Consider the following 64,061-nt stretch of genomic DNA (forward strand, 5'->3'; position numbering starts at 1 on the left):
TTTTAAAATGGTTTGGACTGTAGTTTGACGAGATAATAAAGTTCGGAATTGGGGTATTCTTGTGTTGAACTTATATTTAATATAATAAATATTTTTAAAATTAATTTTAGTCTTAATTAAATAATTTAAATTTTAAAATAATATAAAAATATATTTTTTAAACTATGTTATTTATATGAAATATTTTTGAGTTAATTAAAATAGGTTTAAAGTGTTTAAAATGTGTCTGAAGCTATTAAAATATATAAAAAAACAATATTAAGTCAATTTTTGGCATTCATGATACTATTCATACATGAGTAATGTTCATGAATAGTGAGTTTCGAACTTTTTATAAAGTGTCGAAACTTTACCCCTTAGAACATCGTTAATAATCCAATTTTCTTTAACGATAATATTTTAAAGTGGAGTTTCGAAACTCATGTTAAAAAACTCAAAACTTTAACTCTATAATGCATTTTTATGTTCGGGAAAAGGTCTCCAAACGACTATTATTCATCTCAATGACTATAAACGGCTACAAACTCTTTCCTCACAATATAAGCATATCAAGAACACTTTAAGAAGATGACACTCTAAGAAGATGACTACATTATCTAAGCTAAAAGATAAAAAAGAAAATAGTCTTTAATATTTATCCTTTCATTTTTCTCTTGTACATAGTGTATTGAGCTTTATTGTATATATTTTTATGTCTTTCTTTGTGAGCAATATCGATTGTTTACACAAATCAAACCATGTAAAAATTAGAGATTGTAGTTTTGCCTTAAAAAACTAGAATGGTTTTATGTTAGTCATTGTAAAAGATCAACTGGGAAAAACTAACCATGGATTTCTACATGATAGTCGAGATACAGTGCTCTCGCTGATCCCCCAAAACTAGCCACTAACGTGGTCGACATGGTATCCTACAAAACCCTAGTTCATCCCCACGATTTGAACTCTGACCCCATCCCCTAGACTAACCGGTTGGGGATCTCCAAGAACCTTGAAAGTCATTGGCCCTTTTTGTTAGAATCTGAAAAGGTTTCGAAGACTTTGTTTTCATTTCAGTCTGCTCCGGAATAATGTTAGATGCTCTAGCTCTCATCCCCGCCACTCTCTCAACAGCCTTAGCTTGACGTACCAATTCGGAAAAGACCTTAGGTGGATCGACAGTGAAATGAGTGAGGATGTTGAAGTTGAGGCCTTCCGTAAAACTCCTATAGCGGTAATACTCTATCAAAATCATTTTCGATGCATAGCAACTCAACCGAAGAAACTCTACTTCATATTCCATGACCGAGTGATCGTCTTGCTTCAGATTGAGAAATTGATATCTCAAGTTATCTATATGAGCTTCTTTGATGTATTTTCCTTTAAACCCTGATAAAAAAAGTTCTGGTGTCGATACCTCAGGTTCCATAGCTTGTTCGACAATCTCCCACCAATCAATGGCATCACCATTAAGCAAGGAGATGGCACACTCTAATTTTCCCTCAAGAGTCAAGTGTAACTGTCTGAGTGTGCAGAGGGTCTCCATAAGCCATTTATTCGCGGCAACCTGATCATTATCTCCCGAGACGAAGAATTCAGTTGTATTATATCGACGTAGATGCTCTACCTGTAATTTTTTAGGCGATACTAGAAGGGGAGGTGGCACAGTCGAAGTCCTAGGGATAGTTGCACTATAAGTCTCAAGGTAGCTGTTAAATCTTTAAAGAAGGTTGCTTCATCGACCCCTGAGTCAACCGAAACTTCCATCTTAGTATCCGGGACGAATTCATCCTCTAAGTCACCTACTAAGGAGGCGTGACTCTCTACTCTACCTTCATGACTATGATATGAGTCACCTCCATAATTATACTCAAAAATAAGTAAGAAAATGAAGGTTACTATGAATATTCCAGACTTAAAAATATATCTCAAAGTTATAGAGGTATGTATGAACATAAACCCTAATAATGAGTTTAACCCACATGTCCTAGAAACAACTTAACCTGACACTCTAATACCACTTAATGTAACATCATAATCTAGTAAGATCTGAAGACTAACAAAATATGATGGCACACGAACCATGAAAGAGGTTTACCAAAGTTTTTCCTTAAAATCAACAAGATCATTTGTATAAATCCATAAATTGACATACAATTTTTTTTTATAAATTCATGTAACATGTTTACATATTCGAGAGCCCTCAAAATATTTGAAATTAAGATTTATAAAATATTCAAATTTAGATTTTGACCTGACATACACAATTTCATTTACATTACATGTCACTAGTACAAAATATGAGATATACTCAAAAGTTAGCGGCTGGTGCTAGTCGATTTAAGTATAGGCTCCGCCAAAGACTCTTGCTCCTAACCTGCGCACGTAAATAAATTTCGAATACTGAGCTCACAAGCTCATTGCCACACTAATAATCGAACTGTACTATATGCATCCTCTAATGTTCATACTTAAAACATACTTAATTCATAATCGTTAACATGTGAGTATACTAACTAAACATATGTACAAAGGTAGACATCATGGTACGGCTGAGGGGCTACATCTTGGAGCTCATGAACCCCTCTATCCTATCTAGGCTGAAAATATGAAATTTTATATCAGATTGCATCACCCGTTAACTTGCTCCGTCGAGCCTTGGGGCATCTACACCCAGTTGAAAAAGATGTGCCTAATGCAACATCTTAGGGTTGGCCATATCTTAGTATACAAATGTATTTTTATTCTAGAGTGGTTCGGGTGTCCGTCTTGTTTCCCATACATCAATCAAGGCTAGTTTTATGTCGCCCTAATTTTTCTCGTTTCTAATTGAAATTAAGAATATTTCATTTTAACTTATCATTTTATTAGAAATTATCCCAATTAAAAACATATTATAAGTCCACAACCATCTGTGTACTATTCGAGACCTATTTGGCCCAAAACAAGAAAAGGGTTTTGAAACTTGTTTCAGAGGTCTCAAAAACTTACATGTATCTTTATAGTCTGCCAGATGGTTTCGAAACCTCCAAAAAATTTACATTCTGGACTACAATTTTGAAACCAATCATAGGTGTTTTGAAACCTATGCTGAAATTTCGGTTTCTGCACGTTTTTAACTTATTAAAATCTTCTTCAAAACCACTCCAACACATCCAAAATCCAAACATAGTTTTATACACTATCAAATAGATCAAAAGGGGCCTTAACCAAGTTCAATAACATCCAACATTAAAATCCATGAATGACCATACAAGCTTCCCAACTAAAAATTTCTAGCTTGAAATGCATTTTAATACTTACAATTTGTATGAAAAATGTTATAAATGTGTTACCTTGAATGCTTGGTTGAAGAAAACTCCCTAAAATCACCCAAGGGCAGCTTCTCTTTTTTCTTGCCTTGGATCATTCTCCAACTTTTTCACTCATGCATAAAGAAATGATGTTACTAGCTTATTTAGGAGATTCCAAGAGTCTAAAAAATAGTCTAAAAAATCTCTTAAACTCATCATTTCCTAATCTCAAACTAGAATCCTCCATTTCATAAACTCCCATAAAAACCCATTTTTGAAAACTATGGCTAAAACTAGAGAAGTGTAGTTAAACTCAAGCTTGAAAGATGGAAAGAAATATTCTTACCTTGGAAAAGAAACTAGACTTAAATCCTTAGAATTTCACTTAGGAGAGGATGAAGAAAGTAGAGAATGGATAAGAAGAATAATAAGAGTGTTTGGTGAGAAATGAGGGATGACTTGCACGTGGGAAACTCTTAAAATAAAAGGGTTTTCAGCTCTTAATTTGAACTATGGACAAACTCATTTTTAGTCCCTCACTTTTATTTTCATCAAATACTCATCACCCTTCCAAACTCTCTTGGGCCCTGACTACAGCCCACCAACACTAAACTTGGTCCAAGTATCTTATAGGGTCTTTTAAACTTAACTTCAGGTCTCAGGTTAACCCGAACTACTAACCCGTGATTTGGGGTATTACACAATTACTCTGCTTTTTTCCTTGGATGGGTGTTCACACTTGATATGGTAAGAATCTTCCACAATATTCTTTGATTTGTTGCATCTTACCATATCTACCAAGCTTTTGTGATCATCTTATGATATGATGTCACTTCCCATATTTACATGTGTAGCGTGAATGTGTTCTCTAGCATTCTCCAAGTGATGGGCCAAGTCTGATGATCTTGACAAGTCTGATACTCTAAATTGAAGTTCTTTGAGGGACTCGTGTGCCAATGTCCCGAGCCCAATCCTGCATACCGTGACAATATCATTGGTTGTGAAAATGTGTAGAGCAAGCATATTTGTTGGCCTTTCCGTGTATGTTTCTATGTTCTTCAAGCTTTATTAATGAAATGAGAATGCATAAATAAATATACACAAGATAATTTTTAGCAATGTAATCAATTACTCCAACTCCATCTTTTTATTCTTTCCCACCAGAACAAATTGATAAACATTTTGCTGTTCAGCAATGAACTTAGCCTCACTCACTATCAATTTGAATCATTGGAACTCTACTTCAATGCTAAAGTTCCCACATTTTCATATGCATAAAACTAGCTGTAAAAAGGAACGACATCTAAAAACCCCATTGTTTCTCCTCTAAAATAGGGGTTTTTCCAGTAGCTTCAAGCTCTAAATGAACTCCATATTTCCTTTTTTTTCGGTCCATATTTCCTAGTTGAGCTGTACTCTTTTCCTCCAATTAAGGTTAAAGAAGTTTTTAATGAAACACTTAACTTTGGCTTTCACTATTAATAAAGTTCTTGCCGAGCAAAAAAAAATTGTAAAAGTTGAAAAGTTAGATAATCTTCTATATTATGTAACGTATCAAAATTCTCTTTGCTTTAAATTATAAGATTAATATTTTCTTATAAATTAATCAATTATGAATTAACACCTTAAACTATATAAATGCGATGTACTCAAATATCAAATTAAATAGTAATATATAAAAGATTATCTGATAAGTGGCTAAAAATTTTAAACTACACATTATTATTAGACTGTCCATATATTATTATAAAGGAAATTTATGGCTACTCAAAATCACAATCAAATAGATTCATAAAAACAAACAAAATACTATTATGGCATAATTAAATTAAAATTATTATGATTATTGAGGTAATATTCTTTTTCTTAAAACTATATGAATGACCATCCAACTATGGTGTTAGTGTTAACATGACCACCATTTTAAAATTGAGTCAATATAATCACTTAACTATTTAATTAGTTCCAATATAACCATATAAAACATTTAACGGGAGTGCATACGTGACAATTCTCAAAATTGATATAATTACATATTTGATCCTCAATACTTACACATTCAATCAATTTGATCCAAATTTTAATTTTATTTAATGAATTAATCATCCAATCAGGAGGTTACACTTGTCATGACACATGTCAACTCTAGATTGGATTTTTTATAAATGCTAATTTATTTAATTAAATTTATTTTATCTAATTAAATGGTGACAAATGTCATCTCCCATTTGGAGATAAAATAAATCAAAAGATAGGTGGTTGAAAGGAAAACACCTAAACCACTTGGCCAAATGCTTCATTTAGAAGTATTGCAACAAACTATATTTATCTTGTAATATTGTTAAAGACAGAAACATAAAGAAATAAAATCGTTCAAATGGGGAATTTGATTCTAGATCAATTACAAAATATAAGAGCACCTAGTTAAACAAATATAAATTTGTTACAATTAAATAGGTTATATGTATTATAAATCGTATTTAATACAAAATTTAAAATTAAAATTAAATTATTATTTTTTATATTTTTAAATTAAATTAATTTTTTCATATTAATTTTATTATTTTCATATTTCTAAATTAAATGTATATTTATATTTCTAAAAGTAAATATAAAATTATGATTATTATGGCAATGTTTTTGTTGTTGGTAAAGTTGATAGTGCTGGAATTATATGTTACAAATTGAAAAATGGGTTTCCAAGGCCAGGCCAAGGGGTAGGGTAGCGAATCTGAGCCGTAGGGATGATGATGTTAAAATAACAGAGAATGCATAATCTGACGGCGTCACTGTAAGCAAAGGACAAACCCCTTTTTCTGTGGCTGCCACTGCACAATAAAGAAAGCGACGTACTACCATCCCTACGACGGCGTTTCAGTCGATCCTTGTCGGCCTGTCGGTTTCCCTTTTCATCTTTGTAAGGTTTAGAGCACTCCCCTTCTTATCATCGTCCAAGTAATATTTAAAAGAGAACGAGAATAAATAAATAAATAAATAACCTTTTATTTTTCTATTTTCCTCTCCATTCTAATAACCGGAAGAACAAAAAATCTCGCACTCCATACTGTGTCTAAAAGACACGCGTTTTAAATTTAAAAGCACTTAAAATTCACGAAAAAAGTCAAAAGATAAAAAAATCCGTTTTGTAAAGATAAAGATATGCATATCATAAAAATAAAATATATGTGACAAAAATATAATTATTATTATAAAAGAATTTAAAAAAATAAAGAAAAAAAATAAAAGAAGGGCGATAACTAATATCAAAACATGCCACCAATTAAATAAAATTAAATAAGAAAAAGTTGAATTGATTAAAAAAGTTAACATATATTTTAAAGAAGAAAAACGAGAGAGGAAGAGAAAGAGGAAGAAAGCGATTATAATTTTTTTACATAAATTATTAGATTGTTAAAGATATGAGATTATTATATAAATTATTAAAATATAAATTCATAAGATTATTTTAACTAATATAAATTAATACATTTATTTAATTGAATGGAATAAAAATAAGAAAAACGAGAAAATTATTTTAAAAGAATATTACTTGAGAGATTGAAATTGGCGTGGAGGAGTCTGTTTCTGTTGGGATATTTTCGTACTGTTTATATATTTATATAAGGGGTCCCACTGCTATCCTGACCCCACAACCCTCATCCAAATTCACGCTATTTCCATATACTGATCTTCTCCTTTGTTTGACTAAAAAAGGGTGTTGCTTTGAAAACATTTTAGAAGTGTCCTTTCTTTTCCCCATTTACTTTTTAGAAAGAAAAAGACAAAACATTCAACTTAAAGTATTAGGGATTGGTTGTTTAATTTAAAATGATTAATGTTGAATGGTTTAAATGTTGAATGATTTAAATAGAGGTGCGAAATAAACGTACTAAATATTGAACCGTTTAACATTTAACATTAAATAATTTTAAAGAAAATCAAACAATCCTTAGATGACTCACGCTTATATATATGGTTATTGCCTCTTCACGTCAAAGAAGGCATGCCACTAAAGTTTGGATGACTAGGGTAGCTGCCCGTACACACCTTCGAAGATAGGCAAGAAAGTTGGCAGTGCCTAAGCCCTCCCCCGACAGGTTTTGCCGGTCGTACCTACTCAATTTCAGGCTTCTGGTTTTACCATCTCATATATTTGATTCTCTCTCTAGGTATTGCTTTCTTGGGTCTATAGAAATTATCACTAACCTTCTTGCACCAATAGGAGTATTGTAGAATGTTTCATCTTTTGTTCAAAAGAAAAAAGTATTCTTTTTCCCCAAAAAAATCCTTTTTAGTTATTATATATATACACAAACAGACAGTGTAAAAGTGATCAGAGTAAATTGCTATTATTTGGTTTTCTACATTCTATGCTACAATCAATATATATACATTCAAAAGGCCATTTACTTCTCATCCCCTTCGTTTCTTCAACCTTTTTAGAACTCTGTACCTTCACTTCTCATTAAAACCTTCATCACATTTTTCTTCTTGTTCTGGTATTATCTTTTGTTGTTATAATCAAACCCAAAGATGCAGGTGACGGCGAACGAAACTGGGATTCCAATGGCAAGCAACATAGGGATAGAAACCGAGGCACCAGCCACGACGATGATGCTCGACAACCCATACATGATGGTTAGGCATCTGGCTTCCACCAACGCAGTAGTTTTGTTCAGCATGAGCGGGTGTTGCATGTGCACCGTGGCTAAACGCCTCCTCTTCGGACTCGGTGTTGGTCCGACCATCATCGAGCTCGACCACCATGGAGCCGGTCCTGACATACAAGCCGTCCTCTTTCAGCTCGTGGCCGATGGTCGACAGCCTATCCCTGCCGTGTTTGTTGGTGGGAAGTTCCTTGGTGGCATTGAAACCCTCATGGCTTGCCACATCAATGGCACGCTGGTCCCTCTCCTCAAAGAAGCTGGTGCACTTTGGCTCTGATTCTCTCGATTCAGCATTCTCATGTTGCACCACAGTTTACCGGACCCGGTCTAGTTAGGCCTGGCTAACTCTTATTTATTATATGAATTAACTGTCATGTTTAGATTTATATATATGGATATCATGATTTGCAGTCTCTTCAATTTTCGTTTTTTTTTTCAATTAAAACGGTAGGGTTTTCAATGTATGTAAGCTTTCTCTTTCAACAATAACTAGCTAGCTAGGGTTGCCCTGCAGAGTACGGGATGACGCCAATGTGAGCTGAGCTTATTTCTTGCTTGTCAGCTTCTTTGTCCTGAGCATTAAATTACTGGCTTTTTCATCTTAATCAAACTTAATTAACTCACTGTTATTTACTACTTAAATGCTTCTTTATAGAAATCCATTTCATTAGTTTGGTATATGATAAATTGATATACCAAAAGGAAAAAAAATGAGCATCTAGCTTGCCGTAGTATATGATAAATGATAGCTGGCGATGGAAAGAAAGAATAGAGTTATAACAGTGTTGGCCTAAGTGTTGGCCTAAGTAGTTGAGAATCAAGAATTTAAACTTAAAGACCAAGTTCGAATTTTACCTCGTATTTTTATAGATAATCTGTAAATTCCTATATAAATATAAATTAAATATTAGGTATGACCGGACTCTACACTAAAAGCAACCCTTAACTTAAACTTTTTCTCTACCAAAAAATAGAAAAGAAAGTAAAAAAAAGGTGCAAAGATCCATCTGGCTCGAATGTTGCTAGAGTGAATGGTAGTGTGGGATGCATGCATTCAGGCATGAACACCCTCGGTTGACTAACGGTATTTTCCCAGGAAAATGATGGATTATTAGGCTTTTCTTATTGCAGTATAACGTACCCAATAATTACATGCCAGGTACCTTCTTTATAAATATTATCGATCTAGTATATTTTCTAACAATATGGTAATAAAACGCATATTATCATCCGTACCTTCATGGGGTTATGTCCGTAAGGGGAAGATGCCTTGCATGGTTCTGACACAGATAACTGTCTGTCCCCATTTACCACCTGTTTCCCGTCCCATCTTCTTATAAATATTACACTTAAATATCAAATTCTCTCATTCTTCCTATTATCAATCTTTATATTAATAAGGTAAAATATTTTCTATTATATTATAATAATTTATTATTTTATTAAATTTTATTATACTAATTTTTTATTATTTTTTGTAGTTATAAAATAGAAGGATGGTTGCTACGTTTAGATGCGAATCATATCTCGAGGTATTTTACCGATATGATAATAATTTTAAATTGTGTTGTTATTTTAATTATTGTGAATGTTTTATTTATTTAATTTTTTAGTATTCATTTATATTTTAATTTGTATATTATTTATTAAATTAGGAAGATACCGTATATTAGATTCATTCATTCATAACGTTAATTTAGAGATACATACTCGTGTCTGATCGTATTTAGCCGAGGTTGGATTCGGTTACGTAGTGAAATATGAAGGACACTGTAACCTTGAATTCAACCTTATTTCACAAATAGCTGAAATATGTCTAATTAAATAAATAGTATATGAATTAAAATATAAACTAATCTAAACAAATTAAAAATTTCACAATAATTTAAATAACACAATTTCATATTGTTACCGTATCGACAAAATATCTCGAGATATGATATCGCTTTCCAATTTATAATCGCAAAAAATAATATAAAATAATTAGTACAATAAAATTTATTCAAATAATTAAATATAAAATAAATATACTATAATAAAAATAATTTTACCTTATAAAAACAATAACAAAATTTACTTAGCTTGATAGAAGGAATTGATAGAAGTGAGAATAAGTAAGTAATTTTGGTGTGGTGATGTTGCATCCAGAGGGGTTGTTATTTATAGGGGAGGAGCGTTTAAAAGCTAAGTTTTTAAGCTCGGGTAATAACAGAGTACCAATAATTCAACGTGCACAATCAGCACTTTCCGTACATGTCAGAACCCCACGAAGGAACGGATGACGATCCACACCTTTCCTTTACGTGGCACCAGCTCGGACAAAGCCCCGCGAAGGCGCGGATGACGATATGTGCTTTATTGTCACCGTGTCAAAAAGGGTGTTGGATCGATAATATTTAAGAAGAAAATGCCGGACAATTAATTATTGAATCTAAATATGATATTTCGATAAAAATGACTTATTATTAATCAAACACTCTCTCTCTCTGTTATCCATTTTGTCAGTGGAAGTCAGATGGCGTGAAATAAAGGAGTACTGTGTGATTTCTTTTTTTTGCTTTCTTTGCAGCCCACTCCTTAATCATGTAAGTTTCCCCTCTCTGACTAAAGCAAAATGTAAGGTAAGGTACCATTGTTGATTTTTGAAGTTGCAACAGATGATTGGGATCCCACTCTATCAGCATATATTTACTAATAGTTAGTTGATGTTAATTAACTCAGCTCGGTAGGGTTTGGCTGTATCCAGATGATTTCACCGAGTCAAATAGATGAATCCCTGTTGCAGAGACTGTCCATAATAAGGGAAACCTTTCACTGTCTTTGACCACGTAGTTATGTGGCGATGAATTATAACAAGGGAAACAGCAAGAAGATGATTACATAGTGAAATAACCAATCATTTCCTAATATTCCATCCGTTGAAATTCAAAGTGCGCCAAGAGTGAACTATGATCGTATATAATATGCTCGGATAAAAAAATGCACGAAGACCATGATTTTCTCATTTCCTGAGACAGAACAGAATCATGACTGGTCAGTTTTCTGTTTTAAATTTGTTTGATTTTCTCCTCATTGACTGCATGTCAAACTTTGTCTGACATTTTGATTGCCATATCCAACGGTACATATAATGCTCTAATATGGTTTTCTCTGTACCTTTTTTTCCTGTTTAAGAGATGAAAGATAAGTAATTTAAGAACGTTATTTTAACGGATTGTGAAAATGAAACTGAGAGTTATCCAAAATGTTCAGTACAAAGAATTACAATTTTCCTAGGAGAAGTAACGTCGTTTTGTTTGATTCAAAACATACAATGATTTTCAAGAGTAAAGACAGATACATGATTATAGGTAGGAATAGGAAAAGGTCGGAGTTTTGGTCAATCGATTTAACTCAAAAAATATATATCCTCTACATAAATTTGATTCGATTAGAAAGTTATATCATCATGTGACTTGAACTGAATATATCTCTACTTGACTCCGACCTTCCCTAACCCGACATAAAATAAGAATTTAATTAAAATAAATAAATAAATAGAGGAGTATTATAACAATTATAAATTTATTTAAAGAAATTACATTATTATCCCATGACTGAATCTGAGTTCTTTTACCCTCCACCCGACCCGACTTCATTCCCTTAAAAAATGGACCCTACTTGACTCAAACATAAACCCGATTTTTAAAAAAAAATCTAACTCTACCAAATCGGGTCAGATCAGAACCCATTATTTTCAGGTTAAATTGTCATTCCAAATTTATCTTTGAGCTAAACTTATAATATTTTAAGAAGCTAAATTTATTAAATTTTACAGAATATAAAAACATTTTTTAATAATATCTATAAAAGTAAATTTACGCATATAAAAATTTATTTAAAAAAAAGACTGCTACTTTTACTCATCACTATTTAAGGAGGAAAAAGTAAACAAAAATAAGTGATAAAAGAAGTGAGTGTTATTGTATCAAAACTAGGTCCAACTCTACTTGAATCTTGTGAAAGCAGCCCATAATTAAGCTCAACTCTTTTAACAGTAAGGTGGCGTTTGGTTGGATGAAATCTTTGAAATTGGGGAATTGGAATTCAATTACACCACTTTCCCCATGTTTGGTTTAAGTTTTTCAAGGGAATTGGAATCCCTCATGGCTTCAACTTTCCATCAAATGAGAGAAAGTGAATTCCATCAAAAAAAATGGATGGAATTCAATTCCCTTGTTGGAGAGAATTGAAATTTGATCATACTACCCTCATCAATCTTTTGGTAACTTATTCATATATTGAATAAAAATATTTTTTTATTATTTCGGGTCGGGTCGGTTTTTTTAAGTGTGATATTCGGGTCGGGTCGAGTTCGGGTTTAGGGTGAAAAATACCCGACCCAAAAATATATATAATTTTACCTTATATATTTAAGAATAATTACAATAATACCCCTCTATATATTTTTTTTCAATTAAGTAACTGTTTTTATTGAATAAAAATAATTTTTTATTATTTCGGGTCGGGTCGGGTCGGATTTCTAATTCATATATTCGGGTTGGGTCGGGTGAAACTTTATTTTTTTCGGGTCAGGTCGGGTTTTTTAAGTGTGATATTCGGGTCGAGTCGGTCGGGTTTTTTTAAGTGTGATATTCGGGTCGGGTCGGGTTTGTTTAAGTGTGGTATTCGGGTCGGGTCGGGTCGGGTTCGGGGTGAAAAAAACCGGACTGACCCGAAAAAAATATATAATTTTACCTTATATATTTAGGAATAATTACAATAATACCCCTCTATATATATATATATATATTATATATATTCATATATTATATATTATATATTAATATATAAATAAGATTTTTTTATTTTTATTTGTGTCGAGTCGGGTTTCTAATTCATATATTGAATAAAAATAGTTTTTGGTATATTTTTTGTAACTAATTAACATACTCCGATTAGAATGTATCGAAATAGGTAACTTATTAACATATTTTGATTGCGATGATTTTAAATTATGATGTTTATTAGCATGATTTTTATAATTTATTGAAATGAATAATCAATCAATAAAATGAAAATTTAATATTTTTTAATTTTTTATAATATATTACTAAATGTAAGTTGTAAAACAAACTAACATAACACAATTCTGTCATTTTACATTACTAAAATCAAATTCATTTGACATGTCTGCGAATCAAACAGAATATGGAATTGGATTCCAATTCCATTTCCTGCCAAGCAAACAGAATATGAAATTGGATTCCAATTCCTGACAGATTCCAATTCCCATAGATTCCACTTCTCTCATAAACATTCTAGCGAACCAAACACCACCTAAGGGTATTTGGTTGAGGTAATCTTACAATATCATGGTAATATAAGATCTCGAAAAAAATCATTATATTTAGTTTTTAATATCATTATTTAGGTGATAATGTAGTCAAAATTATCGCAGTAATATTGATGTTAAAATAATTTATTTTTTTATTAATTTATAATTGCAAGATAATATATTCAAAGATAACTCTAAATCAATTGACATTGAACATTTACATCATTGCATTCTTGGTGCTTGAACATGAGACCTTAATGACTAACAACAATTCATTCACCATCGAGATCACTTGGGTCGTGCAATGTCAAAATAATTTGAAATATATAGTTGGTGAAAATTATTTATATAGTGGTTAAAAACTCGTCACGAGGGCATAGCTAATTTCAACTCTTTGACAATGAATGATCATGTCTATATATACAATACTCGAATCTAAAACTTCAAGAAATAATAACAAAATTAACTACGGAGATCATTTGATTTGTGCATATAATATTATTTTAAATATTACCCGGTTGTGCTTACGAGACAGTTGGCCATCTTAACGAAGAAATCTTATTACATCCAATATTACAGTACCTTGTTAAAACCCCATTTTCCGGGTACTTCAAGGTTAGCCCAACGCCCAACGCCCAACGCCCAATGCCCATTTCATGATGGAGTATTATACGAACAATTTAGTATATTATTTTATAATTAATTTTCACAATGTTGATGTGGGGACCTGAAACCTTTCCAGTATAAGTGGTTATGTATTGGAGTTATTTCTAGGAAACTAACGGATAAATAACGTTTGGATCAGAAATTATAGTAATTTGTCTGATATTATTTTCAATACAATACTCATAGTAGCGGTAGTTGTACCGTTAAGTTATGGTGTAAATGTCCGTTTTGGCCTGATGATGGTATGAACCGTTTGCGGGATTGTAGTGTTTGTGAATGTCCAGAAAGTGAATTAACTGAATCATTTAAGAAGCCCTATCATCACAGCCTTCCATCAGATGACCTTAAGTGCCAAGAAGGAAAACCAGAGGCCATTGTTGACCGCACATTAGATGGTAAAGCTTTTAGAGGTTGGACAGAAACAGATAACCCCAGGACATATGATGACGAGACTGATAATTGTGTGTCCAATTTCTTTTCCCCCTCAACAGCTCTGACATTTTCATTTTTCTTTTGCCTGTTTTTATGTATTGGATACTCTCAAGCTCACTGCATATGTCCTTAGGATTGATAGTTAAATTGATGTTTTGCAATAAGATTCAGTGCTTCTCACTTGGCAATGCTAGTTACAAAAAAACTTGCTGTGAGAATGGCGGTGTTTTAATGTATTCCAAAAAATTGATCTTTTCAATCATTGAACAATTTCATTTTGCAGCTGAGATGACATTTGTGAACCTTCCCACTGAACCCGGAGGGCTACACTGACTATACTGGTCCATCAGCTAGAAAGGATATGGGATGCTGTCTACTCGGAGAACTGCCCCAAATGTGAGTTCTCACTTGTTTTTCTCTTTTACACGTGTGTGAATGAAAGATTCTTTATCACTTTTTTCTTTTTGCATTTAGAGCCATTAGGCTCTTACCTCTTAAATTTTGATTTTTGAGAAATAACTATTATTGAATATCCTTTTATCAGGTGTTTAATGTATTCCTCCTCTTGACTTGTTCACTATACCTTTTTAGCTTAAGGAGCTTGCAGTGAGTTGTTTTTTATACCTGATCAGAACATGATACATAATCTATTAGTGTTAAAATATTTGGAACCAGGTTTGTCTCGTAATACTGGTGTTTCTGGCTTTTTATTTCCATCCTTCCAATTCAATATATATGGCAATTTATAGTTTCGTGTCATGTTTGTGTATTTTCACGTTTTATAATCGTGTTTAAAGTATTACATATTTATATGAAAATTTATGTATTTTATAATTTGTGCAATATAAGTTTTGCTTCATTCGTGCTCACATTCATGTAAAGTCATGTTTTAGTTGAACTTTTTCATGGTGGATTTGTGTTGTGTAACCATATCATCTCCAAAGCAACCATCTCTCTCTTTCCCGCACACAAACAAACACGCACACAAATATTCGTGTATTGGATTTTTAATGTCTGGTGATAAACCTCCGATCAACATAATTTATTAGTGTTTAAATTATACATTATTTTATGATTAATTATTCTTTGATTAGATAATTTTAGTTGCTAATTTGAGATTTTTCATTCATTTTCGATACAAGACATCCAATTCTAAAAATTATGTTAAGAACAACGAAATCGTGTAATTTTTATTTATTTTTCTGGATTCATGGTCAGATTAGTGGGCACGACTTGGGACATAACACACCCGACATGACATCTAGTCAGCAGTTGACGTGGTGATGATGTGACGCTCAATCAATAGCTTCTAGAAGGTCTAGTCAGCAGCTTCTAGAAGATCCAATCAGCAGTGACGTGAAGAATGATACTTATCCGAATTTTTTATTTTAAATTAGGATTTATCTTAATTTTATTTTTAGGAATTACATTTTGTTTTGAATATTATTTTCTAGGGTTTTTGAGAACTATAAATACCCCGTTGGGTAACCCTCAAAGCATATTCAACTCATCACTTGAACATTTAATCATTTTCAAACTCTCTTGTTTCTTTCTTTCTTTAGATTTATAAAAGTTTTTCTTTCCTTTTTATTTTTCAAGTTATTTTATTTTTCTTTCAAAATGCTAAGTATGATTTCTATCATGCTTAGCGAAGTTTTCTATAGCCAAGGGCTAGAGCAATGATTTGATTCTAAGTTATGAGAATCGAAAAACACTTCATACCCTCAAGGGTTACATTTTCAGTTTTCAAAAATCAAAGATGGTAATCGACTTCCTGTGAACACACTTAGCGATGGTCCGCTAAGGGAAACTAAATTTGGGTTAGATTCTCAATTGAGATGATAGAATCTGAGTAAGGAAGGTTGTGGGAAGTTTTGAGGAAAGAAGAAAGGGAATGGTTGCAAAAATAAAGGCTCAAATGGTTCAAGGAGGAGGATAAAAATACCAAATTTTTTCATCTAATGGCAGCTCGAAGAGGTCGTAGGAATTTCATTTCGCCTTGAAAGTGCACAACACTACTTACAAAAATCAGTTTGGAATCCAAAACGCTTTCGTTTCATACTTTAGAGATAGCTTTAATGAAGTGAGAACTCTCCCGGTGAAGAGGTTTGATATCCAGTTTAAAAGAATTTCAGCAGCAACTAGAAGATTCATCGAAGGCCCTTTCAAAGAAGAGAGGTGGTTCACTATAAAACGGCGGATGGATCCAGAGCTCCAAGCCCGGATGGATTTAATCCGGATTTTTCAAGAAATTATGGTTTTCCATGAAAGTTCATGTATGCTTTTATGGATGATTTAGAGATAGCTTTAATGAAGTGAGAACTCTCCCGGTGAAGAGGTTTGATATCCAGTTTAAAAGAATTTCAGCAGCAACTAGAAGATTCATCGAAGGCCCTTTCAAGAAGAAGAGGTATGGTTCACTATTAAACGGCGGATGGATCCAGAGCTCCAAGCCCGGATGGATTTAATCCGGATTTTTTCAAGAAATTATGGTTTTCCATGAAAGTTCATGTAATGCATTTTATGGATGAGTTTTATCGGGGAAACGTTGAAGACTTCTCCTTTAACAAGTCGGTTATTGCTCTCATAAAAAAATAGAGGCTATCACTCCCGAAGATTTCAGCCTATTTCGTTGGTAGGTAGTTTATATAAAATCGTGGCTCGTGTTTTGGCAAGACGGATGGCTAGTTGAGGCTATCACTCCCGAAGATTTCAAGCCTATTTCGTTGGTAGGTAGTTTATATAAAATCGTGGCTCGTGTTTTGGCAAGACGGATGGCTAGTTGTATGGGAGAAGTGATTGGGGATACACAATTTGCTTTTATGGCTGGAAAGTAGATTATGGATTGTTCTCTTATTGCAAATGAAGTTGTTGATGTGCTGAGGAAAACGAAAAAACAAGTTGTTTTGTTTAAGGCAAATTTCAGGAAGCTTAGGATACGGTTAATTGGAACTTTTTGAGTCTAGTTTTAAAAAAATGGGCTTCGGTAGAAAATGGAGGAGATGGATTAATATTTGTATTTCGTCGCCCTCGATTGCTGTTTTAGTCAATGGATGCCCTTCTAAGAGTTTCTCGATTAAGAGGGGTCCTTAGGCAAGGGTGTTCGTTGTCGCTATTTCTGTTTAATGTTGTTAGCGAGGCTCTGAGTGGGCTGCTCAAGAAATCGATGTCATATGGTTTGTGTGGAGGGGTTAGAATTGGTTCTGGAGTTGATGTTTCTCACATACAATTTGCTGATGATCTCATCTTCTTTTCGAAAACGAGTGCTGGAAAAATTAAAAACTTGTTACGGGTGCTTAAAATTTTTGAGGTTGTGGCTGGGTTAAAGCTCAATATGAAGAAGACTAAGCTATTTGGGATTAATGTGGAAGATAGTAGGCTTAATGAATGGGCTGATTCAATCTCGTGTGGTTCTGCAAGTCTGCCTACAACGTATTTGGGGCTTCCTTTGGGATATAAAAAGAACTCCAAGTTGATGTGGCAACCGATCGTGGAGAAAGTTAGGAATCGTCTTCAAAGTTGGAAAGGTAAATTGCTTTCTTTTGGGGTAGAATTACAATGATTAAAGTTGTTTTGGTCAACTTGTCGATTTACTTCATGTCCTTATTTTCTATTCTTAAAAGCATAGCTGATTCGATTAATTCGCTTATAGCGAGATTTTTGTGGAATATTAAATCTGATAGAGGGATTCATTGGATTAAATGGACCAATGTCTGTGGTCCGAAATCTCATGGGGGTTTGTATTTCTTTGATTTTAAAACTAAGAATATGACTTTATTGAATAAATGGCTCTGGCGTTTTTCTAAGGACGGTGAGTGCTTGTGGAAGAAAATTATTGTTGCGAGGTATAATTATATTCCAGAATCGCTACTGCCTAGAGCTATCAATAATCGGAATTCTTCTTGGGTGTGGCTTGACATTATTAACCTGACTATTTTGTATGAGGATGGATTCGTTTATGAGTTAAGATGTACTATGGCGTTGGGTTGGAAGTGTCTGGGAGTGGGATATTCCACTTAGAAGAGTTCTGTTTGATTGGGAAGAGGCTGTTTGGAATGAGTTCAGGTTAGTGCTAGAAAGAGCTATTGGTTCTGGGCCAGGAACGGATAGGCTGCTCTGATGGTAGTTATAATTCGAAGGACTATTGCGCTAAATTGGAATCAGTTGGTAAAGAAGCAGATTCTACTTGGTTACTGAAATTAAGTTTGAAATTACTCCCCCTTACTGAAAATAAATTTAAAAAAAAATTTAAGCGAGTGGAAAACCATGCATCAGAGACTGCCTGTGGTTACTCCCGCTTAAAATTTCTACTTTTGTGTGAAAACCATGCATCAGAGACTGCCAGTGGTTACTGAATTGATTAAGCAAGGTATTGATTGCAACGCTAATCTACTTTGTATTTTCTGTAGTTGCTTCATAGAAGATCAAAGTCATTTGTTGCTTCATTGTGATGTCGCGTGGCATGTCTGGAAACGATGGTGTAAGCTTTGGGAAATAAATATTATCTTTCCCAGAACTGATTATCAGATGGTCCAAATCTGGTTTTCTCAGAATATTAGAAGGAAAAATCTATTTTTATGACAAATTGGATTCTTCGGGTTGATTTGGAATATATGGCTGAGTAGAAACAAATCTAGGTTCGAGGGCAAAATTTTCACAGTATATCAGATCTTCAATATTGGTTTATTGCAGATAGGTGTTTGGATGCATTTTTTGTGGCCAGTGAAGTTTCCTTGTGTCCAGGATTTTGTTCAATGTCCGGGATCGTTTCTTTTCGTTTGATTCCTATGATGGTTATTGCCTCTGTGTTTGTTATTATGCTTATTTGTGGATGGATGTTCTGCTGGTTTTCCTTGTTTCGCTGCTGTGCTGGTGGTGGTCTGCTTCTTGTTTTCCTTGTTTCATTTCTTGCCGGTTTTCCTTGTTTCGTTTTTTCGGTTTCCTTGTTTCAGCACAACAGCGTTGTTAGGGGCTGTGCAAATTGTTGAATCTTTAGTTCGACTAGATCTAATTTAGATGATCGAATGGGGGTGTGTTTTCGATTAAAGTATTTGATGTCTCTATTTGTTTGTAATTAACCATCTCAAGGCACACTCTTTTTCCTCCAATTAAGTTTAGAGAGGTTTTTTAATGAGGTCCTTGGGGTGGTGTATTTTGTTCCTTTATTTATACAAAGTACCTCTCTTTAAAAAAAAAAGAGAGTTGAGATATAAAAATTGATTTTAGATTCTCGATTCATTTGAGAAAAAACCAAGTTATAGGGGTTGGATTCTATAGACTGTAATCGGCGTGAGCTCGAAGGTAAAATCCTATTCGATGATTGATTTAAATCGAGACAAAAGCTTTAGCCCAAGGCTAATATTTAGAAATGAATTTTCACTTGAAATTTGATTAGTTTACTTTCTTTATTTTCTTTCACATTTTACCTTTTATTCCAACTCTCAAATCCCCTCTTGTTTTCTTTTACAAATCACGCCTGAAGCTAGATCAAAAGCGAGGAAATCGTCAAAGTCCTAGTCCCTGTGGATATTACTCTTACCTATTCTACTTATTCTTATTCATTTTATTGGGATTAGGCTATTTATTTATACATCACAACGACCCGTGTCAATAACTTAAACGGATTACTTTACTATTTGTAGAAGTGATTATTTACTGCGATTGACATGATTATCTATTTCAGATCCAACCGAAAAATTATGCCAAGAAGAAAGCAACACTTTATAAATTGATTTCTGGTCTTCACTCATCTATTTCAATCCACATAGCTTCACGTTCTTGGTCTTGGAACTGCGTTGAAGATACTGTTCTCTGCTAATGGTGAAGAGCACTTGCATCAGACGGTATGTATTTCCTACTTCGGACTTTTGATTTCTTTCTAGTGTTATGATTAAACACTCAAACTTTATCACGTTAAAATCAAGGATCCTTTCCCAACTCTGTTAGCTAGAATTATTGCTTAAACAACATTTGAAGTTATTGAAACTCTACCTACAAAATGGCATCACGTGGGAAGAACTAGTTGGTAATGGCACAACCTAGTTATGTCCACAATACGGAAGTACACGCAAAACTCAAAAGTTGTAGTTTTTATATTTTCTTTGCATGGGTATAGATCTTTTGATTTGGACTGAAGCTCAGTTTATATTTCCCCATAGCTGGAGTTGCAACGGAACAGAGTGTTTGCCCTGATGAATCTACTCGATCGACTGTCCGAATCTCTGAAATTTGTCCATGAAATGCGAGCGGCGGCTGAAAAGCTGAACAAAGAAACAATAACAGATTTTGGTCTATGAACCACGTTTATTATAGATACAGATAAACCTCTTTGTTTTTAGGAGCAAATGTTTGGTACATGTACATTTGAATTTTAGATGTTGGTTTTTACTGTTTGCTATAAACAAAAACTGGAAACAAAAATAGAGATGACAAGCAATTCCTATCTTTATACATGTGTCTGTTTTGGTCAAAATTCAGTCTTTATTTCAATCTTTCTTTATTTTTAGCACGGTGATTCTCGTATATAAGCAATATCCCTAAACCACCAAAATCCATCATAAAAAAACGAGCTGAAGCAACTTTATTTTCTTCACCTGCAAGAAAACATTTATTTTCGGCTCGGTTTTGAAGATGATGAAAAAGGTGGGATACAACCGAAGCTGGAACGCAGCCCCTTCCTTTCCTCCTAGAAGATGTTCGTCTTGTCCAAGGCTTGAGACCATTCTTGAAGAAGGAAGTGAATATGACGCTGTTTCCGTCTCCTCCAAGAAACTCTTGCTTCTTTCCGTCGTCTTGTCTATGGTTTTCTATTTCTTGCTTAACAAGGATGCCGCATTTTCTGCTCGAACCTTCAACGTTTTCGCCTAATGAAGGGTTTTAGGGTCATGATTGGAAGCATGAAAATGGAGAAGCGAAAGGAATTCAATGCTCAAAGGAAAGATCAATGTTCAAGCGACTTATTTGCACTGTAATCTGTGGGAATATGAAAAAGAGGGGTATATAGTGTTTGAGAAGAGTTTTGGGTCATTTTTCTTTGTGATGTATTAAATTTGTATCCATTTCAATATCTTGATTTTTTTTATTTTAATATTACTTATTTTATAAATTAATATATTTTCTACATTATTTCTCAAAGATGCCGAGAAATATCATAAAATCCATCCCATTTGACATATTTTACAAATATAAGATACAATACACTTTTTTTTTAGAATAATTTAGATGATTATAAAATAGTATTAATTCAAAACTGCACTTTAAATATACGTAATACTCTCCAAATGAGCTCTATCAATTTTCTTTTTAAATTTTGAAAAACACATTTTTACCGAATGTGCTTCACCATAATTTTGGCTTAAAATTTTCCCTTTCCATGCTTCAACTATAAAAAAACCCTAATTAAAATTAAGAATTATAATATTTTAGATGATAATGAGTAATGATATGTGAGTTTGTTTAATGGCAAAACTCAGCATCGATTTATTAATAATTAAGTTTTTAGTGGTATTTTTAGAGAAAACGTCACTAAATTTTTACATAACATGATGTTTACAGATAAAACGTCACAAAATGGATACATTAACGACATTTACAGGATAACACCGCAATATGCATGTACATGTACTGGCGTTTTTAATAAAAATACCGCTATAAATTGATATATGGTTGCGTTTGTGGGTGAGTGCCACTACCAATGTACACTTTAATAACGTTTGTCTAGAAAACGCCACAATTGAACCATACTTTAACCTATCATATCCTAAATCCCTAATTTTCCTTTGCATTTTCTTAAATTTTTTACCCTAACCCGCAACCATCAGAGTTTAACCTATCCTGTCCCAAATTCCTAATTTTCTTTTGAATATTTTCCCGTAATGGTTAAAAATCACATTAGTTTTGTATATATTAAAATCAATTAATACATGTATAAAATATAACATAATCATTATTATAATATATGAAAAGAAACATTTATTGTTAAATGATTGAGAATCTTTAGAACATATACTAACACTTGTAATAACCCTAAATTAAAAAAAAAGACAAACTTAATACAATTAAATATGTATTGTATCTATTCAAAAAAATGTTTTCATAAGATAAAGATCGAGAGATATCATTTTTATTTACTGTACAATACATCAAATAACATGTTTTTCGTTTTCGTGAATGAAATTGATCTCACTATTTTTTTTTCAGATTACATTAAATTAAGAACTTTTTTGTTTGATAAGCATAAAATGACCATCCAGCTTAGTTGGTAGAGCACAAGGTTCTTAACCTTGAGGTCGTGGGATCGAGTCCCACGGAGGGTATTTTATAATTCGGAGGTCTCTTACGGAAGCTGCTCTTAACCTAGTGTTGGGGGTAGCCTACTATCTTACCTCCCCTTACCCCATACATATGAAAAAAGGGACAACCATTTTTGTTTGATAAGCATATTTCTACTATCTATACATACTTGAGATGAATCGTTTTTAATTTCTTAGAATATGAAACTGATCAAAATTAAGCCATGCCCATGCATAAATTATGATGCCGATGATGCATGTTACAAAAAATTAAACAATTTATTTTGTTAATTAAAATCATATCAACAACTGCTACATGAGAACTCTTCCCTCTCAGCAATGGCAGCAACATGAGCATCAAAACGATAGTTGAATATCTTGTCATCTCAATGAGAAAATGCTCTAACACGTCCTCCTCACCCCCAATTACTCCTGTTTTCATCCATCGCAATATAAACTTTTCAACATGTAAAATGGAAGGTATGGTTCTAAGGCCATGTAAAACATCATCCACTTCCTTCATGCCATTTAAGATACAATAAAATCTAACCAAATCCTAACGGTAAAATATTCGGGCCCGGAACCACAAACTTAATGGAATCATTCTCCGATTGAAAATGTTCATTTATGATCCACTAAAGAACATGGAGAAGAAAAGTTCATCATTCCATTCCATGAAGATTGGTTTTCAAACCAAATGATAACAAAAGAACACTGAAGTATCAAGCTGCAATGTCAAGCAATGTATCTATAAAACAAAACATACAAGGACAACGAAAGCAATACAGGAAGAAGAACGTAGACCCTCTTCGGCACTAGTATGCCGCGACATTCCTCTTCACCCCATGTTTGTGAATATCTGATGTCCTTAGCCATTCCCTGCATGCAACAAAAAGCTTTCGGAAGAAAATGATGCTGATTAGGAAGCTTGAGAATTCCTGGGGATAATCATTTGTGAAAAGCTTGGTGCTATATAAAGTTCGCATTAGGAGTTAATCGAAACTGGAGGCCGTTCGGTAACAAGTAACAACGTTGGACTAATCTATAATTAGTGCGACAGCCAGTTAAACTATGTCTTGAAATGTATAGGGACAGTTGTTTTATTTCAGAGTGATGGAAAATAGAATTGGAGAATGTGCTAAAACTAAAGCAAATGATTTTTTTTTTGTATTTTTTACAATTTTTACTTCTTTGGTTTGAACAGGCAGACCAACGCTGTCAAATCAATGCGTTGTCAACTTCAACAATCCAGTTCAGCCCATCTTTGGCTATATCCACAAGGCAAAGGAAGCAAATCTGGATCTTTGGCTATATCCACAGACAGATGGCGTAAAACCGGTTGGTGCCGGTTGAGCTAAGAAAAGTGAAAATTTGGAAGCTGTTCGATCCCGACAACATACATATCTGCAAAAATCATCTCGTTTTCCATTCAAGTTTCGACACATACTCCAGCAGTATTCTTATCACTTGGGGCTTGTAATGCAAACACGTAACATCATGATACCTCTGCCAACTAATATCTACAGTGAGTGGCGGCACTAGGAGTTAAAATTTTTATTATCAACTATCGAGTATTACCACTCTCTCAATTTATGCCTAACGATGTTCCATTGTTCCTATAAATCTTACCCTATGGCTTCACTTTGCGCTTATCTGAAACCAGCGTGTGTTTCATTGTAAAATCCTTGTTCCTTCTTGAGGTTTTCATGTGCCTTTTTCTTCTTCTTGAGCTCTTTAGACATGGCGAATTCGCGTATCCCGAGGTTCGTTATAGAGGTTGCTCCACCACAGTTTATTACTGTGATGAGGCATAGAACAAGAAAGATGATGGACACTATCAATGAAGAGGATAAAGATGGTAATAGCTACAATGATTCACTTTCTGCAACTTCCAAGAGCTCAGCAGCAACTAATTCAGTCCCCGCAGGTGCAATGGCTCCTCCGACTGCTGCTGCTGCTGCTTCGCCTCCTGCAACTACTGTGACCGCCAACTCCGAGTATTTTTTGAATGGGTTGTCGAGTTTTTCAAATTTCGGTAATTAGAATGATTTGGTTTTGGTGAACTGAAGATGTAAGTACATGGTAATGTAACCAATGTTATGATAGCTAGTTTGAGTATGATTGTTTGCATCGCTGCTGTAAAGAGTTTGAAAATTTTCATATTAATAAAACATTGGTTGATAACTAGCATCAGTGGTTTGTCGTTTTATTATCTTGAAATCATGGGGGTTCAGTTACTATACATGAATGCTATATGCCCAACAATTCGATCGAAAGATTCGATATCTGTATAGGCAACAAGACTTGTCCACGAACTAAAATCGTAGCCCTCGAGCTTTAATGTTTATATACGACAACCTAGCTGAACTGATACATGCACCGCTATTCACGCCGTTTCTTTTTCATCTCATTATTGCAAATTTAGAGGAAGAAAAAGGGGGTCACCGAACAAACCCTCGTCATTACTCGGGATAGATAGAGGGGTGGGTAGGGATGGCAGGGTCGTGTAGGGTTTTTTATCGACCTGAATCCGATCCAAAAAATAGACATTAACATCCAAAACCGATCCAACCCGAGGAATCATATAATTTTACCCAAACCTGATCCGACCCAAAATCGACTATATACATTCGACCAGACTTGACAATAATTTTTAAACCATAAAAATGTCTCATTTTTACTTGAAATTCACCTGTCTGTGCAGCACAAATTTTATAAAAATAATTCTGCTAGTCTGCACTGTTTCGTACAAAATAGAAATACACATTTACTAAATGTAAATTGTGTTGCAAACATATAAATTACTCTTTAAAATAAATATGCTATTTTGCTCTTGTTTGTATAAAAATAAATTTATATTATTATGCTCTAACCAGCATATAAAAATAAAAGAAATGCACATTTGCAAAATGAAAACTTTCTTACAAACATATACATTTGCAAAATATAAATTGTCTTACAAACATATAAATTCTATTATTCAAGAACCATGCATAATTTTTTTGCAAAGTCGTGGATGGGTTTGATTTTTAACAATTTTTTGAAGAAATTTAAAAGTTAAAGAAACAATATCTTAAACTATAAAATGTATAAAAAATAAAAAAAATTGAAATCTTACTCTTACCTTGCTGTCGAAAAGATTCTCTTGGCCTTCTTCCCACAGCACAGCATATAGTCCCACCACAATCAGCACTGCTTCTATTATGCTGTGATTTAGACCATGTTAAACAAGACGACATAATTGATTAATTGATTGGTTAAGGAATTAATTACCTTCCGAGATAGAACTTTTCTTTGAGAAAGAATGCGCCCGCTAAAGCTACTAAGACGAACAACAAAGGTCTGAATGCCTGAAACTAGAAGTGTAAAGCGACAAAGATGTAGCCTTGGAGTTGGAGAGACGAACAGGGAGTCGAAATGTAACACTTTTACTTGTATCGTGCAGTATAGGCCTTTAGGTAGAGAAAATTAGGGGAAAAATTAAACTCTAAATTATATAATGATATTTTCGTAATTATCCCAGGTCGGGACGGATGTACCCTTAACTTTACTCCGATTTTTCCTCTTTCAAAACATGACCAGACCTGACCCAAAATCGATTTTTTAAAGAAAAAAATCAAGACTACCGGGTTGGATCGGGTCAGAATACATCGGTGTCGGATTTTTTTTATCATCCCTAAGTGAGTGGAGCGCTAAAAATTTAAAATTACTTATATTTTAGATTTGTATGTATTTTTATTGAAAAATAATTTTGTCTTCCTAAACTTTGTATAAAATATTAATACCACATTTTTTTTTACTTTCATGTTTTGCTATATTTTCTTAATTAAAATATATTTAAAAATCTACAACTAGAATAATAAAATAAAATTTCAACTTAAATTTATTAGGATGAATGCTATTTATTATGTTAGGTTTTATGATAAGGATGTAATTATGAAAAAAATAGATCAAATATATTATTTAATATCTTATTTTGCAATCAACTCTTCTAAACTATTAAATTTTTCGGCATTTTCATTTTTAACTTATTTTGCATAATAAATTTTTTTCAAAAAGATGTTTATCAAACACTAAAATGAAGGGTTTAACTAACAATCATCTATATTTACTCAAATAAATTAAAAAGATCTTCAAAAAAAAATTTATTAAACACCCAAAAAAAAAATATTTTTTAACTGTACATAATATAAAATATTAAAAAAAACATTTTCAGTTGAATATAAGTACGTAATTAAAAACTGACAACATTGAGTACTTTTGTGCCAAAGCAAAACTAAGATTATGTAACTTTTTTTAGTGAATATTATAATAATAATTTTGAACCCATTTTTTTAGTTTCTGTATCCGCCATTCCAATGAGGTAGAGCGCTGTGAGGTACCGACTCCCATTCTCCTTTTTATTTTCTTTTCTTCTCAATTCTGAAATCTCAAGTTAGGGTTTGCTTTTCTTTCTTTTCTTCTTTTTTGGGTTTGATTCTCTGTTTCTTGTATGAATCATAACGTTAGGTTTTGTTGGGTGTGTTTAGCAGCGGGAAAAGATTGAGTGCTTAATTGTTTTTCGCACTGGTGGACACCTTATCAAGACTTGTTTTTTAGGACCACCAAAAAGTGAAAGCATTTTTGAAGGTGCTGTAAATTTTGATCCAATTGTTTAGCACAATCAGTTATACCCCTGGCTGAATGGAAACGATGCTAATTCTGGCTGTAGTAGCTCCGGCACCGGTGCTGATGTTGGTGCATATCCTTGGGAAGAGAGTGCAGTCTGAGTCAGCGGCATCTTTGTATAAGGTTAGTGTCACAGTAATGAAATATGGTGGATAGCGCATCTGGGACTTGACATTTCTTTTCTTGATTGAAAAGCTCGGAGAATGCTCTAATTGATAACTTGCTAACATGTCTTTTGACGAATTTGAAGTGCTAGTCCCAGCTTTCCAGTCATGCATTTGGACCCTGTTCTTACATGCATGGTTTTGTGAATTATTTGCTGTTCTTATGGATCTGCCCTTAATTTAGCTCGTGGGAAGAGTCCAAGTTTGTGAAAACCTTCCACTAAAATTTACTTTGGGGCCATACATGAACTTTTGCTTTATACATGAGCCATGACAAGCATATTTCGTTGAGGCATTTGGATAAATAACTTCCAAAATTGGAAATGAAGGCTACCTGTACCTTTTATCTGCTTGACATTCTTAAAGTATCCCCTCATTTTCACTACTAGCCTATTTCCTTATGCAGGAGGATTACCAAACTCCAGGTAGAAAGCTCCTAAGTATCAACAAAAGTTGCAGGCTGCATCCATAGTCGAACATGAAGTGTAAAGACAAATGCGATGACTAGTAAGTATCATGCATCTTTCTTCTTGGGATCCTAGTTTTGATTGGAATTTGGATCATCTTAGTAGAACAAGTTCGAGAGAGAACCTTTTAGGTATGAAATAAATTTTAGTTAGTGAGTGTGGGGCCGCAGTGTATATTTTCGGTCTTAAGCATGCCTTAATATCTAAACCGAAGATCTTGGGAAATCTGTGGATTTTACCTGATAAGGCTAAAAGCATGATGATGAGGTCTCCAGTGTTGTTCACTATCCGCACAGAAAACTACTACAAGCCAAAATTGAAGTACCTTAATGATTAGATGAATCGTAAGTTGAAGCGAGTTGAAACAGTTTTATCAGTTCTTTGTTTTTAGTCTGGAAAAGAGGATAAAACCAAGACACTTTGAAGTCATACAAAGTGGGATTTAATTGCCTTTGGCTGACATGCTAAGGAGCATTGATGGTTTGATGTTTTCCTCTTTCTTTGAACTGTGTCATAAGCAAATTTGTCAATTTCTTTTGTTGCATTTTTTTAAACTGGGTTTTTCCTCCATTAATCCTTTTTTCAACCTTGTGTCATATGAAAAAATTCCATATTTTTTGCAATTATGCAACAATTAGACTGCTTTCTTTATTGACAAAAGATTGAGGGCTCAAGTCTCAAGCCTTCAGTATGTTTTTTACCAACACTGCTGAAGAGTATCTCTGTGTGATCCTGAAGCATTATAAAATCTTTTTCAAGATGAGAAATTAAAAAGAAAATCACAGCTCTCCTCTTTGACTGAGAAAGGCACAAAGATAATATAACCAAATCAATGACTTTAACATCTGATAACATTATTCTGTGTTTCTCTAAGAGTTCAACACATTGATCTTTCTCAGGCAATTTCTTGGATTTCCGGGACTCCCAGGAGAAACCTTGTTCTCTTGTCTTTAGCACCTGTTTTCACTCTCCCGGTACTGAAGATAGAACTTGGCTTATAATAATAGTAGTTCAATTCTCATTGGTGAGGGTCCTTCTGGCGGAACAAGACTTTTATTTACTCTATCCAGTTAGATTCATTTTCTATATATTGACGAGTACTAATAGGTCATTGATTTTTGTCGTCATTTGTCAACTTGTTTCTGGATTTTAATTAAAACGTGGACTGTAACGAGTGGGAAGAGTTGCATGATAGTCAGGTTTAAACACATAATCATCGACCCTGTTCACTGTTCAGGCAGATTAAAAAACAGTAAAAAAATATTGACATTCATCCTTGATTAAACTGAGCAAGGGAATATCAAAGATCATTTTCAGATTTTTTTTTCCTTACAAATTTGTCAACTGAGTCATCACTCGTCATGGTCAAAACCCTGTTCGAAGGGTTTCCATTTCAGAAGAGAGAGACATAAGCAAATAGGACGAAATACCGTACAATTCTTCAAGTTATTTTCAAATAGCATTTTGATTGATGTTCTGGTTATTATGTCGTGGTGGATGAATTAGAAGTAGAATGTAGGCATCTTCATAAATACACCAAACATACAAAATTCTTTCATATATATATGATCTAATTTCAGTTCTAACCATATCTACCAAATTAACATTATAGATACTTGTTTGCACATTCCCATGGTTTTCAGCCCTTCAAACAGACCCCTCATTCTGAGTTTTTGTTTGTTCCAAGCTTCCCAGAAAGTTTCTGAAATTATCGACCCTTTGGACTAGTTGAATAGGACATCTTGGGAGATGAAACCAGCCCATGCATCCTAGAGTCATGTAACAGCAAATTAGAACTTGAATTTAGATTAAATTTTAGCAATGTGTCACTTCTGTTTCCTCGTAAAATTTATCAGAGGAACCCTCTTTGTGTTACCTGGAGGATGGTAAAAGCCTTCTCTGCAACATATTTTTGTGAAAGGGTTGCACCCCTTTGTTGCAGTTTATCTGGGTGAAGACATAACCTAGCTTTCTGATAAGCTTTTTTCACTTGTGAGCTTTCTTTGAGACTTGTTAATGGGATCATATTCCAACCGCTACTTTGCCGTAGAATCTGAGTTCAATTTCAATTGATCAATAAAAAGAAAAACAAGTTCGAGTCTTTCCGGAAGATCGATCCAATCCTTAAAACATGTTAAAGTTTAGTATCTCACTTGATGAAGGGTTGAAAGGAGCAATTGCATGTTATTTTCCTTCCCAGATGACCATAGCTTCACATCATCATCCAAAACCCCCATTTTAATCTGGCAGTTCCATCAAAGGAAAAACTACATGTTGATCAAATATTGTTCATAAGCTACTGATCAACAGAAAGAATCTACAATGGTAGCTTACATGTTCTTCTGATCTCTCTCTTTCTTCTTTTGCTTTGAATTTCTTTTCTTCGTCTTCCTGCTAATTAAGTAAAAGAAAAAAAACATTTATTTATATTTAGTCTGTGGCACTAAAAGTTTACTTCTGAAGAAGAGAGAAAAAAGCAAAAGGCTACTAATATTTACCTTTGGAGATTGCAATGTTCCATGGCCATTCATTTGAAGGTCAAATGATTCATGTGAATTCCATCTCCCTGCAAACCGTATATAGAAATTATGTTATTTTAACCAGTTGAGCTTTCATCATAAAGGTTTTCAGATAAAGACTAAAATATAAATCACAATCTCACCTTGTGTTTCAGGTGAGTGGGTTTTTTCAGAACTTTGGGAATTGTATTTTTCCTTAGCCCAAGCAATGGCTTCATCAATCGAAACTGCTTCACCGTTACTCTCTCTAAGATCAGAATTGATCTCAATAACATAAGAACTCATAACTTCATCATCATCATCGTCATAATCTTCTTCCCCGTCTCGTTTCATTGAATCACCAGGGAACCTGACTGGTTCATAACAGAGCGAAGAAGCAGGGGATGGAGGGGAATTCAGCCTAAAATCATCGGCTGATATTTTGACACTTCGAAAAGAATGGGGTTCCAAGCTTATGGTTTCTGGGGAAGTGACACGTCGACTGAATCCATAATTATAGGATGAGCTTCTCATCATGTTTTCGTATTCATTTTCCACGTATAGATTTTCGTTGTAGAAAGAACGGGTGCTTGGAAATACTGGCATCCCTTGTTGTCGCTTTGCAGCTTCCTCATCTGCCACCATTGTTGTTGAATTCCATCTGCACGGAACATTGATTGGCCTGCACCTCCAAATACACAGGATTTATTTCACTATCCTTTGGGACGAGTGTTAAATCTGACCTAAATCCCCCTAATTGATACTAATAAGAGACATCGAAGCCGGTGGAATTCGAACTAACTCAAATCTTTTCTAAACCGACTTAAATTAATCCAATTAATTCACCGATACAACTACAGACCTGCTTACAAATATAATACCAGAAGAGAAGACAGGGTTATAAAGGTCAAATCCATACGACAGAGCCAAAACAGTTGCAATTTGAAAAACAGTTATGTTAAACAGCTGTTATGGTTAATGCTTTCCTTTTTGGAAACTTATTAGACTACCTGAGCTGTGAAGCAAAAGACGACAAACCGACATCATCTCTGACCACCGGCCGGAGAGGGCTTAGCTCCTCAGAACTCAGAACCGACGATGAGTTTGACTTCGCCTTTGAATTTGACCTTGACCGCTCCCTCGACCGCCAGTTATCATCAACCGACCCAAAAATGTCACTGTAGAACCCTTCCTCTCTCGCCGGAATCTTAAACACTGGCAAGCTCCGTCCGTCCTTCATAGAACGAGAGGAAAAGAATTCCGGTGGCCGAAAAACCTCTTCGTAAAAGGATGTCGACCGGGTGGAGTCACCGGACAACTTCCAGCAAAGCACACTCCGAGGTGGGCCGCCGAAGACGTCAGAGAAGTCATCTACATCGACGTTATGATCAGGCACCACCATGTTAACATGGTTCATAGAAAAACTTGAATTTTCCATATATTTTCGTCGAGGTAGATGATGGGTAGTTGACATTCCCATGCACATTCGCCGAGATTCGTCCATTTAACTTGAAGCAAACTTTAGCAATTCAAAAGGGGAAAAAATGAAGAGATTTATGTTCTGGGTTTGTTAAAGATTATTACTTGTGTGTGTGTATATATATATATATAAAAGAAGTGAAAGTGGTAAGAGCTGGGTGGAAAGAATTAAAGAAAAAGTAGCTTTTAAAAAGGTTAATTTAATTAATTCTGTTGTATTCTTTCTAAGCTTTTATGAATTATGATGATGAAAGTAGACGCACGTCATCCACGCCTGCTTGCCAGGAAAAGCTTGTTCCTTTAATTGCGTGTTTTTATCAAAATATCACCCTCAAACTCATTAATTACCTGTCAAACACCATCTTTTCTAATATTATCGATCTAACACCCTTTCTGACAAAGTGACAATAAAACGTGAATCACCATTTGCTCCTTCGCGGGGTTCTATCTAAACTGGCGCCATGTAAAGGAAGGCGTGAATCATCATTCGCGCCTTCGTTGAACCTATGATATATACGGAAGGCACAGATCATGAAACGCACCTTCTATGTGAATTGTCGACATAACGCCAAGTTAAAAGGCGTGTTTCAAGGGCACACCTTCCAAGATCCACATCATCCCTCAAAGCATTTAAAAAAAATATACTTTAAAAAATTAAAAAAATAAAACTATAGGAACTAACATTATAATTTAATACATATTATTTTCATTAGTTGAAGAGCTTAATGAGGTTAACTTATATAGGCATATTAGAGTGTTTAGGTTATGTTTTTTGACAATATAGAATAAAAGTTAAAAGGTGTATTAAACTTTTTTATTTCTATATCTAATGAATCTATTAATGCACTATTGTTAACTCCTTCGGGATCTCCCCTTTAAAATTGTTGAAGCTCAGGTACCTAATCAATTTTTTGGTTAGTAGGAAGCAACAATATTAATTATCATAACGTGAAAAAAATACTTCTAGGTGTTTTTACAGATGTGTTAGACTCTTAAGCTATCCAATTTCAGAATGAAAAATATCTTGTAGCTTATTACATCTCAAATTACTACAACAAAAACATATAATTAAATAAATTACATGAAAATTACTCATTATCTCATAATTTAGATTTAAAACAAAAGAACATACAATATTTTAAGGCGTTTGAACCGTTCGAATATAATTAATCGTATATTCGATCTTACATGAGTATATTGTTTCCCCTTTTATATATATCAACTTCAAAATTTAATTTAGTACAAACCTTAATAATAAATATTAACCTAATGTAATTTTTTAAATATATTAACATATAAAAAATCTAATCTTAATTAATATAAACCTTAATAATAAATATTAACCTAATGTAATTTAACAATAGTGTATAAGTAGATTCAATAGATATAAAGATTAAAAAGTTAAGGAATACATCTTTTAGCTTTTATCCCACGGTGTCAAGAAACATAACCTAATTACTCCAATATGCCTATATAAGCTAGCCCTATTAAACTCTTTAATTAATGGAACTAATATGTATTAAATTAAGATGTTAGTTCCTATAGTTTTATTTTTTAAAGCATATTTTTTTAAATGTTTTGAGGGATGACGTAGACCTTGAAAGGTGTTCCCCTCTCACGTGGCGCCAGCTTGGTCAGAACTTCGCGAAAGCAGGAATGGTAATCATGCTTTATTGTCACTTTATCAAAAAATAGTGTTAGATCGGTAATATTAGGAGAATGTGGTTGGTTGATAATTAATAGCTCTGAGAGTGATATTTCTATAAAACCGCCTTTTAATTGTGTTATTTGAGTCCACAATGAAATTATTTTTTAGCATCTTTCTCTTTTTTTGTTGGAATTGTTGAATTTTGATCCAGAATTAAAGAGAGAAAAATATTTAAGTTTATGAGGTTGTTCTTTGTATATATATATATTAAAAACAACAAAAAGGAAATTTATACGTGTTTTTTAAATGCTTTTTTTCTTCATTTACATTCTTTTTAATTTGATATGATGAGAAATTAAATTATGATTATTGGAATTAAAAAGTTTAAGAAACAAAGCTAGTAGGCGCAAAGTATTAATTTAATATATGTTATGGTACTCTTGGTCAAAAAAAAAAAATGAAATTTACATCTTTATATAGTAAGTCATAGTATTTGTATATTATTATATCCAAAAAAATTGAACCTTTAGTTTATACCAAATAATTCCTTATTTTTAACACCCAATAAATAATTAACTTTGATTAGTACTCTTATAAATTCCTAATCTTTAATTATATTTTTTTGACAGTTCAGATATAAGAAATATTAATCGTTATACCACAGATTTAGATTGAAACAGTTCACAACGGGAGTTTCGGGTAATTTTACAGAGAAATCATTTCTCTAATTATTGCATGATATGCTTGTGGAAATGCTTGAAGAATGTACTGTTTCCTGAGAGTAATCTTGGATTATATTCCAAGATAAAATAAAAGAAGATGAATTTATGATGATGAGATGAGGCCAGGGATGGGTTGATAACAGTGTAGCAGACAATGCATGCTCTTAAATCGATTACCATCAAATCCCTCTACTTTTCAACGCAAGTCATCCTCAAAATCTTCAACACCCAGATGGTAAAAGTTATTAATCACCCCCCCTCCCAACACACAAAAAACAACACTGCTTTGCGTTGAACAAAAAAGGGTAAATCAATTCAGGAATGGAGCAAAAGTGAGATCAATGCGTAGAATAATTAAGTGACCGACAAATACAACACTCGGGGTTTGCTTTCAGTGTTGAGCTGTTATGGTCCAAAGACAACTCTGCTGCGAGAATGTGGTGGGGGAAGGGAACATCTCTATTCCAACCGAACCAAAAAGTGATATTAATCATTTGTATATAAAAACAAATCAATCGGTTTTCTTTCAACGGTGTACCAAAATCAGCACTGAAAGATATAACCAAAAGATTAAAGTAAGCTCAAAGCTTGTTGGCATATATGTCTCTGGACCTTCTTCAGTTGCTGGCCAAGTTTGTTTACCGTTTTACACAAAGATTAAAGCAATCAAAGCTTGTTGGTTTGATTATTGGATATTCGATCAGATGACACTTTACAAACTTCTCTCGAAAAAAATCAAAATCTCATCAACATATATCCGTATATGTATTCTGCAAACTTTTTCAAATATAATATCTTCATTATTGTAGTTTGAAGTAACCAAGATATTTGCAAATGGAAACAATAGCATGCACAATTTATTCAAAAACTTCCAAAGAGGATAGAGACATGGGAATGGAACCTTGTGGAAAGCGACTATAGGGTGATGAGTTTGATCACTTTTGTAGCAAAAAAGTAAAACTGGGGACGAAGATGATAAAATGACAAAAATGTACATGCATATAATTGCACATTTCGAGTAAGAGGAAAAAAAGAAATGCTAAATAATGTAAGGCAGAAATAATGCTATAGAGAAGTGCATGCGACTCCTAATTGCTGCAAGGAACTTAGACAGTTTGATTCATTGTAAACTCTCCGTTTTCCGATTTCGGCTTCATGTTTTGTGAAAATATAGGACGTTTGTTGATGATGAGATGATACTATTGGGAGGGGGTTTGTTTTGGTTGTTGATAAGTATGATGAGAGAAAAGTGTTGTTTCGATCTTTCTGGTTTCGGTTACTTTCTGGCTTATGTTTCCAGACCGGTAGGCAGTAGCCACTAGGCTCCTTTGACCGTTTCTACCTAAAATATCTCCCATCTTCAAGATAAAGATGGAAGCATTAAGAAGTTAATGATTTGAATGGAATTCGACGAGTGTGTTTTGGTTTTTGCAAGTCAAAGCATCGAAGAGCCAAGAAAGCACGACCCGGTGCTGTCACAACCCAGAAGAAAGGAAATAAAGTTCCATTGAATACATGAAAAGGAGATGAAGGGGTTGCATGTTTCACAGGTGGATGGGTCGGCCATGAAGCAGACATGTTAGAAGGTTCCATATGGTGCCTTTCGACATAAGATACCCTCCCTTCTTTATATAAAATCCAATTGAAATATTACACCAAAATGCAGTTAAAGCCCCACACTTAACCCCTTTTTTTCTTCTAATTTCATCTAGATTGCTCGACTCAGAGAGGAGACGTGTCTTCAAAGTGTAGTTTGTAAACAACGATGGCTTATTAGTATTTTAGTGTCATAATATAATAACTCACGACGTATCAGTCTTGTGTAAACCAAATCCTCTGCAAATCTCTGACAAGATATCCTGTACGGTTTGCAGGAACATCCGAAGATCGAGAGATTTCATGCAATACTGTGAAATGAACGCATGGTGATGAGCCATGTGAGAGAACAATCCGCTCTTTCCGGATCCACAGCGGGCGGACAATGTTGTACACAAATCATGGACCACTGTGCACACTCAGCCCTCGCTGTAGAAACTTGGGTTGGATCCCCTTTAGCTTCTCAATTACGGCGCCTCCAAAAACATTTTTGCCCGAACACGGTGACTGAATTTTTCAACCAACTGGCAGGTTTTGCAAAACCCTTGCTAACCATGTCCTCGCTAGATCATCACGCGACTCAGATCAAGCACACTGCTTTGTGTGTGTGTTTTTTTATGAACGAGTACAACCTAGTATTCATCCCCTGTTGTCGTGTCCATGTTCAATGGAATTCTCAACAGCAAAAACCAAGTTCAAAAAAGAGCTGTTATTCTCTACATGTGTTCACGTAAGGCTAAAAGTCTACGGAATGTCTCGTTGGTCTAAGGATTCATGCACTTAGTTGAGAGATGTAAATTGGCTTGGATACTTCCCCATGAACTTAAATGAAACGTATGGACAAAGTATGCAAATTGTGGACTGTCCTGTCCTGTCAGCCTAAATAAAATCTAATAAATACATAAATTACAAGTTATTTTACCATCATTTTTCTATCCATTTATCCGTTTTTGTTTTGTGAACCAGATCTCCCTACATCTTTTTGGGAGTATGTTAGGTATGGCTCATAAATATACCAGTAAAGAAGATAGGAGATGGAGCGGAGTGAGCGAAGCGAACATCAATTGTCCTTACAAAGAAAGTCTCGTTGTGGGGTTACGAATTATGTGAGTTGGGGGTGCGGGGGCGCAACCCCCGCGGTACGGTACAGGGTTGATTTTGTAATTATGTACCAGGGTTTTATATTATAAATAGAGATGTAACCTAGACCTAAAAGATCATTGAATAAAACTTCTATCGCCGCCTAGGCACCGAGGACGTAAGCACATTGTCGAACCTCGTAAAATTCTCGTGTTCTTTTGTTTTCTTTACCCGTTTTCGTCAACAATTGGTATCAGATGTCAGGAGCAAAATTCGAAGTTGCAAAATTCGATGGTCAGGGTAACTTCGGATTATGGCAAACGAGGGTGAAGGATCTATTGGCGCAGCAAGGGATCTTGAAGGCTTTGCGACCTACAAAGCCGGCGTCGATGGATGAGGAAGATTGGGAAGAATTGCAGCAGCGAGCGGCATGAACCATACGATTATGCTTGGCGGACGAGGTCATGTATCACGTCATGCATCTATCGTCTCCAGATGAAATTTGGAGGAAGTTGGAAAGTCAGTTTATGTCCAAATCCTTAACGACAAAATTGTATCTGAAGCAGCGGCTGTATGGGCTGAAGATGCAGGACGATCACGATTTGGCGCAACACGTGAATGTCTTCAATCAAATCGTTTTTGATCTGACTCGGCTTGATGTGAAAATTGAGGATGAAGACAGAGCGATGATTCTGTTGTGTTCGTTGCCTCCCTCTTACGAACACATGGTGACTACTCTTACATATGGGAAAGAGACTATCAACGTTGAGGAGATTACTGCAGCCTTGTTTGCTCACAACCAGCGGAAGCAGAATGCAGGGGAAAGCTCTCAAGCCGATAACTTATATGTCAAGGGTAATCGAGATAGTGGACGGAAGCCAGAGAAGGCAGGGTCCGGGAAGCGGAATTCCAGATCCAAATCCAGGGATAAGAAGACGATTCACTGTTACAAGTGCAAGGAGGCGGGACATATGAAGCGAGACTGTCCGAAGTTGAAAAAGCAGACTGATGAGAAGCGTGATGGCTCATCCAAGTCTATGAACGTGGTCGAGGATGATAATTCTGATTGCAGTGAGGGTGATATGTTTTCTATTTCAACGACACAATTGACGGATGCTTGGATTCTTGATTCTAGATGTTCTTATCACATCACGGCAAATAGGGAATGGTTTTCGACATACAGGTCGGTTAATTCTGGTTCGGTTTATTTGGGTGATGATCAATGTTGCAATATTGTTGGTATTGGTGATGTCAGAATTAAGATGCACGATGGCTCCGTTCGGACGTTGAGTGGTGTTCGACATATCCCAGACTTGAAGAAGAATTTGATTTCCTTGGGCACTTTGCACAAGAATGGTTTTATCCCTAAGGCTGACGATGATAGGGAAACCATTCGGATTGTTAAAGGAGCATTGACTGTGATGAAAGGTAAGATGACTGCAGGGAATATCTACAGATTGTTAGGGAGTACCGTTGCAGGTGGAGTTCACTCTGTTGAGTCCTGTGATGATACGACAAAATTGTGGCATATGCGTCTTGCTCATCTCAGTGAACGTGGTATGGCAGAATTACACAAGAGAAACTTGTTGCATGGTGTCAAAAGCTGTAAGCTCAATTTTTTCAAGTATTGTGTTCTTGGTAAACAGACTAAAGTCCGTTTCAAGACTGCGAAGCACACAACTCAAGGGATTCTTGATTATGTGCATTCTGATGTATGGGGGCCTTCCACGACATCGTCTTTGGGTGGATCTAGGTACTATGTTACTTTTATTGATGATTTTTCACGGAAAGTTTGGGTGTATTTTTTGAAACAGAAATCTGAAGTTTTTGAGAAGTTCAAGCTGTGGAAAGCTGAGGTAGAAAACCAAACAGGACAAAAAATAAAGTGTTTGCGGTCTGACAATGGTACGGAGTACACAGATTCACAGTTCCTACAATTCTGTAAGGAGCATGGGATTCAGAGGCATTTTACAGTGCGTAAGACACCACAACAGAATGGTGTTGCGGAACGAATGAACAGGTCGTTGAATGAAAGAGCCAGATGTTTGCGGTTGAATGTGAGGCTTCCCAAAAACTTCTGGGCTGAGGCTGTTAACATGGCGTGTTACCTTATCAACAGATCGCCAAGGGCATCGCTGGCTGGGAAAGTTGCAGAAGAGGTATGGACTGGTCATGATGTTAGTTTTGATAACTTACGGATTTTTGGTTGTCCTGCTTATGTGCATGTACCTGCTGATGAGAGATCCAAACTTGATGCAAAATCGAAGGAGTGCATTTTTCTGGGTTACAAGAAAGGTGTCAAAGGATTCAAGTTCTGGGATCCAGTTGCGAAGAAAGTTGTGATTAGTAGAGATGTCGTTTTTGATGAACAGTCCATGTTGCAGCAGAAGCAAGACACGATAGTGGTGTATTTCGAGCAGTTTCCAGTTGAAAAACCAGAAACTTCTCAACCGACTTCTGGTGGTTCCACTACGGATGATTTGCAGGATTATAGTCTCGCCAGAGACAGGGTGAGACGGACGAATATAAAGCCTCCGAACAGATTGGGTTTTGAAGACTTGGTATCTTTTGCACTTATTGTTAGCAGTGATGATCCGGTTACTTTTCATGATGCCGTTACTAGTCAGGAAAACGACAAGTGGATGGCAGCCATGGTTGAGAGGATGGAGTCTTTGAATCACAATTGCACATGGGAGTTAGTTCCCCTTCCTGAGGGTAAGAAGCCGATTGGTTGCAAATGGGTGTATAAGAAGAAACCAGCAGTAACAGAAAAAGAGGGGGAGAAGTTCAAGGCTCGTTTGGTAGCGAAGGATTTTTCACAGCAGAAAGGAGTTGATTATGATGAAATCTTTTCTCCTGTGGTCAGACACACTTCAATCCGAGCAGTACTTGCATTGGTGGCTAGTTGGGATTTGCATTTAGAGCAGATAGATGTTAAAACTGCTTTTTTGCATGGTGATTTAGAGGAGCAGATCTACATGCGGCAACCTGAAGGTTTCACTCAACCTGGAAACGAGCATTTAGTTTGTAGATTGAAGAAATCTTTGTACGGGTTGAAACAGTCTCCGAGACAGTGGTATAAACGGTTTGACTCCTATATGATCAAGATTGGCTACAACCGATGTGAGTATGATTGTTGTGTCTATGTTAAGAGCCTTGATGATGGTTCTTTTATTTTTCTATTACTGTATGTTGATGATATGTTGATTGCTGCGAAGAACATGGATGATGTTATCGGTTTGAAAACTTTATTGAGTCAGGAATTTGATATGAAAGATTTAGGTGCTGCAAAGAAAATTCTTGGAATGGAAATTTGTAGGGACAGAGACTCAAGGAAACTGCGACTATCTCAACGGGGTTATGTTGAGAAAATGCTAGAAAGGTTTGCGATGAGCAGCGCGAAATCAGTTAGCACTCCATTGGCGAATCACTTTAAGCTCTCATCAGAACAGTGCCCTAAGACAGATAAGGAAGCTGAAGATATGGCAAAGATTCCGTATTCTAATGCTGTTGGCTGCTTGATGTATGCGATGGTATGTACTCGTCCTGATTTAGCTCATGCTGTTAGTCAAGTTTGTAAGTACATGTCTAAACCTGGTAAGCAATATTGGGAAGCAGTCAAGTGGATCTTTCGGTACTTAAAGGGTACTGTGGGACATGGAATTGTTTTTGGGAGTCAGCGGGATAATCCTTTGGTTGTAGGATATGTGGATTCAAACTATGCAGGTGACTTGGATAATAGAAGATCTACGACAGGGTATGTCTTTACTCTTGGTGGAGGGCCTATTTGTTGGAAGTCTACGGTTCAATCTGTTGTGGCTCTATCTACAACTGAAGCTGAGTACATGGCAGCGACTGAAGCTGCAAAAGAAGCTTTATGGCTTACTAGTTTAGTGAAGGAGTTGGGTGTTCAACAAGGTGGAGTTCAGTTGCTTTGTGATAATCAAAGTGCTATTCACTTGGCTAAGAATCAGGTGTATCGTGCTAGAACTAAACATATTGATGTAAGGTTTCACAAGATCAGAGAGTTGGTTGCATCTGGAGAGGTTTTGTTTCAGAAGGTACATACTGATGAGAATGCCGCTGATATGTTCACCAAGCCAGTTACGACAGACAAGTTCAAGCATTGCTTTGACTTGTTGAATGTTTCGAGTTGTTAAAGAAGCAAGGTAACCTAACCCACATTGAAGTTTCCAAGGGGCAAGATATTCGCCAGTGTGGAGATTTGTTAGGTATGGCTCATAAATATACCAGTAAAGAAGATAAGAGATGGAGCGGAGTGAGCGAAGCGAACATCAACTGTCCTTACAAAGAAAGTTTCGTTGTGGGGTTACGAATTATGTGGGTTGGGGGCGCAGCCCCCGCGGTACGGTACATGGTTGATTTTGTAATTACGTACCAGGGTTTTCTATTATAAATAGAGATGTAACCTAGACCTAAAAGATCATTGAATAAAACTTCTATCGCCGCCTAGGCACCGAGGACGTAAGCACATTGCCGAACCTCGTAAAATTCTCGTGTTCTTTTGTTTTCTTTACCCGTTTTCGTCAACAGAGTAGAACTCTAATTTTCATAATCATTTTTTAGTAAATTTAGTCAAATAATATAACAATATAAAATAAATATGTTTTGATCGAACCCTAATACCATTAAAAACTAGAAAGGCGTAATAACTTTTTTTATCCCTGCATTTTATTAATGGTCATCGTAACTCTTCAATTTTTATTATATATTTTAATCTTTAAATTTATATTTTTATCAAATTAGTTCAAATATGAAAGAACAATAACAATATCTTTAAATTAATATCAATTATTTTTTCCATGTTATCAAAAATAGATTCCCTAATTTTTTTACTGAAACGTTAATACCAATTTGATTTCCTAATTTTGTACTGAAATGCAATTTTTTTCTTTTATAACTTTTAATATTTTTAAAATTTTTGATAACATAATAAAATAGTAATAATAAATATCAGCATTTTAATAAAACACGGTAAAAATATTATTCCATTACATTTGCATTAATTTAATAAGAGTTTAGAAATTAAAAATAATTAATTAAAATTTAAAATTAAAATAATTAAACTAATAAAAAATAATTCTCACAACTAAAAATTAACCACATAATATCGTTGCCGACCTTGTTGTTGTTGTTGTTATTATTATTATTATTATTATTATTATTATTATTATTATTATTATTTATAGAATCACTCTCAAAGAAATAGCATTCTTTTATGTTTCAAGAAGAGACAGCATTCTTTTGAAGGGCACAATTTGAGGCAATCTGAAGCCGTATTCGATGGATTTTTGCCAATGATCCTCCTACGCTGCCTCACTTTCAACTTTTTTTTAATCTATAAAGTATTAGGAAGATTTATTATACGATGATTCTTTAATCCAAATGCTTTATTTATAACAATAATTGTTCAAAAGCTTCATATAAACGTGTAGGACTTATTAGAAGATGAATTTAACTAATCTACACAATTATGGTTGCGATTTGAATAATTAATAAATCTTGACTAACGTTTTTCACAGATTTTTTACCCTAAAATTGAACCTAACTCCCTCTGTATATCTAATCAATATGTACTTTATATTAATAGGTGAGGACTTCAATTTTAAAAATAAAAATTATACCGTATATATTTGAAATTCTTGAATTTAGTTGTTAATAATAGGAATTAATAATTTGTGTACTCACTTGTAATCTTCAATGGATTGATTGATGGAAACTTCGAATGCTATTGATCTTGATTCTTTTGCAGGTTTCACGGTGTTGTTTAGGAACATGTGGAACATACGCAATACTTTCTCTATGAAGGAAGGACACAACCATGATGGCTCATCGTTACTAAATTCTCCATCGTGCTCTTGCTGATCGGACGATTTCTGAGGAAACCACTACACATGCGATGACTACAGATGAAAGCTCGTTGTAAGCCACCATTGATTGGGTGTTAAGATCAACATTGCCATAGCTTTTGATCCAGCTAGCTGCAATGCAACATTGGGGCTCATTGCAAAAAATAGTGAAGGTTGACTTTTAGGAGGCCTACCTGCAGGGAATTAAGTCTTGCAGAGATACATGCTATAGAGGCTAGCCTCTGTTTGGTGTGTGAGCAAGGCTGATAACATGCAAGTGTGCCACCACACAGATTTCGTGATCATTATCAATAAACTTAGACGTCCGGAGGGTTTCTGCCTTGAATTTTCATCTTTAAGGAGTGCATGGCATTTTATATAATTATAATAATCATTGCATGATTTCTTTACAACGGGCAGTCACGGATCCAAATATTTTTTTTTGGGACACACACAATGGCATAACTAAAGAGGGACTAGTGGAGGCTATGCCCCCAAATTTAAGAATTATAATTTAGATATTTAAAAAAAAATCAAAATTTTATTTAGCCCCTCAAAAATCTTTAAAAGTTCATATTAAACTTTAAATTTTTTTAATGTTCTTAATTAAATACCCTCCCATAAATTTTAAAAATTCTTATTAAGTCTATCAAAATTTCAAAAATTCTAGTTAGACCCTAATTTTTTGGGGGGAAAATGTAAACTAAAAACCTTCAAAATTTTTAAAAATTTCAATTTCAATCTTCGATTTTTTTTTTGAAGTTTTAAATTGGCTCCCGAAACTCTATGACCAAGTTCCTCCACTGTACACACATTAATTATTGAAATTTTTCGTACGGGTGGGCACAAATAAAATTTCAAGGTGAGCACCAATAGTAGAATGGACAACTAATTTAAATAAATTTGGATTTCAGGATGGGTAAGTGTCCACCCTACACATGCTTTAAATCCTCCATTGACGACGAGCACTAATATATATGCCTACTCTCTTATTTTATAGTATTTAAGAATTGATATTATGTAATGCCCCGAAACCCATGTCAATAGTTTGGGTCAACCTGAGACCCATTTTAGAGTCCAAAAGATGTATTAAAATGGTTTGGACCAAGTTTAATGGGAATTGCGCTGAGTTGGCCCAAGAGGCTTATGTAAGGTGGTGAAAATTACTAGGGTTGAAAGTGTAAGGACCTAAAGTGTAGTTTACCAATTTGCCGAAGATAAAAATTCCCCCTCATTTTATATTAGATCCACGTTAGCCAAAGCCCTGAAATCTTACAAATACGCTTCTTCTTCTTCCTTCTAGCATTTTTCATTTCTCTTCTTCTTCCATCTCAAATCTGTCTTGTTTTCTAAGCATTTCATTTCCTTTTGGTTAAACCAAAGTAAGATTTTGAATCACCATTCTTCAAGCTTTAATTTAAGCCTTATTTTGTAAGTTTTTACTATAGTTTCAAAAATGGTTTTTTGGGAGGCTCAATAGAAATCTTTGATTCCAAGTTTCTTTGATAGCTTTAATTCACTTAGAATTTCCTTTTCTTAACATTGAATAGTGAAAGAGGTAGGAGAAACTTCAAAAGCCAAAGGAAAAGAGACAACTCCATTAGAGTGATTGAGGCTTTGTATTTAGCCAAGAAAGTAAGGTATCCCCACTTGCAACTCTCTTATACTTATTGTGGGTCATTAAGTAAATAGTAGTTGCTTGAAAGTTAGATAAAGCATGATAATATGATTTCCATAGTGATTTTTGTATTTTAGTGTTATTAGCATGTTATAGAGCCTTATTTTTTATTCCTATGATCACATAAAACTTTAATAATAATTGGGAAACCTCAATGTAGGAAATTAGGGACTTTGAGAGTATGTTGGAGAGTTTTCTCAGGTGAAAAAGTAAAATCTGCATCATAGGTTTTGAAATCCCTGTGCTGGTTTCGAAACCCCTTCTCCAGAATGACATTCTGCCAAAGAGGTTTCGAAACTCCCCCTTAGATCGAAAACCTTGCCCAAAATTTCATAAATGGCCCATAACGTTGCCCGGGAGACCCTAGACCCATAGTATGACCATAAATGGGATTGAATAGGTGTAAAACTCTAAAATAAGTAATAGAGAAGGTGTTTAAAGTTGGGTTGCAATGGATGAAATAGTTATAAGGGTATCGATACTGCAGAGTAGGTATCTATACTATAAGGCCATTATCGATACTACAAAGTAGATATCTATACTGTAAGGCCAGTATCGATACCAAAGGTATGTTTTAGGATTTTAAGCAAGGAGAATTATAGAGGTAAGTGAGGATTTCCCACGAATTCTATAATTACTACAAAATAAAACTACAAGTGAGAACAATAATAAAATGTAAATCAATCGTAAAAATAAAATAAAATAGGGACAAATAAGACTAGCCTTGTTTGATGCTCGAGGAAATGATTCAGACACCCGAGTTTCTTTAGTTTAGGGTGTCGAAAGTATAGATGCAGTCCAGATATATCCTTAGGTAGGGCGCAAGGACCTTAAAATTGACTAGCTAGGGCGCAAGGTCCAACACTCGCAAGGGGTGGGCTAGTCAAGGGTGTGGTGTTTTATACAGAGTTTCTAAGGGCCACATCCTCGGTAGACTAGAGGGGTATGTGAGCTTCGAGATGCAGAAATCCCTCAGTCGCACCATAATGTCTATCATAGCGTAGAGAGTGAGTATTGTTGAAATTTAGATAGTTTCATTGTACACTTTTATTCAGTTATTTGAGCACGTTATAAATGATCTCTGTCAGTATAATTTAGTTGTTAGCGTGACATCGGGCTAGTTATCTCTGCGTTTGGAATTTATTTCCTTACGCATATTAGGTGAAGAACCGGAAGGGTGTCTGTTGACCAACAATGATCCAGACCTGATCCAGAGCAGAGTACGTCTCGAGTCCTTTAAAGGGCATGTATATTCAAATTTCATGTTTTGTATACTCGAGTCATTACTTTTTTTAAAAAAAGATGGTATGTATATTTTTTTCTAATTATTTTGTGGGAGCTCCAAAGCATAAATTGTTTGTATAAACGTTGTTATTTATTTTATTATGAATGTCTACCAGTAAATATTTTTTATGGAAGCATGTTAAAGAAAAATTTAGTTAGTCATTTCGGTGATTCCTTGTGGAATTCTTATCGGTCGACTGTGTATCGTACTAGTATAAGGTGTTACATATTATATTATAGTTTGACTGAGTTTATCTTAAAAGAAAGAAAAGCCAAGTCACGCTATTCACAAATACATTAAATTATGAAGGCTTAATATGTATGTTAGCATCTCTGTTATACGAGTGAAATTTTTCATAAAATAAACAAATAAGATTCAAAGAATTGGTTTCTGTAGTGATAGCCAACTCCGCCGCTATTTTTTTCTGAGTTCAAAGGTTGAAACTTTAAGAAAATACGCCGCTATTCACAAACCCATGTGAGTGATGATGTGGCAAGATCAGAAGGGGTGGAAGGTTGTAACGGAGAGCAGCAGCGGGGACCATGATTTTTTTTATAAGTAAAAATTTTATTATCCAAAATAGTAAAGTTTTGCTACAATCCAATCAACCAAACAGCAAAAGAACACTATGCACAACTATACAAAAACAGTGATTGGAAGAACTATAAACCCCAAGCATTACAAAGGATTAGATTAGTACTATCAAGTCTATTGAAGTTTTTCCCCCCTAAGACTAAACCGAACATCATCAATGATTTCAGTAAGTAAAATTTCAGCATGTCTTGATCGTTTCTGGAAGATACGCTGATTTCTTTCTTGCCAAACAGTATAAATAAAAGAAGACCAAGCAATTTTTAGAATGAATGGAGAAGAGACTTTCCTTTCCATGAATTGATTGATGTAGTAACCTGTTCCTCCCAAGTCAAGTTCGTAGGATTCATTCCATTCAGATTCAAGATAGAATTCCATAAGCAAGCTGCTAGAGCACACTCAGAAAATAAGTGGTTTTTTGTCTCTTGAAAACTGTTACAGATTACACAAGCAGAATTAGTGTTAATTCCCATTCGTTGTAAGCGGTCTCTAGTTGGTAATCTGTCTTGTAAAGCCATCCACACAATTAACGATTGTTTTGGAATATGCATTTGAAACCAGATGAGCTTATGCCATGTTACTTTCTGTCCTTTAGGTCTGATTTCATTCCAAATATCTTTAAGCCGAAAAGTGTTGTAAATAAATGGAACTGCATCAGCCCTCATTTTTAAGATACGTTTGGTGCTCCAGCTAACATTTAAAGCAAGTTCAAACTGCCAAAAATCAGTATCCTTGATGACATAGTTCTTGAGCCAAGCAACCCAAAGGGATCCATTACCAGCAAGGATTTTCTGAATGAGATGGATGATACAAGCTCTATTCCAGCTTTTGATATTTTTCATCCCTAGACCACTTTCAGATTTTGAGAGGCAAATTCTTTCCCAACTCACTCGAGCTCCAGCAGCAGATTGGTCTGCACCTTTCCAAAAAAATTGGGAGCATAATTGTTCCACCTTCTTTAAAATAGAGGCAGGCAAAATCAGTTGTCTGCGCCAATAATTGCTCACGCTGAAGAGGACAGACCGAATCAATTCCAGTCTGCCAACATAACTAAGATTCCGTGATGACCAGTGAAGGAGTCTTTGCTTGATTTTTCCAAGAAGAGCTTCACAATCTTTTTCATTAAGTTTACGCGTGACCAGAGGAATACCAAGGTATCTAACTGGAAGGCTGCCTACTTTGAAATTTGTTAAAAATTTTATTTCCTCGATGGATCTTGGTGATAGACCTGCAGCAAATAACTCACATTTGGATGAGTTTATTTTAAGACCAGAAATGTCGTGGAACTGCTGTAGTACACTAATAACACCACTAGCAGATTCAATGTTACCCTTGCAGAAAATCAGTAAATCATCTGCAAAGGATAGGTGCGTAAGCCCTGTTTTCTTGCATTTAGGGTGATAACCAAACAATCCCTTGGAAGCAGCCAGATTGAGCAGTTTGGATAGGATATTAATAGCAAGAACAATCAGGTATGGAGAAAGAGGATCCCTTTGCCTCAAGCCTCGAGCCCCTTTAAAGTAACCAATTAAAGTACCATTGAACGATATGGAGAACCTAGCTTGGGTGTAGCATATCTCAGCCCATTCAATGAATTTTTTAGGGAGATTAAGGGCTTTGAGAATGGCATAAATAAAACCCCAATGAATGGAATCAAACGCTTTATGAAGGTCAATTTTCATAGTACACCTAGGGAGATGGTCTTTCTACCATAACCTTTTACCATTTCCTGAGCAATGAGCGTATTATCAACAATGTCTCTGCCCCGGATAAAAGATGTCTGGTTTAAAGAAATGATCTCAGGAAGAACATCAATCAATCTTGTAACCAGGATTTTTGAAATGGCTTTATAAAAAACAGAACAACAGGATATGGGTCAAAAGTCTTTAACAGAACATGGATTTGGTACTTTAGGAGCAAGGACAATAACAGTAGAATTGAATGCTGGAAGCAAAAAATCATTGGAGAAGAAGTGCTTGACAGCTGCAGTGAAATCCTTACCCACAATAGTCCATGCTGCTTTGAAGAAGAGATGAGTAAATACGTCTGGACCCGGGGCTTTATCGTTTCCTTGGTTGAAGATGGCATTTTGGATTTCTACTCCAGTAACTTCTTTGACGAGACTTGAAGAAGCTTTAGAGGGAAGATTGAAATTCAGAAGAGTTTTGAGAAGATTAGGATCAATTTCTTTAACCGAGGAATCAACAGTTCCAATAAGATTAGAATAGAAATTGATCACTTCTTTAGCCATTGTGTCAAAGGTTTCAAGTCTATTTCCACTTTCATCCACAAGAACTCTAATTGTATCTCTTTTTTAAGGCTACCATGGAATGAAAGAATTTTGTATTTTTGTCGCCCTCTTTAATCCACTTTGATTTTGCTTTTTGCCTTAAGAACATACTTTCTGCTTGTTCCAAATTCTTCAGCTCATCTTGAATAGAAAGCTCCTTTTCAATGATATCCTCTCCTTTAAGAGTGAGAAGTTGTTGTTGTTCCAAAGCAGTACATTGAGATTTAACCCGATCCGAAATGTTACTGAAATTTTCTTTATTAAATCTCTTTAGGCACACTTTTAATCTTTTTAATTTGGAGAACAGGATCGTCATAGGATCTCCATGAGCTCTTTGATTCCAAGATTGCCTGACTTCATTTAGAAAACTATGATGTAATGTCCAAAATTTAAAAAACTTGAATGGCTTTGGTCTATTAATAGGTCCTCTTTAAAAAGCCAAGCAATAGCCATACAGTGGTCAGAGACTCCTGGGGCTAAAAATTCCACAAAGGAATGGTGAAAAGCAGTAGCCCAACTAGAATTAATCATGACTCTATCGAACTTTCTCGCCAGGAAAAGATCTTTTTGTTTATTACTCCAAGTATACTTAGGACCAAAGAAAGGATGGTCACTAATTTCCAGCTCACGAGTGAACTCTTGAAACTCTTTCATATCCGAAGTAATATATTGACCAAACAAATCATGATCAGAACTTTCCATCGAATGCAGAAAAGTATTAAAGTCACCCCTCAGAATCCAAGGATCATAATTAACTGAAATTTCAACTTCTTTAATCTTCTTCCATAAGAGTCTTCTAGCAATCCCATCATTTTTACCATAGATAGCAGAAATGAACACTGGACAACCAAGAAAATATCCTTTAATGGTGATACTTTGATCAAAGGTTTGAATAATAGAGAAATTTAATCCTTTCCTCCACATCACCAATATCCTACCATTGATAGCATGTTCATAATTAGTCCAGACAGTCCAATTCAAAAATTGTGTGCTTAAAATAACTTCTGATTTTTCAGCTTTGACTCTTGTTTCCAATAGACATAGTACATCAACTTTGTTATGATTTGCACGCTGGACTACTTTATTCTGTTTAATAGGACTATTAAGTCCTCTTATGTTCCAAAAGCTAATAATCATTGGGATGTAGATCCCGAGAGCCCTCTTTGATTTGCAACCGATGTGCACTTAGTTTTGTTGAGAATTTCCTTTTTTTTTTATTTTAGCTCAGCAACTCCCTTTGCAGCAGCTCTAGGTTTCCTTGGCAGACTTTCCATGTTAATGAGAGTCTCATCAACGAAATTAAGCACATCAAATCGATTCTTCGAGCCTGTTAGAGATGACTTTGCCTTATCATTAATAGGTATGCCTCTTTCTTTTTAGGGATTGAATGCTGTACTGGATGATCCACCACAACAGTGTCAACGGGAAGAGATCTTTCAGTCCCAGGGTTAGCAATAATAGTTTTAACTGGGACAACTTCCTTTAAAACTGTTGGAGTAGCAGAATCTTCAAAACCACCATTATCATTAATTTTCCCCATATCATCATTTTTTACTTCCTCATCTATAGAATTTGCTTGCACTGTATTCGGAGTATTACATACTATTTCCAAACTTGCTTCAACTCCTTCCACAGTCTTATTTGGAAGGCTCTCTCCTTTCTTGACCCAAATTTGAGATACAACAGTAGCTTCATTAGTTTTCTTAGGACAACCTTTATCCTTATGCCCAAATACCTTACGGTTCTTACAAGAATTAGGAAGCCAAGGCACTTCAACTTGTATAGAAGTAGATTGCCCATCTTTTAAAATGACTTCAATGTATTTTGGTATATTATCATTAACCCCAACTTCAATACACACTTTGACAAACTCAAGCCTAGTCTTAATAACAGGTTTGGAGTCCATAGAGATAGGGACTCCAATGGCAGAGGCTATATAACTTAATCCAACTCGAGAAAATAGTTATAAAGAAACATTATACAGATTGACCCAAATTGGAATAGTAGACAAGTTGAAGCTAAGGCATTTCATGTTTGGTTCCCATTTACGAAGAATAAGAGGCTTATTATGCACATGCCATGGACCATTTTCAAGTAACCAATCACGGGCAGATTCAGAATTGAAAGAAAAAATAAACAGGTTGTTGCCAGCGGAACTAACCTGTATCTGTGAACCCTTCAAAGCTTTTCCCCAAATGTTGTTGACGATTCTGTGCAACGAGGCAAAGGAAGGTGCAACTCCAAGAAACTGGCCCACGAGAGACAATTTCCATTCGGAAATTCCATCTTCGATCACCTCCAAAGGCGGAAGAACAGTCGGGCTTCCATCGCTAGTTTTTGGGGGAAAATAATCTAGGTTTTGATTTTCAGAACTGCTAAACAATTTTTTCCAATCCATCATCGAAGGCAGGAAATAGTATGAAAAGAAGACAGAGGAGAGACTTTAGAGACTGTAATCGGAACCCAAAGCAGATTTTGAAAGGTGTATCATTTTGAAAGGTCGGTGAAGGTTAAGAGTCATGGCCGCTAGCTACATAACACTCGGAAACACACACACTCGTAGTTTATACTTGTTTATATTTATATTTTCTGCTGTCTCTGGCTCTGCTTGTTCAACTTAGAAACTCTACTAGAGAAAGAAAGTTGGATGGATAGTATCTAATTAGAGTCTGATTGATTGTTGACAGCAAGAGACACAGAGATCTAATGGAGTATGAGAGAATTGACAAACCTCAGGTAAGCCTTTTTCCTTTTGTTCTTTTTTGAGTTTTGGTATATTAATAATGGCTTTTAAGCGGTGAATGGTTTTTTCCCCTTTTAATCTGATATAGGTTTTAAACAAAGTTGTAAAATTTAAAGGTTTTTGCTCATATTTTCATACTTCAGAGTGGAATTTCACCAAGTAAATTAAGGATGAAGCTGATCATTATCATCGAAAGAAGGATGGATCAAATAGCAATACTTCGAGGACATCTCCTTCTAGGATTAGTGATGCTGAGTTTGTCAACAGTCTAATAGCCTCGGACAATGAAGATTTGGATGAGGAGGGTTTGTTTCTTTTTCTCCCTTTCTCTCATTATCATTACTCATATATTGACGAGGAAGGACATCTCTCCAAGTATGGTTCTGTTTGTTTCTGATGAATTCAGCCAAGTGTTTTGTAAAAGTTGAATGCTGATTTTAGAACATATTTGATTGATACACAGTTCCCAGCTTAGATGTTGCACCAGTTAAAGTGTCCAGTGAGATGGTTTTGGATTCCAACCTGAATGATCAAATTTCTAGCCAAGCAAAGGGATCTCTGGCAGAGGAGAGTGTCCAAGTGAGCCGTGCTAAGTTACAGCAATGCCCAAAGAGTGATAATGGTAATTCCAGCGCCATTCATCCAATGAGAACGCTTGAAGATGAAAACCTTGATTATGATAGTAATGCAAGTTCATCAAGTTTTGAGTTTCATAAAGGGGAGAGAGCAGCAGTACACAATTGCCTGCCGAGGTCGTACTCGAGACCTATGTAATCTAAGTGGAATGATGCTGGGAAATGGATAATGAACAGGCAAAACGTGCAAGCTACTTGTTCTAAGAAGAATGCAATTCACAACCAAGTTAATCGATATCCTCTTACCCATATAGTGAGAGTTGCTCCTGAGTCTGTGAATTATGATCAGTGGCTGTCTGCTAAAGCCGTAGCAGAGACTCACGCTCTGCACTTACCAATTGACAATTTCTCTTTTATTCCTTCTGGAGCTCATCATACCTCAGCACAATCATGTGGAGGTTATGTATTCAGTTTTCTCGGAGTAAGGATTGTAAGGAAGTGGTTCACAGGGATTTATCTCCTACAAGAAGTTCTGAAGAAGATACAACTGGTAAATTTGCATAAAAAGCTTTTCTTATAGTTTATGAATGAAAATATATGAACCCGTAGATTGTATGTAGCGATGTACTGTGCATTCAGTTTGATTATCATGTGAGCACCACAATGAGCACTTGCATTATAATATGATTAAGAACATTGAAATGAGTCTTGAGACTATCATGTAGGGAGTATAAATAAGGGATCAGCTCCTTCGTATCCGGATCATTTTTCCATTTTGCATTGTGGATATATTGATGATAGTTATTTTTTTGATATCTATTCTTTTATCTCTAACTTAAGATTCGGCCTTGCAGTTATTCTTGCTGTACAATCAGTTTGTATGAGACATGGGAACAGAAATGACCCCTGTTGCAAGTCAAGAGCCTTCTAGGAGTGCTACACCTGTAGGGGCAACAACAACACTCCGTAGCCCAACATCTTCGATCCCATCTACTCCTCGTGGAGGGGCACCGACATCGACGCCTTTAGACCATAATGTAGATGATGAGTCACATTGTCTTGAAAATGGCAGGAAAGCATTGTCTGAGAAAGAAACCAAGCTCGAGACAAGAAGAGAGATAGTAGCCCTTGGTGTCCAACTTGGAAACATGAGTGTTGCTGCTTGGGAAAGCAAGGACGAGAAGGAATACAATACCTCTTCAGGAGATATCACTCCTATGGAGGAGCTTGAGCGGATTCAATATGGAAAACAAGCAGCAGTATGGGAGGAAGTTAAAAAGTTTAAGCAGATAGCAAGGTTCTGATATGTGCTTTGCAAATTTAATGCTTGTTAAACAATTCCCCATCAGTTTATTTGTTCTGAATGCTGATATCAATTTCTCAGGCATAAGCGTGAAGAAATCAAAATTCAAGCATGGGAGAGTCAGCAGAGAGCAAAACTAGAAGCCGAAATGCGAAGAATAGAGGTATCTGAAATCCCATCTTTCAACAAATAGTCAAAATTTATTCTTATTGAAAACATTTAAAGATTACTGATCTTAATGCAAACTGATAGTAATAAAGCTCAATTATAGAGGATCATTTATTTGGTCATATGCTGAGCAACAAGTATCGATAGTAACTGTACAAGTCTTCTACTTTTCAGGCCAAAGTAGAGTAAATGAGAAGCCAAGCTCAAGCAAAGATTGTGAAGAAGATTGCTATGGCCGGGAAAAGATCTGAAGAAAAACTAGCTGCAGCCGAAGCTAGAAAGGATCGAGATGTGGAAAGAACTGCTGCTCAAGCAGAATACATTCGACAAACCGGAAGAATGCCATCATCGCCGTACATGTGTTTTGCTTGGTTGTCATATTATTATAGTAAACAATCCATAAAAGCAAAAATTTCTCGCAGTTGAACCAAAGTAGCACGCACCTCTTATAACCTTGTTTTGAGCAGTGTTAGTGAAGATGGAGTGTTGTATTTACAGAATGACATTAGGGTTTTTTTGTGTGTGTGTGTGTGTTGATTACATGGAAATATGAAATGAATAGCGCAATTGGTGCAACTAATGTCCATTCCAATAGCAATTGATGAAATCATGCATATATTTATCTTACACAAAGGAAGAATCAGCCTCTGAATTGCCAATGACTTGAAACCGGTTAAGTCAGCAAAATATTGGTGCTAAAGAGACTAGTCATGGTTGCCTGTATTCTTGAAGACTTGGGCTTCACTCTGGTATCAGATAGACCAGAACCATGTCAACCAATCTTTGCATACTGTAAAGTATGTACTGTTCAATAGCAGTTGTTGGAGTGTAGCACAATAATTTGGACTTTTGGACGAATCCATGTGGCTTGAAAATTTCGTTGGTGAAGGGTTATGAACCATAGGTTCATAGTAGTAATGCATGTACATCAGCAATTGTCTAGTTTGGCATCTGCTTCAGTGAACATACTGAGCTTGTTCAAGTCTCTTTTCCCACTTTAGTGCTGCATGTAAAGGGTTAAAGCTATACATCAATATCTGGTTGATCTTTTATACCATTTTCAGTAGTCTTTTGAGGGTTTCAAGTTTCCGTGTTCAACTAGTTCAAGCCAAGCAGAGAAATTCTGTTTCACACCATTAGAAACCGGAACCAGACCCATAGCCAAGCAATTTTCACTTTCATGGCCTTGGTTCGTACCAAGCATAAACTTTTAGTATCAGTAGTTTTGTACAAGAAATTGGATGACTTGTTTTTTTTTTTTAATTTTAATGGTTCCGTGCATTTCTTTTCATGAATGCTGCTGAAAGTAATCAAAGGGTGAAAACTGAAAAAAGTTAGATTCATTCAGACAACCGGAAATGCAAAAGCAGAAAAGAGCAGTAAAACAAAACATCAAAAGAGGAGCCTGCAGAATTATTCTCATGTCCGTGTTAATGTTATGATCGTGTTGAAGATACTATATATTTTCATGTAGCTAATAATTCATGTCATCTGTATATGACTTAGTCCAGTAGGGAAACAGACTACGTACGGACAACGATATGAAACACAAGATTTCTTCTTGTCAACATCTTCAATCTTCCCCACATTCATGGAGATATAATGAAAGAACAAGTAACTGTCCTTCAAAACACTGACAAAGTTCATGTCCATCACCAATATTGCCAAATCTCTCTCACCTAAATGAAATCTTCCAGTACTTTACCAACAACAAAATGAGTACGCACCGAGCTGCCAACGACACTCATTTTCACGCGCTCTAAAACGAGTTGGAACGTGCCTTTTTTACCGGCAAAAGTGCCCAGATAATGATTCAGTGATTGTTTAATTCCCAAAAAATTCCAGTTTACTTATTATTTCTCGAAATGGGGTGAAATGTACAGTGCTTCAAGTGGTTCTTCGGATATCTCGGCGTCTTTAGGGTTAATTTTTTCCATGCTTGATTTCTCGGCGTCTTTGGGGTTAATATTTTCCATGACGCTAGGGGAATGCTCGGCGTCTTCAAGCAATTCATATTGACTGTGGGATCTCTCGGCGTCTTCTGTTGCATGTGGGAGATCACAGGGTGAGCAGAGAAAGCTGCTGTTGCATGTGCCAGGGGTGAGCAGCTGCATGTGGGGGCCTGGACGTGAATCGTGCGTGCATGCTACAAGGATTCATGCGTTTCTAGGGGAATCTCTGCTTTTCTAACAAAATTTTCCATGCCAAGGTGGATCTCTCGGCGTCTTCCGTGCATGAATGCTCAGGGATTGCTTGGCGTCTTCACCTGTCGTCTGGCGGGTATCTCTGCATGACTCTCTGCATGCATGCAGAGTTGCTTTGAACGTGTAAAGCACTTGAATACAATAATAGTGGGATTGCTCGACGTCTTTAGTTAATAGGGTTACAAGGGCGTTCGATTTCCCGGCGTCTTCAGCTATGCATGGAGAATATTTGGTTGCAGGTGGCCGTGAAATCTCGGCGTCTTCTTCTTCCTCCGAGATTCGTTCTGCATGCGTCTGTATGCTTTGGGGCCGAAGCGTGAGATTCTCCTGAAGCGTGAGATTTGTTGCATGCTTTGAGACCAATAATGTGTCTGCACCGATCATACCAATAATAAATTTGCTCGAAGTCTTCAATTGCAGGGATGCTATTATAAAAAAACGTCAATAATTGGTGCACCGACTTGTTATAAAATAGGGGTGGGTATTGTATTTCATTGCATGCAGTTGGTTTTAACTTACAGAAGCAAGTGAGGTAATTTTGTTTTTGCATTAGATTCAATTGGAGCTGCTGCTTGAAGTGATATTGGAGATTTTTGTTGGTTCAGTAATTTTTCGAGCTTTGGTTTAACGTCGTTCAAAAACACGTAAGTTCTTTCTCGTTTCCCGTGCGAACTCTGTTTTTTTTTTTTCGTGTTGAAAGAATGCTCATATATGTTAGGAGAATGATACATTTAAATTTTGTTCATGAGACCATAGTAATGTAATTTAGAGTACTAATGTTAATTTAAAATTAGAAAATGTAAGTTTGATGATTAGGTATACAAAAATTTAAGTTTGAGTATTATTGTTAATTTAAATTTTCGTGTAATTTTTAGTTGTATTTTTATATAATAATTATTAGAATTTTTATTTTGATTTAGTGGGGAAAAAATTCTCATTATGTAATCCTGACATTTTTACCGTAATAATAATGTATTTAAGTATTATTTTTATAAAACAATTGTTAACATAATTTATATTTATTATTTATAGTTTTGTAAATAATTAATTTTCATTACATTATTAATGTAATTTATTCTGAATATCTATATTTTTACGTGTAGAGAAAATGAGCAACAAATTTTTCACGATTGTCCATTACAATGGACATATGATGGAAAATGAGGTCGGAGTTATTTTTCAGTCTGAAACACCTATAAATATGATGTTTAAAAGGGATATCACATTTGCAGAGATCAAGGAGAGGATAGAAAGAAAAATACGTGCTAAAGTTGATGGTTTGAGGTACAGATTTATGGTATGTCCCAATCCGGTCAGGTATGCTGCAGTACCACTTGAAGAAGACGATGATATTATAACTATGGTTGAATTACATGACTCAAAAAATATTCCAATTATTGAGTTATTTGTTGAGTTGTGTAATATATCTAATGTGCCTGGGTCATCAATAAATGCGGTTGGAACTTCATCTCAAATGGGTTTCGAGAGTCATTTCGATAACCCAACATATAGGTCGATGAACAGCTTTGCGGCAATGTTGGAAAGTGCAAATGAAGTTGGTGGAACATCTGGAGCCGCAGAGTATGATGCTGAAAATCGCTGGGAAGAAATACTTGAAGATTCCAGTGAAGATGAAGAAACTGAGGAACCTCTTTTGGCTGAGGATGATGCCATATTCCATGGTGATGAAGTTGATATCAATATTGATGAATATTCGACAACGTATCAACCTACCCCTCATATGCAGGAGATTGATTATGAAGCAATGAGGGCACCTGAATTCCCGGAGATGCCACATTTAACTTCAGGCTACATGATTGAATCGTCCGATAACTCTGGTGAATTAGCAGTTGGGAAGCAATACAGAGGAAAAAAAGAAGCTACACTAGCAATTAAAGAGTATTGCATAAGAGGCCATGTAGATTGCAAGATTGCAGAGTCCAACCAGAAAACTTTGTACGCGAAGTGTGTTAAATATGGGCCCGAGTGTAAATGGTTGATCAGAGTGTCCAAAATGCAGAGGCAAGATGCTTGGGTCATCACAAGGTACAATGGTCCATACACATGTTTGCAAAACTCTATCGAACAAGACCACCGACTACTGGACTCCGATGTAATTTGTCAATATGTGAAGGTTTTGGTTGAACAAAATCCAAGGATCCATTTCTCGGTGTTAGCTACATCTATTCGAGACCAGTTCGGATACAATGTAAAATACAAACCCGTTTGGCATGCGAAGGAGAAGGCAAGGAGGTTGATATATGGCGATTGGGATACATCATACAATGAGTTACCTGATTTGTTACGAGCTATGAAACAATTCATACCTGGAACCATCGTGAAGTCTCAGACCATGCCTGCATACGACCGAGAAGGTCAACTTGTTCAAGGGAAGAAAATATTCCATAGACTCTTTTGGGCATTTCTTGCATAGAAGGTTTTCCATTTTGCAAACGTATGGTCCAAATAGATGGTACGTGGTTATACGGTCAATACATACATATATTATTGATAGTAGTTGTGCAGGATGGTCAACGAAATATATTCCCAATTGCATTCGCCATCGTTGAAGGAGAGACGACAGAGGCTTGGGACTTCTTTCTCAATAATCTACGTAAGTATGTCGTCTGAGAAGAAGGAGTTTCCTTGATATCCGATCGAGGAACTGGCCTTTTGGCAGCAATTGAACGACCGGGAAGTCGTTGGACACCTCTGCACGCATATCCCGCATATTGTATCCGTCATATTGGTAAGAATTGTATTGAGAAGTTTCATAACGGCCGTATTCGTAGGGAGATAGTCAGCATGGGTAAGTTTTATTTTCAGCATTTGTACTCATTTATGTATTTGTTTATAAATTGACTTTAACACAATATCTATTTTGAAACAGGATATGAACTACGCCAACCAAATTTTGACAAGAGATTGGAGGATTTGAAGGCCATAGATGAGCGCGTTTGGAAATGGAGCATTTGTACTAATAATGATTTGAATTTTAATGATTAGTAATAATGATTTAATGATTTATGTAATCATATGATTTATTAATAATGATTTAATGATTTAATGATTTGATACTAATAATTTAATAATAATTTGATAATAATGATTATTAATAATGATTTGAATTTTAATGATTTAATAATAATGATTTAATGATTTATGTAATCATATGATTTATTAATAATGATTTAATGATTTAAGTGTAATCATATGATTTATTAATAATGATTCGATGATTTAATGATTTGATACTAATAATTTAATAATGATTTGATAATAATGATTATTAATAATGATTTGAATTTTAATGATTTAATAATAATATTTAATGATTTATGTAATTATATGATTTATTAATAATGATTTAATGATTTAAGTGTAATCATATAATTTATTAATAATAATTCAATGATTTAATGATTTGATACTAATAATTTAATAATGATTTGATAATAATAATTATTAATAATGATTTGAATTTTAATGATTAGTAATAATGATTTAATGATTTATGTAATCATATGATTTATTAATAATGATTTAATGATTTAATGATTTGATACTACTAATTTAATAATGATTTGATAACAATGATTTATAATAAATTTGTAGATTATATGATTTATAATAAATTCGTAGATTATATTATATTCGATTCATTTAAACAATTAATCTATTAATTTAAAAAAATAATATATGAATAAAATATTAAAAATCAATAATTGGAAAATGTGAACTGTTTGCATGTGAACCAAATGAACGTTTCATGCAATAATTTAACTTTTTCCATGCATGTGAACTATTTCCATGCTTCATGACGCGTGAAAAGATACCCCCTCTTCACGTGAAAGGTTCTTTTCTCTCTCTCAATGTCTTTCAATATAACTATTACTTTATATTTAAAAAACTAAAATGATTTGATACAAATGATTACTAATGATTTATTAATAATTAATTATTTAATAATTATTGATTAATTATTAATTTAATGATTTGATACAAAAGATTTATTAATGATTACTAATAATGAAATTATAATAATTATTACTAATAATAATTTAATAGTAAAAAACTCAATTTAATAATAATGATATTCGATTCAATTACTTAAATTTGAAACTAATAATTAAATAATGATTACAACTCTTGACGGTGTCGGGGTGTTGTTGAATAATAACGTCGAGGCGCACGTCGGTTTCGTTGTGGTCGTTGCACTTGTTCAGGAGTTTGTTCATCATAACCAACCTGCTCATTCATCGAGGGCATAGGCTCCAGTGTTGTAAATATATTCCCACCACCACTATGCTCTCCCATCTGAGGACAAATACTCGTATTTGTCATCATAGATGTCACCTGAATAAAATCATTTGTTGCCCCAAACATGGGAGAGAACATGGGTGATTGATGAGGAAAAAGCTGAGGAGTGTAGGACGTAACACCAGAATCACCAAACTCTTGATTAAATGATCTTGTATGATCAAAAGATTCTGGTGGGATATTATCCATTGCCTCTTGTTCTGTTCCACGGTGAGAAGAACTCCCACTCCCACTCCCAGTCCTTCTTGGTTTCTCGGGTTTACCAAATTTTTTCTGGTACTCTATAAACTGTCGTCTTTCTCTGTTCGTTGTCAAGAACGGCTTTCCATGTTCCCAGAAATAATTCAGGTAATCCGAACTCTCAAAGTCAAAGTCATCCTCCTGTATGGGAGTGAGTGTTGGCAAGTATGAACCATGTTATTCCAATGATTGATATGGTTGGCATGCCTTACAGACCAATCCTCACCGACCCTACCCCGCCCATCTAATTTGTGGAGAGCATCATGATTCTCTGGAATTCTTGGAATAGGTTGGTGGAAGCCGAACTGCCTTAACACTCTATCGGAAAATTGATACTCCACAAATGTGAAATGAATCAATGGTGTAACAGCACACCAATATTGAAAACCCTCCCAAACATGTTGCGGTACGCACGAAATAATTTCTCCATCATTGTACGGCCTCCAAATAAACTATAAAATAAAATTATTTAGTTATTATTTAATTAAATAATTACAAAATTCATACCTAAATAAATAAATAAACAACAAAATATAATATAAAAATAATAATAAATAAATTCGCTAATTAATTTTATATATACCTCAACTTTGCATTTGATGTCAATCTTAAACCTAAACTCTTTCAGGTTATTGTGCGACAACCCCGTTCTTTCTATTTTATGCCTCCATCTGTATACCAACCAAAATAAAATTATGTAATTATTTTTCCTTTACAAAATATTCTTTAATTAATTTAAGATAAAATATTTTAAATAAAAAATTACCTCCCGGCAAGAGGAAACTGAAATGAAGTTCGACTAATCGGTGTTAACCATGGAATTCTGTACCATGCCCATGATTGTAATAACATCGTGCATCCACCGATTTCAGTCGTATACGCATCATTTACAAGTAATGACGCCTTGCACATCTCGCGATACAAGAACGCCAATATTGCCGATCCCCAACTATACTGATGGGTCATAAAAAAGTTACCCAAAAACGAAAGATATTGTACATGGACGAGATTACTGGATTTATCAGGCATCAAGATTCCGCCGATCAACCGTAATATATATGCTCGAGTTGCATATATAATGTCTTGCTCATTACATTGAGGACCGAGCTTAAACTCAGTTGCCAACCAGGATAATCTCAGCCGTGACCCTTTTGTTAAATCTTTGTGTGGTACCTTCCCAAGGTACTGCTCACATACTGCAAACACGTTAAGTTCAGTATTTCCCACCACTGCCATTCCATTTGTAGGAACACCGAGTTGTAAAGCCACATCCTCCAAAGGGATCGTACATTCACCACACGGAAGATGAAAAGTATGAGTTTCTGGTCTCCACTGTTCAATTAATGCACTGATCAGACCGGGGACCAACCTAAATTCTCTTACAAAAGCGACATCATAAAAACCGTCTATTTTTAAATTTTCGACAGTACGTTGATCTGGCATCTCAATTGATAAGTCGAGGACGAAGGACTCGTTGTTCGTCATCCTGCAATTTTTTAATCCAATTAATTATAATTAATTCACCGTTTTAAAATAATAAAAAAATATTGAATCATAATACCAATTCTCCCAAATGACTCGAAATGTGTCGACCATCTAGCCTCAAAAGAACATTTTCTTCTGCCATGTTTCAACAAATCTATAAATAAATAAAATATTACACTCAAATACAACTTAATATGTTGGAAAAAATAAACGAAGTTCACATGGGAAATGAGAGAGAACTTACGTGTTTTTGAACAGCGTTAAACCAAAACTCGAAAAATTATCACTCAAAACCCACTTCAAGCAAAGCAACAACTCCAATTGAAACTAAAAGAAAATCATCCTTCAACGTTAAAAAGCCCCTTCAACTAAAAACATCTTAATAGAAAGGAAGATTGTATTAGTAAAAGATTTTCCTATGTTCACAAGGAAATCATCCTTCCAAAAGGGGACAAAAGAAGGAGCATCTGAAGCTTTATCAGCATGACTAATGTTTCTCGTCAATTTTCATATTCCATGTCAAACCCACAGATTCTTGGAATGAGAATAAAAGTGATGCACCATGGTAAGAAGTTAAGGTCCTAAGCAAGTTGTTCAAGTCAATAATCGATCCACATGTGATGAAAGCAATTACACTTTTAGTTCACAAAGCAAACCCTAAGCAAGTGTTGAGATACAAAATGTTCAATCACCTCTTTACACCATGTGTTCTTATAGATTAGCAATTTTTAGTGATACATTAAAGCAAAGAAAAGACTGCAGAGGCAAGTTCTTACAATTTCTGGCCATTCATAATCAATGACACATATTTAAACCGAGAAAATCCAAGTTCAATGCAATAAGAAGCCCTTTGAAGATTCCTAGTCTTCCTATATCATATGTCCGGGTTTTGGCATCCAAAAGCAATCAAGTAAATATCATCAAAGGCTTTAAAGATTCTGAGGCAATCAAAGATCTACAAGCCAAAATGAAAGAGTAATACATATTTCTTCATCAACACAATCATGGAAATAGAAATCACATTAAATGGGCTTTCACATTCTAACTAAAGATGAGAATACCTTTGTTGCGAGGAACTGCCTGACTGCACTTTCTTGATTGAACCTTGATATAAGATCTTCGACGTCTGTTTTTACTGTAGCTAGTCTCCTCCTCTGCAGCGTATTAAACTTATGGCACTCATATGATAGAAAAAGGATAAGGAAATCTCTATGTAATTGTAAATGAAATGCCTAAACCCCTCTTATAAACATGTTCACGGGCTTCCGGTGCATGCAATAATTGGTGGTACCCTATCCCAGTGCATGTATTCTGCCATTGATGAAGAATACGCCGAGAGATTCAGACGTCCAGGCCCCCCAGCATGCATGCACGATTCAGAGAGTCATGCAGAGATTCCCGTGCGCCAGACGACAAGTGAAGACGCCGAGAGATCCACCTTGGCATTCCCTGTAGCATGCATGCACGATTCACGTCCAGGCCCCCCCACATGCAGCTGCTCACCCCTGGCACATGCAACAGCAGCTTTCTCTGCTCACCCTGTGATCTCCCACATGCAACAGAAGACGCCGAGAGATCCCACAGTCAATATGCATTGTTTGAAGACGCCGAGCATTCCCCTAGCGTCATGGAAAATATTAACCCCAAAGACGCCGAGATATCCGAAGAACCACTTGAAGCACTGTACATTTCACCCCATTTCGGGAAATAATAAGTAAATTGGATTTTTTTGGGAATTAAACAATCACTGTATCATTATCTGGGCACTTTTGCCCCTTTTTGCCCATGTTATTACTTGGTTTTGCCAAAGAACATGGGGTCTCAACTCAAGCAAAAACCATTGACGCGGTTCAAGTTAAAAGGAAAAAGGTACCATTTTTCTCGGAGCTATCCCAAACATAAAGGGCCTTCAGAGGAGGTTGCTGGAAACCCTCCTTTAATTTTAAAATGGGATTTTTTATTGTTGATGGGTAGTTGGGTACCCTACCCTTTTTGTCACCATTTTCCATCCCCCAAGCACTTGTGGGCTATCCATTTATTGTCAAATGTCCCCACAACATGTAGTCTCCAGAAAAACAAAACTGACCCTTCATTTCCAACTTTACATTGTGGCCATCCAGCCCACGTCCCCTATAAAAGAGGCCTCTACTAATATCTTAGCTTTTTATCCCCCTTTTTGGAAAAAAATGTAGTTTAGGGATAGAGAGACTGTATGTGTTTAGATTTGATCTTTTAAGTTCGTTGAATGTCAATTATTATTTTTAAACCGACAACATAGTCGAAGTGTCTAAAATTCTCTTTTAAATTCATTGAAACTTTATCCTCAAGTGGAAATATGAAAAATG

General features: G+C 35.1%; 3 protein-coding genes, 1 long non-coding RNA gene and 1 pseudogene across 5 annotated transcripts; 2 read left to right on the forward strand and 3 right to left on the reverse strand.

Moving 5' to 3' along the window:
- Nucleotides 1–2,181: 2,181 nt before the first annotated feature.
- LOC120195012 lies at nucleotides 2,182–3,707 on the reverse strand. Its single transcript, XR_005523026.1, has 3 exons — nucleotides 3,616–3,707; nucleotides 3,312–3,392; nucleotides 2,182–2,353 (listed from the first exon to the last, which is right to left on the reverse strand). It is a non-coding gene; the product is annotated as an uncharacterized LOC120195012 (long non-coding RNA).
- A 4,049-nt stretch (nucleotides 3,708–7,756) lies between these two features.
- LOC120195001 (glutaredoxin-C9-like) lies at nucleotides 7,757–8,237 on the forward strand. The gene has a single exon (XM_039197146.1). The coding sequence runs from the start codon at nucleotides 7,803–7,805 to the stop codon at nucleotides 8,211–8,213; it is 411 nt and encodes a 136-aa protein (XP_039053077.1). The 5' UTR covers nucleotides 7,757–7,802; the 3' UTR covers nucleotides 8,214–8,237.
- A 21,206-nt stretch (nucleotides 8,238–29,443) lies between these two features.
- Nucleotides 29,444–31,985, reverse strand: LOC120194940. Of its 2 annotated transcripts, none has more exons than XM_039197101.1 (7): nucleotides 31,450–31,985; nucleotides 30,604–31,127; nucleotides 30,440–30,507; nucleotides 30,276–30,332; nucleotides 30,095–30,184; nucleotides 29,818–29,994; nucleotides 29,444–29,710 (listed from the first exon to the last, which is right to left on the reverse strand). In XM_039197101.1, the coding sequence occupies exons 1-7, from the start codon at nucleotides 31,941–31,943 to the stop codon at nucleotides 29,666–29,668; spliced, it is 1,455 nt and encodes a 484-aa protein (XP_039053032.1). In that variant the 5' UTR covers nucleotides 31,944–31,985; the 3' UTR covers nucleotides 29,444–29,665. The 2 variants fall into 2 exon arrangements, with proteins under 2 accessions (XP_039053032.1, XP_039053033.1); XM_039197102.1 differs by having other exon boundaries at nucleotides 30,604–31,121; nucleotides 31,450–31,979.
- A 16,279-nt stretch (nucleotides 31,986–48,264) lies between these two features.
- Nucleotides 48,265–51,076, reverse strand: LOC120195029. Its single transcript, XM_039197169.1, has 5 exons — nucleotides 50,728–51,076; nucleotides 50,025–50,610; nucleotides 49,134–49,612; nucleotides 48,790–49,032; nucleotides 48,265–48,695 (listed from the first exon to the last, which is right to left on the reverse strand). Exons 1-5 carry the CDS (start codon nucleotides 51,074–51,076, stop codon nucleotides 48,265–48,267), a joined length of 2,088 nt encoding a protein of 695 aa, XP_039053100.1.
- A 198-nt stretch (nucleotides 51,077–51,274) lies between these two features.
- LOC120194998 lies at nucleotides 51,275–54,031 on the forward strand (annotated as a pseudogene).
- Nucleotides 54,032–64,061: the final 10,030 nt, after the last annotated feature.

Source organism: Hibiscus syriacus, unplaced genomic scaffold, assembly GCF_006381635.1.
Source record: "Hibiscus syriacus cultivar Baekdansim isolate YM2019G1 unplaced genomic scaffold, ASM638163v2 tig00117005_pilon, whole genome shotgun sequence".
Classification (NCBI taxonomy): Eukaryota; Viridiplantae; Streptophyta; class Magnoliopsida; order Malvales; family Malvaceae; genus Hibiscus; species Hibiscus syriacus.

Excerpts from the sequence above, each read along its gene's own strand:
- LOC120195029 (XM_039197169.1), bottom strand. The coding sequence starts at position 51,076 with ATGGATTGGAAAAAATTGTTTAGCAGTTCTGAAAATCAAAACCTAGAT. Across the intron at positions 49,613-50,024 it reads GCATACCTATTAATGATAAG|GATATTGGTGATGTGGAGGA; the intron begins GCAAAGTCATCT and ends TATCAATGGTAG. Across the intron at positions 49,033-49,133 it reads CCCAGGAGTCTCTGACCACT|TCAGGCAATCTTGGAATCAA; the intron begins GTATGGCTATTG and ends TTCTAAATGAAG.
- LOC120194940 (XM_039197101.1), bottom strand. The coding sequence starts at position 31,943 with ATGGACGAATCTCGGCGAATGTGCATGGGAATGTCAACTACCCATCAT. Across the intron at positions 30,508-30,603 it reads CCACTCACCTGAAACACAAG|GGAGATGGAATTCACATGAA; the intron begins GTGAGATTGTGA and ends TACGGTTTGCAG. Across the intron at positions 30,185-30,275 it reads GAGAGAGATCAGAAGAACAT|ATTAAAATGGGGGTTTTGGA; the intron begins GTAAGCTACCAT and ends TGGAACTGCCAG.
- LOC120195001 (XM_039197146.1), top strand. The coding sequence starts at position 7,803 with ATGCAGGTGACGGCGAACGAAACTGGGATTCCAATGGCAAGCAACATA.